General features: G+C 41.4%; 5 protein-coding genes and 2 pseudogenes across 5 annotated transcripts; 1 reads left to right on the top strand and 6 right to left on the bottom strand.

Moving 5' to 3' along the window:
* Positions 1-1191: 1191 nt before the first annotated feature.
* On the bottom strand, positions 1192-5924 carry LOC114553002 (olfactory receptor 52J3-like; annotated as a pseudogene).
* A 3096-nt stretch (positions 5925-9020) lies between these two features.
* LOC114553001 (olfactory receptor 10H5-like) lies at positions 9021-15163 on the top strand. Its single transcript, XM_028574094.1, has 3 exons — positions 9021-9350; positions 9525-9599; positions 15137-15163. The coding sequence occupies exons 1-3, from the start codon at positions 9021-9023 to the stop codon at positions 15161-15163; spliced, it is 432 nt and encodes a 143-aa protein (XP_028429895.1).
* Positions 15164-17046: 1883 nt separating this feature from the next.
* On the bottom strand, positions 17047-17982 carry LOC114553000 (olfactory receptor 11A1-like). Its single transcript, XM_028574093.1, has one exon. The coding sequence runs from the start codon at positions 17980-17982 to the stop codon at positions 17047-17049; it is 936 nt and encodes a 311-aa protein (XP_028429894.1).
* A 15754-nt stretch (positions 17983-33736) lies between these two features.
* Positions 33737-39401, bottom strand: LOC114552999 (olfactory receptor 1-like). Its single transcript, XM_028574092.1, has 2 exons — positions 38465-39401; positions 33737-34152 (listed from the first exon to the last, which is right to left on the bottom strand). The coding sequence occupies exons 1-2, from the start codon at positions 39399-39401 to the stop codon at positions 33737-33739; spliced, it is 1353 nt and encodes a 450-aa protein (XP_028429893.1).
* A 3269-nt stretch (positions 39402-42670) lies between these two features.
* On the bottom strand, positions 42671-45504 carry LOC114552998 (olfactory receptor 11A1-like). Its single transcript, XM_028574091.1, has 2 exons — positions 44878-45504; positions 42671-42718 (listed from the first exon to the last, which is right to left on the bottom strand). Exons 1-2 carry the CDS (start codon positions 45502-45504, stop codon positions 42671-42673), a joined length of 675 nt encoding a protein of 224 aa, XP_028429892.1.
* Positions 45505-50971: 5467 nt separating this feature from the next.
* LOC114552997 (olfactory receptor 4C11-like) lies at positions 50972-55578 on the bottom strand (annotated as a pseudogene).
* A 138-nt stretch (positions 55579-55716) lies between these two features.
* On the bottom strand, positions 55717-58987 carry LOC114552996 (olfactory receptor 11A1-like). The gene is made up of 2 exons (XM_028574089.1): positions 58051-58987; positions 55717-55796 (listed from the first exon to the last, which is right to left on the bottom strand). The coding sequence occupies exons 1-2, from the start codon at positions 58985-58987 to the stop codon at positions 55717-55719; spliced, it is 1017 nt and encodes a 338-aa protein (XP_028429890.1).
* Between the last annotated feature and the right edge of the window lie 13102 nt (positions 58988-72089).

The raw sequence follows: 72089 nt of genomic DNA, 5'->3' as shown, positions 1-72089 counted from the left end.
GAGGCCCCTGACCTTCACTGCCACCCGTGTAGCAGCGCACCAGACCCCAGCGGTTCCTCCCACAGGTGGTGGGCCCATGGGATGAAGAGATAGGTGCCATGTGCCATGTAGGAGGCCGGGCTCCGTGGCAAACCCGGCCACCAGATGCTCGCTGACGAGCCCTCCATCTGGGCCTGGCTCCAGACTGGGGCCCCAGGCTTCCTCCGGGCAGGGTCACTCTATTGCTTCCTCGGTCACTCATAGGGCTGTGTGACATGTTGTTAAATTCTCCCCAATTTTGGGACTGCATTCTTCCTGAAACATGTTAGATTGGGTAGTGTTTGGTTCAAAAGCCTTCATCTGTGATTTTTGATGGTAGAAAGTGCTGCTTCATTCCACAACAATCTAACGTTGGCATACTGCTAAACATTAAGTATCTGCATACTAACTAGAGATCGCTGTCATCATGGTCATTTGTCCCCAATTTCGGGTCACTTTACTGCTGGAACATGTCCGGTTGTGTAGTATTTGGTTAGGAAGCCTTTATTGGTGATTTTTCATGGTACAAAGTCCTGCTATACGCTCTGTTGCAGTCAGGCTCTGGAATGCAACAACAGTGGAAGCTGCTGAGACTTAAGCAAGCAGTATTCCCGCTGTTCCCGACCTATCGCACGCCAATGTGACGTCATGGGAGCGCTGTAACTATTTATACTTGCGCGTGGTGGTAGTTTCAGTCTTCCCCTGAACACAGGTGTCGCAACTGAGGAAAGGCTACCGACTTTGCTATTTCTACGGACTAGCTGCTTGCACACTTTCAATCCTGGCACACGACAATGTGACGTCATTGTTGTGTGACAGTTTGGGAACGGCGACTGTAAAGAGGTCTTTAGTGTTGCAGAAACACGCTGGCCGATCAGAGCAGACAGTTTTTTTTTGAGAGGGGGGACTTAAAGAGACAGGCGCTCCTAAAGAGCGTCTCATTCACAGGGTGAATCCAGGTAGAGCTGCCATGGGCAGTATGAGAAAGACAGTGTTTTTTGATCATTAAAGCCTGTAAACATGTTCTAGTACAAACACAAAATAGAAGTATAAACCTGAAAATGTTATACATTAGTTCCCCTTTAAATCAACATTATAGTATCTGGTTTTAATATGAAGGTTTTGCTTATTAAGTGGGTTCTTTGGTCAATGTAATTTATGTTTATTAGTTTTTCATGAATGTTGGTTTTGGATCTCTGGTTTGTGGGAGAAGTTGAGGATGATCCTGGCCCTGATCTGATGCAGGTTGATGCCGTAGATGATGGGGTTGATGAGGGGCGGTACCACCAGCAACTCTGTGGCCAGCAGGTTCTGCAGCACCTGTTACATGCCGCCGCCATAGTGAGAGTAGATGAAATCAAACACCTGCGAGCTGACGAAGATGAGCAGTGTGGCCAGGTGCAGCACACATGTCTGTATGACCTTCCTGCAGTTGGACGGCAACCTGAGCGAGGCTCCGACCAAGTGGGAGTAGGACACCAGGATGGGTCCGGTCTGCGAAGTGTGCGTAAAAATTAGCATGAAGCCGTAGGTGTTGTTACCGGTTGTGTCGGAGCATGAGAGCTTCACCACCTCCCAGTTGTTGCAGAAGATCTTGTTGATGTGGCGCCTACACAGCGGGAATCTGGTGGTCAGTGTGATACTTATAATCGTCTCCAGCAATGAGAAGCACCAGGTGAGCAGCAGCATCTGCGCCACCCTCTGCACCGGCATCAGCATCGGGTACTGCAGCAGCTTAGAGATGGCTAAGTAGCGGTCGTACGCCATGACGGTCAGACTGGTGAACTCACAGAAAACGTAACAATAAACCACTGTTGAGCAATGTGACAGTTATCGAGGCTTCGTATCACTTTTTCTTTTAAAGCCAACTCCCTTATGCCTTCCCCTCGATAACCCTCGCTTCTATGCCCTCTTCTGCCGTACAGCAACACCATTTACTGTCAGCGGAGTTATTTCAGATACTTCCCTGTATTTTAGTTAATTCTAGAGAGACTCACACACACCCATATTAAAGGGCCCTCGCCCCAGTCAAGAAATCCGTTGGCAAGGCAAGAGGCTTTGATTAAAACCCTAGACGTCCCCTACTCACAGGCGTTTAACCTTCTGTGTATGCAAAATGCCTCCCTGAGGGAATCTTTACCTCCAAATAATTTTAATTAAAGCTGCTGTAGGTAAGATTGTGAAGATCCAGGACTTTGCCAACAAATTTGAACATCGACAACTTCTCAGTCCCTCCCCCCTTTCTACTGCAGCCCCTCCCACACAAAGGAGTTTGACATGACCGGCATGTCAGACAACATTTTCAATAACTAAACACTAACACAATGTTTACTCACCAACCGTAAAACGATGCTAACTAGCAGGCTAGCGTTAGCCATTTCAGCATCATAACTGACCAACCACTGTGCTAATGTTACTATCATGCTCACCAACGTAGCTTTGTGGACTTTTGACTACTAATAACCAAGTGAAAGATAAATCATTCATGGTAATTATGTTACCTGTCGAGAAGAAATGTGGCTACGTCTGCATCGCTCTTCAGATCTTTAAAATCCCGCAGCTCACGCCTCCTCTGAAAAGCCACTCCAATATTCACCCGAGTTTTGGGAAACCTTTCTGCAGCTCGTGCACAGGGAGGGGGGAGGGGAGAACGCTCTTATATGCGTGTGCGTGCGCATGCATGAGCAGTGATTGACAGGCAGATAGAACCCCCCTTTGGCCCTGATTTGCCACGGGTTATGACTCACCACAGGCTGTTAAAGAGGAGTCCAAAACTGCCCCCGTAGGGGTGTCCCCTTCTCGTACAGACGGTTTTTTGGTTCCCTTGTCCAACACGGACACAGGTAATTTTATTTTAGTTGAAGCAAAAAGTTAACAAAAAGGCAAATAAGCTAAACAGAAATGAAATGAAAAATGCTCTAAGTCCCTAACAGACTGAGTTCAATGTAAAACTTTCTCAAAAGGCTCTTAAGCACAAAATGCCCCAAAAACCAAGAGCGAGGTTTTTTTCTTGGTCACCCAGTGAGGTGCCTCTCGGCCCTTCTTCCTGGTCCCCCAGTGACATACTCAGAACTGGACAGGCTCAATGAGTGTTCCCTCCAGATTACAGGCACTGAACCCTTGTGCTGTGAGCCTGGTGTCTGGTGCTGCCCTAAAACAGATGGAAAGATGTACTGAAGTACTTTCCACTTAACCAACTGCATTTCTCTAAAGCACACTATCTGTCCTGTTATAAACGCAATACAGATTAATATGTTTTCAAGCACCCACACAGATTAATATATTTTGAGCAACAATATAGTTTTAGCTGTTTTTGGGTTAATACACGTATAAAGCAGTAATATAGATTTAGCTGTTTTTTGGGGTTTTCAACTGAACCTCCGTTCAACACCACAAACATCTGAGTCAAACAGCCGGCCTATGTGATGCCGTTAGAGCCCTGAAGCATCTTCGGGTAGAAACTCTACTCTCCGCAGATACCGGGGGGGATTAAACCCAAGTAGGCAATGTTCAAAGCTTCCATTGCTGAAGCTGCAGCGAGGAGCTGTGGTCCAAAGATCTTAGGTGTTTCAAGGGGAGATAATTCAAGAACAAGGGGACACAGTTGACCTCAACTGAGGATGAAATTGGGTGCTGAGCAAACAGGGGTGAGGATCAGCTGGATATATTCTCATCTTCATCTTAAATTCATGTTTGAAGCTTTCATATATAGAGATATGTTGTTGTATTTGTGATCTCTCTTTTTTAATTTAATGTATTTCTTTTGAGTAATGTTTAACCACTGTATTGCCTGACACCATGTTGGGTTTTTATACACCATCAGGACCATAGTACGGCCTGTGGTATAGTATTGTACAGTATTTGTTGTTTGTACGTGCTGTCTGTGTTAATTTGTTTTTACTATGGCTGCAGCATGGGTTGAGTGCCCAAGACAAATTTCCCACGATGTGGGACAATAAAGTTAATCTTGATCTTGATCATATGTCAACACTTTGACTAACATAAGCTTGGACACCTAATATACACCATTACAAAAAATTACACCAACCAAATCTATCTTAAGGCCTCTTTACAGTCGCCGTTCCTAACCCAACCCGGTCTCACGCCAGGTCGTGTAATAGTCACATTATTTTGATTCATAAATTTGTGTACAGGTTACGATTTTGACGTTTTTTTCGTGTATATGCAACGACTTTTGAACGTGTACAGATCACGCTTTTCAAACCTGCTCTGGGGGACGCGACAACGGGGAAATGAAGCGCCACACGGCGGCCACAACAATGTGACGGGCTGCCACTCGTGACCAGCGCAGGGGCACACAACAACGGGGAAATGAAACACCGCACGGCGGCCAAAACAACGGGACAGGCCGCCACTCGCAAGCCGCTACTCGCAGGACACGATCCCCGGCCGCAGGGGCACACCACAACGGGGAAATGAAACACCACAACGGGGAAATGAAACACCACAACGGGGAAATGAAACGCCACAACGGGGAAATGAAACGCCACAATAACGAGACGGTTGGAGTTAGGAAAAAAAAAGAACGGGGAAAGGAACCGTCACACGCGGGACACGCCGACAAAGGAACTGCAACACGCGGGACGAAGGTACTGCCACACGCGGGGCGCGATCCCCGGTCTCTGGGGTGAAAGTCCTGTGTTTTCTGACCCATCCACCAACCCGACCAACCTCCCTAGGCGGACTTTCGCCTTAACTACTCGCTACCGTCAGCGTTCTGGGATCACGAAATATGCTTCCCATTAAAATGCATTGCTTTCAATTTCGTAATCGCCACACGAAAAAAAACGGCATTTACGTAACCTGTCCACGACTTAATAGATTACAATAACGTGACTATATTCTGTCCTAACCTGTTGCACGCCAAAATGACGTAGAACTCACTGGCGCGCCAGAAGTTAAAGTGTGCGACCAGAGGTCTCTAATTTTTTCAGTGGCGCACAACAAAGCAGAAACAGGAAGCATGGACGATTTCGAGGGGAACCGGATTCCAGGACTCTCAGAGTGACTGCAAGTTCAGGAGAAGACTGCAACTAGTGTCGCGACCACCTCGCGCAAGTATAAATAGTTACGGCGCTCCCATGATGTCACATTGTCATGTGACAGGTCGGGAACGGCGGGTATACCGCTCACTTTAGTCAGTCCAACCGGTACAGAAATGTTAGTAGATGTAGATTTGGTTAATCATAGAGGCTAGCAAAACAACAAAGGAAATAGGCACAGATCTAGGCTGCAACTAAACGATTATTAGCATTGTGGTTTAATCTGTTGATTATTTTCTTAATTAACCGGTTAGATGTTTTCTCTAAAAAAAAGTCATAAAAGGTGATCAGTGCTGCTCAAAAGTCCAAGATGATGTCCCCAAATGTCTTGTTTTGTCAAAGATATTGAGTTTCCTGTCACAGAGGAGTGAAGAAACTAGAAAATATTCATATCTAAGATGCAGGGAACAGGGAATCTTTTAACCATAAAACATGACTCAAAATGATTAATCGATTGTCAAAATAGTTGGCGGTTAATTTAACAGTTGACTATTTGAATAAACTTTGCAACTCTAGTCAGATCCTCCGTGTTTAAACATATTTCTTTAAAGGTTACCGTTGCGGCTGACAATGACACCAGAAATAAACAAGTTTGCAGATTTCATATCTCCGCATTTCAACTCTACGCCCATTTGTCTATATGGAAGTGATTGTTGTGTTAGCGCGATGTCATGGATATTTGGTTTATAATATGAAGCTTTAAACTTCTTACAAACAATCTAAAGGGATGCTAATTAATAAACTAACTTTACTTTGATCTGTAAGTGATGTAACCTCCGCAAGGTGTTAGGAGAAGTTACATCACTGCATCTCACTGATGAAGTCCCTCAGGTCAAAGGTCATTTCAGCCTGTCAACATGTTTGTCCTGAGGTCTCTTCACATTAGCCACAGTTTCCACTAATTCCCTCTGAAGCAAATTAAAATCAGAGCTGTTGACCAGTGAGACCAATCAGCACGGTCCTCAGAGACCGGCTGGTAATGACCTCCCATCAGACCACTCTGTCACAACACATACTGGATGATTAGTTAACAAACTCCTGAAGAAAGTGTGGCTGCATGATTATGGCCGAAATCCAATCCAACTTTCCAATCCAACTTTATTTGTTAAAGCACATTTAAAACAACCAGTATGACCAAAGTGCTGGACATTGACATGATTTAGGACAGATTATAAACACACGAGTAACAAAACAAACATTTTAAAACAAGTAACAAACTGGAAAATGAAAATGCAGAATACAACTCTCAAGCAGGTTTAAAGGCCAATGAATAAAAGTGAGTTTTAAGTCATGATTTAAAAATGTGAAGGCTGGGGGCCAATCTGACATGCAGAGGCAATTAATTCCACAGCCTTGAAATGATAACCACAATTATTTACCGCAAGTATTCATTGATTTTATGGATGAAATGTTTCTTTCAAACAAATAACTGAACGAATTGGCTAAAATAGATTTGGGTAATCATTTTTTTCCTATCAAAAATACAAATAATGAAATGTCACTGGCTACAGAAACCCCAAATTACACAAACTTGTAATTATAAAACAGTACAGAGTATTACTGACAACACTTTCAGAGATAAAGTAGGGAAGTGCCAGGATGTCCCAGGATGCTCTACATCACAATATTTCAATACTAATTCTTTAACACAAAGCAACACATGTTATATACATTTATATTTGAATAGTTATAGAATATAGTAAATAACACTCTCAGTGTAGTTTTGGTATAGGCCTACAGAATATCTAATCCCCATGTTCAGGTACAGCAAGTAGCCTGCACTCTCCCTGTCATGTTTTGTGCTGCAACTATCTTCAACCTGAATAAACAAATGATTTTAAAGATAGGTTATTAGCTATTATTGATGATATAATGTGTTGCAACCAACCACCAGGTCTTACCCAGTTCCACAATAGTAAATGCAAATATGAAAGACAAGGAAAAACACTCAACTTTTTGTTACATTTGGGGAATTATTTAGGCCCCTTCCCTGTTTGTTAGCACGTTTACAGTGTATCAGTGCATGCCTGATGTTTTCCCGTTTAATTTAATCCCATAGTCTTCATCCTTGCAGCAAAACCGAGCTCGCTACAACCTCTCATATACAACGGAGTGAAATCGCGGTCAACCCGCGATTAATTTCTAACGCGTTTAATGGTTCAAATAACCGAAATTATTAAATACGTTAAGTTTGACAGCACTAAATGGCACGATTATTTTCATAATCATTCACCTTCACATCGCGGCGAACACGCAACACAGTGTCACTCCAAGCGTGTCAAAAACCTACGCTTGGTCAGGTGCCTTTTGGCTGTTTTTACTGACACAAAAAGTCTCCTTTAGTATCTCAGTCAGACGCAGCCTATCTTTCAATGCTCTGGAGTCGGGACTCTTGGCGTCACTTTGTGACTCTGCGTAGGGACCGATTTAGCGTAATTTTTTCAATGTGCAGGGTGCAGGGATCGTGGGCAGATTTAAAGATGTGCATTTAAAGCGCTCATATTATGCTAATTTTCAGGTTCATAACTGTATTTTGAGGTTGTACCAGAATAGGTTTACATGGTTTAATTTTCAAAAAACACCATATTTTTGTTGTACTGCACATTGCTGCAGCTCTTCTTTTCACCCTGTGTTCAGGTCTCTGTTTTAGCTACAGAGTGAGACATCGGATGTTTTTTTACCATCTTTCTTTAGCTTTTATATGCTAGCGGTAGCATGCTAGTGGTAACATGCTAGCGGTAGCATGCTAGCGGTAGCATGCTAGCGGTTAGCCACCTCGTCTCGGCTACATACGTAGAAAGCCGCGCAGATTTTGAACAGCTCACCCGGAGACTGAAGGCAGGACACATTCAGAAACCGTATCTCACTCAAAACAGCTCAACACTCAAAAGTTTGTATGTGTGTGGAAGCACCAGAGACACAAAATAACAACCCAAATCCCAGAAAAAGTGTTTTTGTGTGTTTTTTTCATAATATGGGCACTTTATGACACATGGGACAAAACAGGACATGAACCCCAGTCTCTTGGATGAAAGTCCTGTGTTGTTTGACCCTTCATATACATTTAATTGAAAATGCAAATGTTTAGAGCAACTGACATTTAACCAAAAGCCTAAATGTCTTTAATGCGTCACTGCAAAAACAGTCTCACGTTGTAGATGTGCGAAACATTTTCCTGTATTAACATTTCTTTTTACCATTGATCATTAATGAGCAGCAACCAGAGGGTCCGTTGAGAATGACTTCAGTCATCAGTCGTAAACGTTTAAAAGGAGAAGCAGCTTTTCAGCTCAGCTCAGTAGGAATTCACCTAATAGTCTTAAACTGTTTTGAAGTTTCTTGCCTAAGCTTTATTTTGACTTTAAATAAGCTACTGTTAAGTTTAGTGAATTTGTAACAACTGTGTTTTCTATAATACATTTATTTACAGTAAGATTTTGTGTTTACCTTGTTAAATCTTTACAAAATTGTGGAAGAGAAAGACATTGTAACCTTGTTAGAGGCCTCAGAGTTCTTCACTCTTGGTAAGTAATATTTGAGATGACTGACTGATTGTTTATGGTTGACTGTTTGGACTCCAAGGTGGCATGATTATAGGTGATTTTATGTGACCCACTGTGGAAGGCTGATTGATTGCATTGTTACTTGAAATCTTTGGTATATCTTTGTCCATGTGAATGTATTCTAAAGCTTTTCTGATCTGATTTATAATGTAATGAACTTATTTATATTTAAGTAAGTACAACTGAGGCTCACTGAGTTATTCTTTTATTTGTGTAGATTCAACCAAGTGAGGAACAAAGTACCTGTTTCTGTGGTTGATGTTTTGGTAGGACATAGCATCCAAAAGAAAAGTTAAACTTTTCCAAATTTCTATCACACAAAGTTAATCAGTTTGTGCGTTGAACATTTGGGTTATTAATTGCTTTGCAAGTACAAATGAGGATCATGATGAACTCTACTCAGGTTTCATATTTCACACTTGCTACCTACTTTGACACCGGGGTTTTCAAATATTTATATTTCTTGATTATTTTGTCTTTGTATGTTTTCATAGTTTGTGCCAATCTGTTGCTGATTGTGGTTATCTGTATGAACAGGAGCTTACATGAACCTATGTACCTTTTTCTGTGCAGCCTGTTTGTAAATGAACTGTATGGTAGTACAGGGTTGTTTCCATTCCTTCTGGTTCAGATCCTCTCTGACATTCACACTGTTTCTGCTCCCTTCTGTTTACTGCAGATGTTCTGTGTGTATACTTATGGCAGTGTAGAGTTTACTAACTTAGCCGTTATTTCTTATGACAGATATCTTGCTATCTGTTATCCTCTGCAATATCACGTACATATGACATCTAAGAAGGTTGTTGTGCTTATTGCTGTGACATGGACTCTTCCTTTTTTTGCTGTTTTTGTCACAACATTATTGAGTGCCTCCTTACAGCTGTGTGGGAACATCATTAATATAGTTTACTGTGATAACTATTCCATCATGAAATTGGCTTGCTATGAAACAAGAGTTAATAATGTCTATGAACTTGTTGCTGCTTCTCTAACAGTCTGTGTTCCTGTATCTGTAATCTTTTACACTTACATTAAGATCCTTAAAGTGTGTTTTTCTGGTTCTAAACAGACCAGACAGAAAGCTGTCAGTACCTGCACACCTCACCTCGCTTCTCTACTCAACTTTTTCTTTGGTTCTTTCTTTGAAATATTACAGAGCAGGTTTGATATGAGCAGTGTACCCAACGTGTTACGAATATTTTTGTCATTGTATTTTCTGACGTGCCAACCGATCTTTAACCCTGTAATGTACGGCCTCAACATGTCCAAAATACGCATCATGTGTCAAAGTCTGCTTTCAAGTTCTGTGTTGGGAGGTTGCTGTAACTTGTTTCGTTCAGGAACTGGCACGGTATCGTGATCGAACATTTTTATACAAGATCCAGCCCAACTGAAGAGGTACATGAGTCACGACATTAGAATGTAATTTGGGGGTGACCTCTAGCTCACCCAGTAAGATCCTTCCCCCCATGTTGGCTGAGTCCTGCAGCAGCGCAGGGTTCAAATCCGACCTGCAGCCCTTTGCTGCGTGTCATCCCCCATCTCTCTCTCCTTTTCATATCTATCCACTTTGAATAAAGGGAAAAGCCCCAGAAAAATTATCTTAAAAAAAAAAGAATTTAATTTGAAGTTGTCTTTGAAATGCTTTTTTTTAAATGTTTGCTTTATTTGTTACATTTATATTGTCTTCACTTCATCTGAGAGACATGGTGTAGATGTTTTTGTTATTAAGTGGAATAGCAGCTAGATGCAAACAACTAAGAGCAAATCAGAAATGCAAAAGACATCTTCTATAAAGACATTTTAGAGTCAGTAACTGCATTTGTTAAAGACATGTTAGCGTCACTAACTGTGCATGGGCGGTTCAGGTGAATACTAATGAGGTAAACACTTAACCTTGTAGTCTTGAACATATTGAGCAGGTTTAATTTGTACAATGGTCCTCAACATGTCCAAAATATGCATTGTGTGTAAACGTATGCTTTCAAGTTATGTTGGAAAGTTAAACAAATTAAAAAAAACAAAGTATGGTGGTGGACTGGTAGCTGGAGCCAGTTTACCTCCTGGGCACTGCCAAGGTGCTCTTGAGCAAGGCATCAAACCCCCAACTGCTCGGGGTGCCTGTCCATCGGCAGCTCCCTCACTCTGACATCTCTCCATTAGTGCATGTAGAGGTACTGAGCATGTGTGTGTAATTCAGACCTGTGTGTAATAACAACAGAGTGAAAACATTGTAATTTCCTTTAAAGATAAAGAATAAAGTATAAATTATTATTATTATTAAAAGGTAGAACCATGCAGATGGTTTAATTTGTACAGTGGGCCTCAACATGTCCAAAATACCCATTGTGTGTAAAAGTATGCTTTCAAATAAACAAATAAAATTTTTTTTTGCCCTTGGCTCAATGAGTGTCGACAGTAATAATTTCTTTAGTTAACATTAGGTAGGATATTTATCATGCAGATGCCCACACAAAGTTGATCCAGTCAGTGAAAGGGGATATCCTTATGCCTATTATTGTTTATGCTCACATTGTTATGTTTTAATTTGGGCTGTGAATCGAATAAAATATATAATCGTGATGAATCACATGATGTCCATATATTAAAACAATAGTTGAAAAAGTGCCTTGAAAGAGGAAACAAAAGCACATACAAATCAATACACATATACACGTCATTGTAAAAGTGACAGCAGAAGTTAGGGCAATGGTGGTCTAGAGGTTAGAGAAGCGTGCTTGGGACTGAGCGGTCACCGGTTAAATCCCCAGACTGGCAGGATAAAATCAGTTTGGGGAAAGTGAAAAAGCAGTGCTTCAAACCGCTACAGTGGAGCTGCTCAGACATAAAGTGAATATTGCACTTGAAACATCTCAGCATATTTGATGAAGCTGATGTACTTGCATCATCCTTGCAAGTTTGGTTGTACTTATTGTAAGTCACTTTGTATAAACACATCAGCAAAGTAAATGTAATGCAGTGTTTCCCCTTTTTTTGTTGCCAAAAATAACAACAAATATTTATTCAGCGATGTGGCGCCGTGGGTCGCCCGTCCGTGAACTAGGCAGCTATCTGTGGTTAGTCCTGGTTAGATACCTCACACAAGACTCTACGTCATACAGTTCATTAGCTGTGAAAGGGGGTGTGGCTAAAGCATAGGGGGCGGGCCAAACATGACCAATGAAAACAGAACTCTCTGTTGAGATCAATGATACCTCACACAATAATGTACAAGAAACGGGTCAATAGTTATTAAAAGATGTGTGGCTTGATCATATGGGGCTGGGCAAACCGTCACCAATTAAAAAGGAAGTTTTTGCTGAGTTCAATGATACCTCACACTAGGGTATACCTTAAACGGTTCAGATGCTATGAAAGTGGGCATGGCTTAAGCATAGGGGGTGGGTCAAACCATCACCAATGAATAAGGAACTCTCTGCTGAGTTCAATGACATCTCACACAAGACTCTACCTTAAAATGTTATGAAAGTGGGCGTGGCCTGAGTATGTGGGCGTGGTTAAAGTATAGGGTTCGGCTCAGTATCACACGTAGACCACACATTATAAGTTTCGGGTAAATCAGTTGGATGAAATTTGTCATATAAGGATGATTTCCTGTTGCCAGCGGGGAGCGCTATGACCAAAAGTCAATATTGGCCTGTACATGTCCTCAAGCCACCATGATTTAGATGCCATCCTGATCCAAGGAAACATGCTGTGCGAAACAAAAACATTAGGTCTCCAGGGAATAAGCTCCCCAGAGCTAGGTTAGTACCAAGCATTTCTGGGACATGGATACACACAGTTGGAAAGAGAGAGGAGAGAGAAGCTCAGTGTGTCAAAGGAGGTACCCCGGCAGTATAAAACTATAATCGCATTATAGTATTATAGTATTAAAGGTACAAATGGAAGAGGAAGTTGCACCACACAGAGGCCCCAACCCTAGTGTGTGTGTGTGTGTGTGTGTGTGTGTAATGATAACAGTTTCTGCCTAGAAACAAGGAGACCCCCCTGTGAGGGGAGGATAAAAGCTTCAGACGAGATCTTGGTGGACCAGGCCCCAACGTTAGGTCTGTTGCTAGGGAAACTTAGTCTCTGTTTTGTGAACCCACAGCTGTGTTGTAACTCTCATGCTGGACTCAGTAAACTTGGCTGACTGAACTCATCGTCTCTGATTGATCCTTGTGTGTGGTGAACGTAAGTCCAATAAAAGAAGGCGCATGAATTAAATAACAGGAGCCTGATTAGTCTTAGGACCTTTTCGGACAATTCCCACTACAACCATTGGCGCTCTTAATGCTCCATTATCTCACAGCGCTGCAGTCAGGCTGCTGCTCTGCCCTGTGCGTTCCATACAAACGCTAAAAGTTGATTTAGCAAGTATCGGTATTTTACAGAACAGGATGGAACAACAAAGCATTACACTGAACAATTTTACAATATGTTGAATATATGATTCCTATAGTTTACTGTGACAACTATTCCATCATAAAATTGGCTTGCTATGACACAAGAGTTAATAATTTGTATGAACTCATTGCTGCTTCTCTAACATTCTGTGTTCCTTTATCTGTAATCTTTTACACTTACACTAAGATCCTTAAAGTGTGTTTTTCTGGTTCCAAACAGTCCAGACAGAAAGCTGTCAGTACCTGCACACCTCACCTCGCTTCTCTGCTCAACTTTTCTTTCGGTGTTTGCTTTGAAATATTACAGAGCAGATATGATACAAAGAGTGTGCACAGTGTACTGAAAACTGTTTTATCATTGTACTATCTGACATGCCAGCCGCTCTTTAACCCTGTGATGTACGGACTGAAAATGTCCAAAATTTATGTCATATGTAAACGTCTGTTGTTAAAGTGTAAATCAGTAGAGAGATGTGATCAGGTTAACTGACAAAAATAAAGAGATACCTCTGGCTTCACGAGTGTCGACATCTATCTTTGTGTATGAATATTACCATACATTAATGTTATTGGAGGTTTCCTGAAATTAAATCAGTTAATTCTAATTTCTTTGAAAGAACAAAATAAAGAATAATTTATAATCCATTGGAAACTGACCTTAGCTATGTTAGTCTTATTTAACCAAATCTGTTGTCTACTATAGTTGGTGTTTAACTGCAGAGGTCTTTCAAGGAACTGATGTTTGATTAAAGTGCTGCAGAGAAACATCACAGCAACATTTTGTGTGTTTTCAAAATTAAAGGGAGTCATTTTTAACATGTCTGAAGCTTCTGAGTCATCCACGTTATACAGTAGTTATCCAAGGAAGGTTTGCAGCTGGATGTGGTTCAGTGTTTCCTCTACGTTGACTGCTTTAGCCTGGCAGGGAGGGTGTCAGCATGGGGGGGCTGTCAACACCACATCAAATCCCGTTCGCATCACTTTAAAATCCCCATGAACCACTCTTCACATCAGCATGAATTGGATCCACCACACAGCTCTTATTTAAAAAGAATGGAACACTATACACTATTCACTAACATATTATCATGTTTTGATTCATAATGTAATTAACAGAAAAAGGACATTTAGAAACACTGTAGTTTCTACTTGGCTGAAAGTCTTGCAAAACTAAAGGGAACTCAGGTTAGTTCTGCTCTTAGAGTTCATGCTGTCATTTACTGGTCAATGTCGCTACCTAGTGGCGAGGAGTGCAAATTACTTTTACACTGCTGGAGGCCATCTTTCTTAGCTGTAACTACATATACGCATCTTAACATAACAAAAATAATGAATAGACAAGAAACTAAAGTGTATGGGTGAGTCCTTTGAATATCATATATATTTAATATTAACATTAACCTCATAAACCTGGTGCCACACCTTCCAATACACACAGACATAGTAAATAAAGCCCTCATATAGGGCCTCTCTGGCTGAACTCGATCACCCAAATGACTCGATGTGGTTGCACAAGCTAGCTGTCAGTCAAAGTGCCCCCTATCAAATATGGCAGCCGGCTAACATGAAGACATCAGTTTTTGTTACAAAAAGATGACTAAATACAGTAAATAGCCAGTCAATTCAATTCAATTGTATTCATAGTATCAAATCATAACAAGAGTTATCTCGAGACACTTTATAGATAGAGTAGGTCTAGATCACACTCTTTAATTAACAAAGACCCAACAATTCCAGTAATTCACCCAAGAGGAATTACTATCGCTCTGGAGTTATTGTGCAAAGTCTCCGAAAAGTCACCGTCTTCTCGGCCAGATTACTAAACTTCTGGAAGGGCTACAAAAGACTCTTTAGAACGGTCTAGCTGTCGGCTAAAGAGGTACAGCTCCGGGGAGACAATGGGTCCAAAGGGTTGCGAAGCAAACAGAACATACGCAAGTTGATTTTTGGATTCATTATCATTTATTTATGTTACAGAGACACTGTAATTTCATGATGGATTAAAAAAGCTTCTGGATGGCCTACAATTGTCAGAGGACCTTGTTGAAATGCCAAATTTCTCAGTATGTTTCTCCTGTTGCAGGCAACAGTGCTGACCTACATGTGCTAGGGTTAACGGATGTTCTCTGGTCCAGCTCAGATTAAAACACAAAAACACGTTAGCATGGTGCTCAATGTTTTACTAACAGCTTGTTGCAAAAGAGCTGTGTTAGGCATTGACAAAGTGGTTAAAAGTACTTCAGGTGACCTCAGATGCACAGAAAGTTAAGCTTAAGTCATAAAAATAGTTTAGGCTTTCATGGAATAGAGGTGCATTGTTTGAAGGTTGCGAGAACGGAAGACGAAGTTGCGCCACACAGAGGCTCCAACCTTGGTGTGTGTGTGTGCCTGTGTGTGTGTCTGTCTAAAAAACAAGAAGACACCCCTTTGTGAGGATAGGATAAAAGCTTGAGGGAGAGAACAGATCTGGGTTCATAATGTAGACGAGATCTTGGTGGACCAGCTCTGACTTAATGTCTGTTACCAGGGAAACTTAGATGCTGTTTTTGAATTCACAGCTGTGTTTGTAACTCTTATGCTATACTCAGTAAATTTGCTTATTGCTCTTAACTCTTCGTCTCAGATTGATCCTTGTGTTCTGGTAAACTTAAGTCTGATTAAAAAAGGCGTGGGAATTAATAAATTCGAGTCAGATTTGACAGGCCTTAGGGCCTTATTTCAGACAAATTCCGCCAACATTACTGAGCCTGGTTGTAACTGTTTCCACTGACTTTAGCAGTTTAGATTACAAACATGACTGTCCTGCTGTTAAAGACGTGGACTAACCACAGCTGCCTCGTTCACGGCACCCCATCACTAAATGAGTAAAGGGGAAATAAAAATGAGAATTTGTTGTTATTTTTGGCATAACATTACATTTACTTTGCTGATGCGTATATCCAAAGTGACTTACAATAAGTGCATTCAACCATGCAGATACAACCCAAACTTGCAAGAATGATGCCAGTACATCAGCTTCAGCAAATATGCTAAAATCCTTCATGTGCTGGAAAGCTAAAGTTTTAGGATTTTAGATCGTGAGCCTTTGCTTCATATGAATAAAACAAGGATTGTCGAAATTAATGCGATAACAGTGCAAATTCATTACAGCGCCAGTCATTTTCTTTGATGCGTGATTAATGCATGTGCGTTCTGTGATTTGGGTCTCGGCCTGCGCTGTAGTTTGTGAAATCAGGAAGGGATGCAGCATTGACGTCGTGGGTGGCGAGCAGAAACAGAGCTCCTCGAGCAGGAATGGAGAAAGAAAAAGGCTCTTTTGAATGGCAAGTTGAGTTTCAAAGCCCTTCCAGATTGTTCTCTCCACAAGACTAAAGTTATTTGCTTGTCACTTTGCAATCACTTCTTATAACACATTTTAATAGGCTTGTTTTTGTGTGATCGGGTCTATGTTATCGTCGTTGACAGCCCTAATAAGAACATAACGATGTGAACTAGAGTATATCCCCTTTCTCTGACTGGATCAACTTTGTGTGGACATCTGCATGATAAATGTCCTACCTTTTAATACAATATGTTCACTAAAGAAATGATTACTGTCGACACTATTGAGCCAAGGGCAAACATATAACAATGTAATTTCCCATTTTTGGGATCAATATCTATCTATCTATCTATCTATCTATCTATCTATCTATCTATCTACCTATTCTAATTTCTTGACTCATTTAACTTTTCAGGAATAACGTTCAAAACCAAATTACCTTTATTGTGAATTTGTACGGAAACGTAGTGGTGCCACGCATGAAAAAGAAAAAAGGTATCAATATCATGTGATTACATTACAACAAGATATTTTGAAGTTATTACAACATAAAAATGTATTAAGTTATAACAAGAAATGTTCTTTCTATTACAATATTCATCACGTTATTACATGATACCTTTTCTAAACCAAATTGTAGGAAATCCAGTTTTGAACAAAAACAAAATACATCAACCTCCCAACACAGAACTGGACAGCAGACTTTGACACTTGATGCGGATTTTGGACATGTTGAGGCCGTAAATTACAGGATTAAAGATCGGTTGGCATGTCGGAAAATACAATGACAACAATATTCGTAACATGTTGGGTACACTGCTCATATCAAACCTACTTTGTAATATTTCAAAGGAAACCCCAAAAGAAAAGTTGAGCAGAGAAGCGAGGTGAGGTGTGCAGGTACTGACAGCTTTCTGTCTGGTCTGTTTAGAACCAAAAAAACACACTTTAAGGATCTTAATGTAAGTGTAAAAAATTACAGTTATAGGAACACAAACTGTTAAAGAAGCGGCAATGAGTTCATAGACATTATTAACTCTTGTTTCATAGCAAGCCAATTTTATGATGGAATAGTTGTCACAGTAAACTGTACTAATGATGTTCCCACACAGCTGTAAGGAGGCACTCAATGATGTTGTGACAAAAACAGCAAAAAACGGAAGAGACCATGTCACAGCAATAAGCACAACGACCTTATTAGATGTCATATGTAAGTGATATTGCAGTGGATAACAGATAGCAAGATATCTGTCATAAGAAATGACGGCTAAGTTAGTAAACTCTACACTGCCATAAGTATACACACAGAACATCTGCAGGAAACAGAAGGGAGCAGAAACAGTGTGAATGTCAGAGAGGATCTGAACCAGAAGGAATGGAAACAACCCTGTACTACCATACAGTTCATTTACAAACAGGCTGCACAGAAAAAGGTACATAGGTTCATGTAAGCTTCTGTTCATAGAGATAACCACAATCAGTAAAAGATTGGCACAAACTATGAAAACATACAACGACAAAATGAGCAAGAAATATAAATATTTAAACATCTCAGTGTCAAAGTAAGCAGCAAGTGTGAAATATGAAACATATGAAGAGTTCATCATGATTCTCCTTTTCGGTTCAAAGTACTGTATTACAATATGAGTATTATAATGTAAAATGTTGTCTGTTACAAGTGTGCAACAGTTTGAAATGTTGACATGTATCACAGAGTGCAGCTAAAGCATCAACACAAACAATATTCTTACAGTCAACAAATGAGTGAGGAATCGTGTGACAAACATCTTAAAACTTACCACTCTTATTTAAAGTCAACACAATGGTCAGGAGAGAAAATTCAAACAGTTTGTGACATTGTGTGAATGATGCTGAGTCTCTCCGTACTGAACTGTAACTCTGCTTCTTCTAAACGTTGAGAGTCAGTGGACGCCCACAGCAGCAGACTGACGTCATCGTCATAGAAACCAATTACTGATTTTCTAACTGATGATCAGACAATCATTTTAATTTGTTGGTGGTTAAAAACAATTTCATTCAAAAGCGATCTAAAGAAATATTAAAATATTTAAAGTGGTAGAATCATTTCAAATTCAAGTTTATAAGTCATATATTCAACATATCGTTACATGTTCAGAGAAAGTAAGATGTAAGATGACGTAGTATGAAGAGAGTGTAGGATTTTTGCAGATTTGATCATTGGCAAATTATCAAAGATGTTTTATCAATATTAATAAAGTTATGAATATGGTTATTAATAACTTCATCAAATCGACAAACAATCAAAAACGGGGCACCACCCTGCAAGTCAGGGACCAATAATCAAACTGTGGAACAGTCTCATTCTGTGGTAATCCCCAAAAAAAAGGGGTGAATCCAAGCACGGACCTGATTGACCAGCAATTATTACAACAAGTACACAAATAATCACAAGCAACTGCTAATTAAGTATAATAAGATTTATTAACGTCACAATTATCGGTAGCTAATCAATAATCCTTCAATAATAAACTCATATACCTCTTTACAATATAACAACCAAAAACAAAGCAAAAACAAAGCAACGCAGCATGGACACGTCTGTGTCTGTGTGTGTGTGAGAGGGAGTGAGTGAAAAGGGAGGGGCAGTGTCGTTAGTAGTTCTAACACATCAAACAACTCCAAAAATGGCTACTTCTGTGAGCTGCACAAACTGTTTAGCCTCAAGAGGGCGGTAGTGGTGCTGGGTGCACGGGCAGGGGCTGAAGAAGCCGGGGGTTGCTAGGCAACGCGCACGCTTAGTTGGTATGGTAGCTAGTTCCTGTGTTAGCTCTGTCCGAACGTAAGCAGATTCCACGTGTTGAAGCTAGCCTGCAGCGTTAGCTTGGGAGCTACGCGACTAGCCTGTGTCGTGTGTGTGTGTGTGTTAGAGAGAGAGAGAAGAAGAGTAAAGAAAAAGGGCACTCTGATCTTTAGTTATCGATAATGACCCAATTCCCCTCAGCCACTCAGGTCTGGGCTAACGTGTAGTTTAGGACAGACTGAGACTTTTGACTTACTGAGGGAAACTTTTGCCATAACTAATTCAGTGACTAACAGCTGATTTTCGCGATTCTATCGCAGACAGTAACTAAACTCCTGAAAAGGAGTGGTTTAAGCAGGTAGCGATTACAGTTATACCAAGCTACTTAACACAGCATAAAGTAACGAGTATAGTGATCAATTTATACATTCACAGCACAGATTAATAATCACATATGGACCAGTACATGATTAAATCACACACAAATAAACACACTACTTATCTCTGCCCAGACGTAAGCCTTCTTACGGTGTGTTCAGTCCGTTTGTTTCTGTCCAGACATGAAATAGAACGGGTCCCTGGCGCTCGTCAGCGGCCACGGAGAAACTTCCCTCCAAAAAAGCAGCAAGGGGCAAGTTTAGTCGACTTTGAGAAGAAAAACGTTGTTTCCTTCTCACTGCAGATATGAAAACACTGGTGTGTTTTCAAGGATCCACCGAAATAAAATCCACTTTCTCCAGAAAATGGAAGTTCAGCACAAGCGCTCGCGCGCCTCCTTTCAGCAACCGAGTTGCAACGGAAGACGGGGGAGTTTCCTAGGGTCAGGTTATTTATAGGTTAAAACCCACCTGCTGTGTTTCTGGTCCTGCTGAACCAATAGGAAGACTCAAAACTCTTGAAAGGGTGAAAACTACACTTTTGTAGTCATTTGACTTCCTGCCAGTTGTGAGGAGTTTCCCTTCTGGCTGGCATTTCGCATAGAGGTGTGAATTGTCCCGGCTTTGGGGTTTACATGGAGGCCAAGATTCCTTTGTCTTGGTCACATGTTCCTTTGTCTCTGAGCACATGTGTGTCCTGTATCCAGAGGTCAGTTTAATCTGAGGCCTTTTGGTTAAAATCAGATTTAACCAAACTCTTGGTCCCCAACAAGAGACAACATTAGAGTATAATGTAGAGAGACAGCAGGAGAGAGTAGTATGAAGAGAGACAGCAGGAGAGAGTAGTATGAAGAGAGACAACAGTAGACAGTAGTATGTAGAGAGACAACAGTAGAGAGTAGTATGTAGAGAGACAACAGTAGAGAGTAGTATGTAAAAGCGACCAGGGTTCATGTCCCAGTTCATTTTTTAACCCCACCCTCGTTCTTTTCCTAAACCTAACCGTCCCATTGTTGGAAGCGATGCTTTCATATCTCTAGTGGTATGCCGAGGAACTCCAGGCGTGTGCCTGGACCAATAGTTTTTTGTTCCGACAGGGTGACTCAGAGTTTGAACAAAGCTGAACCTTAGCTGTCGTGTGGGGTATCTATGTGGAGGGAATCATCTAGTAGATGAAGAATGGAAGGAATCTTGACTCTGTTTAATTTGTTCCAGCAAAACGCCTCAGAAACTAAATTGAATAAGCTTGGGTTACTTCTGCACCGGAAAGTCAAGCACGCTGCAAAGTATTATTTCCTCTCCCACCTGACGCCGAAGAGATGCCGCTGAGTGGAAGGTGAATGGGAACTATTTTGAAAGTGTTGGTAATGTCTGTTTTGGAAAGCCAGGCGCTTTGACCTGCTAGCCTGATTAATTTAGTGACATTGTTGACGGTGGCATAATGCAAAGAGCAAAAAAAAAATGCAAAGCTCTGTTGGAATGAGGCCGTTAACGCTAGAAGAGAGGCCTGGAGCGAGGAGCAGACAGATCGAAAATGTATCTTTTCTACCCTGAATATTTCTAAAAATGGAGGGGACTGAAATGGGCCGATAACATTTCCATTAGTCATCTCTTTTGCTGGCAGCTGGGAGACCATTACTGACTCTTTAAATGCCGACAAAAGATTTTTTGGTACGTAATTAACTGTGCGGAGCGTGAGAACGCCAACCCGAAAACCTTGGGAAAGACCAGAAGGTGGTTTAAAAATACAGAATTAGGATGCAAAGATAATTCTGCTGCTAGACAATTAACGTTTATTGGAGTGGATGTATAATTGTTCAAAATGTCTTTGAACCTTGTTGATTCCTCCGCTGTGAAGGGACCTGGGGTGGAATACGCCAGGGGCAGACTGTCCGAGGGTGAGCATCGTGGCAACTGCTGTAGATGTGAAGAAAGTGACAGTTGAGGAATGTATGTACGTTCACATTGAAATTATTGCAGCGGCTCTACTCCGAGTTCCTCACGGATGACTGAGCTTATCTCTAAGGGAGACACCAGCCACCCTCCTAAGGAAACCCATTTCGGTGGCTTGTACTTTGGATCTCGTTCTTTCGGTCATGACCCAGCCTTCATGACGGTAGGTGAGGGTAGGAATAAAAATTGACCGGTAGATGAACAGCTTTGCCTTCTGGCTCAGCTCGCTTTTTGACACAAAAGTGCGATACATAGATTTTCCGACCAATCTCCCGCTCTATTGTCCCCTCACTCACGAACAAGACCCCAAGGTATTTTAACTCCTTCACTTAGATAGATAGATAGATAGACAGATAGATAGATAGATAGATAGATAGATAGATAGATAGATAGATAGATAGATAGATAGAAAGAAAGATAGATAGATAGATAGATAGATAGATAGATAGATAGATAAGATGTTGTCTGTGTACACGGGAATTTGTCTTGCAATACAAGCTCCAACAATCACAACACAACAAACTAAAAACAAAAGCTAAAAACATAGAGGCATCAATAAAACATAAATAGATACTTAATTAATATGAGGGGGGCCCTGCCCTGCAAGAGTGGTCTTAAATAGACATAAATATCTACATAAAAGTAACAATAGATACAAGTAAAAATAGGGGGGAACTATCACTTCTTTGGTATCCTGTGTTGATTCAGCAGAGATATTGAGGAACAAATGAGTGTTTATATTTGTTCTTTCTGCAGTCTGGGACCCTATAGCGCCTCCCGGAGGGCAGGAGTTGGTACTCCCCATGCAACACATGGGAAGACTCCTGGGAGATTTTGTCAGCCAGTCTGACGGTGAGCAATATGTGGCTTTCAGTGAACACGTTCTCCACTGAACGTCCCACCAATTTGGAACAAATCTTCAGGAGCCGTAGAACCACACTGCGCCTCCATACTGCAGGATGCTTTGAATTGTTGACACAATGAAAAGAAACAGTATTACGCTGCTCGCTCCAAATGACCAAAGTCTCCTTAAAAAGTAGATTATCTGCTGTACTTTGCTGCAGATATAGTTTACATGATAGGTCCAGGAAAGGTCACTGTCCACGTGCACTCCAAGGTATGTGAAGGATGAATTTAGTTTTATGGTTTGATTGTGAATGGTTATTGGTGTAATGTGGCAGTCAGGAGAGGTGCTGAAGATAACCTCCTCAGTTTTCTGTGTATTGAGGATGAGGGCATTTAAATCACTCCACGTTGCCCGATTATTCACATTTTCCACATAGAGGTCAGCCCCCTCCTTCATCAGAGCTACCAGTGCAGTATCATCGGAAAATTTGATGATATGGTGGTTGGGTGCAGAGGTAACACAGTCGTTGGTATAGAGCAGGGGTCACCAACCTTTTTGACACTGAGAGCTACTTTATGGGTATTGAGTCATACGAAGGGCTACCAGTTTGATACACTCTTCTGAAATAACAAATTTGCTCAGTTTGCCTTTAGTTATGATTATTAATGATTAATGAGACTCATTTATGTGAAGACACTGGTCATGTTAATGATTTCTCACAATAATTATCAACAATGACTTAACAAGGTGGGTATCAATATTCAACTTTCATTTTTAGAACAGGCCTGAGGGCTACTCATGTGGTCCTTGGGGGCTACCTGGTGCCCGCGGGCACCGCGTTGGTGACCCCTGGTATAGAGTGTGAAGAGCAGAGGAGAGCTAACGCATCCTTGTGGGGCACCACAGCTGGTTGTGACTATGGGGGAATAGGTATTATTGACCCTGACCAGCTGTTGCCTGTTATTAAGGAACAGTACCAGTGAATGAGATATGGGTTCGTACCCATTTGATCTGGTTTTATTGTATTGATTGCAGAGGAGAAGTCGATGAACAGTACCCTGGCATAAGGCTTTATTTTCGAAGCGTCCAGGTGTTTTTAGACCAGATGCATGAGAGGGCCAACAGCATCCTCCGTGCTGCGCTGTTGCCTGTATGCAAACTGGAACGGATCTAGTATGTCCTGTACAGACTGAGAGAGTACATAGGCTATGATTTTTTCCAATGACTTCATTAATACAGATGTTAATGCCACAGGTCTGAAGTCATTGCACTCCCTGGGGCATACTTTCTTTGGCAGGGGGATGGTGTGCGATGTCTTCCAGGCCATGGGGACAGTGTGTGTATCCATGGACTGTTGGAAGATGGGTTGCCACACTGGGTCTAGGTCCTTGCTGTAAGTTTTAAAGATAGAGGCACTGATCTTGTCCGGGCCGGTGGGCCAACTGAAGACATTTTCCACTTGACCAACTGTAATTGTCACTCTATCCTCAGTGCCCACTGCGACTGACTCCAGCACCTCTCTGCATCTCTCCATACTCCCAGAGGTTTCAAACCTAGTAAAGAAGGTGTTCAGTTCAATAGCAGAGGTTAGCTCATCCCTTGTCACAAAATGTCTCCTGTTTTTACCTGGCATGCCTGTCATGTTTTTCATTGTATCCCACATTTTGCGTGGGTTGCCAGCCTTGAAAGCTTCCTCCAGGTGTTTCTTGTGTGCCTCCTTTGCCTTCCTCAATTTGTTTCTCAGTTGTTTGTCTGTTTTTTGTAACTCCCTTCTGTCTTTATTTTTATAAGCCAATTTCCTCAAATTCATTAGCACTTAGCAATCTGTGCAGTCAAGCAAGCTCCCAGTTCCTCTCTGCTGTCATCAGTCCACTGTCGAACCAGCTTATTCTCTGGTTTATGACTTTTTAATTTTGATGTGTATGTCGGGATGTACTACATTATGGTCAGAGTTAGAAATTGGTGGTTTGCTCCTGGATTGATAGGCATTGGGGAGATTAATGTAGTATTTGTCCAGTATCTTTCCTTGTTCCACATTTCACAACCTGTTGAAGTCCTGGCAAAGTTTTCTCTAGGTTGCAGTTGTTAAAATCACCCAGAACAATGGCAGGAGCATCTGGAAATTGTTGCTGTTGATTATGTACACATTCAGCTATTGATGCAGCGGCGCGGTGTATTTTGCTGCTTGGGGGGACATAGACAACAAATAGCGAAATGCAGCCAAACTCCCGGGGAAGATAAAAAGGTCTGAACACAATGCCCAACAACTCAAAATCTCTGTTACATATCATATGCTTGATTATGTACTGGCGACACCACCATTCGTTTAAGTAAAATGAAATCCCTCCTCTCCGACTCTTCCCTGAGTTTTCATTTCTGTCCGCCCTAATGAGTGAAAATCCGCTGATGTCATAAAGTGACATCAGCACATGAAGACCTGGATGGGCATACTCCCTGGATGGGCATACTCCCTGGCTCCCTCCAGGATCATTGCGAGCGTGAAGATCTGGTCCATTGTTCCACGACCAGGACGGAATCCGCATTTTTCCTCTTCAACCCGAGGTTCGACTATTGGCTGAACCCTCCTTTCCAGCACCTTGGAGTAGACTTTACCAGGGAGGCTGAGAAGTGTGATACCCCTGTAATTAGCACACACCCTCTGGTACCCATTTTATACCCCTTTTTAAGTAATATGTAAGATGAAATAGTATGAAGAGAGATAACAGAGTAGTATGTTGAGACAACTGTAGATAGTAGTATGAACAGAGACCGTAGTATGTAGAGAGACAATAGTAGAGAGTAGTATGTGGAGAGACAACAGTAGAGAGTAGTATGTGGAGAGACAACAGTAGAGAGTAGTATGTGGAGAGACAACAGTAGAGAGTACTATGTAGAGAGACAAAAGTAGGGAGTAGTATGTAGAGAGACATCAATAGAGTAGAATGTAGCGAGACAACAGTAGGGAGTAGTATGAACAGAGACAACAGTAGAGAGTAGTATGTAGAGAGACATCAATAGAGAGTAGAATGTAGAGAGACATCAATAGAGAGTAGCATGAACAGAGACAACAGAGTTGTATGTAGAAAGACATCAATAGATAGTAGTATGTAGAAAGACAACGGTAGAAAGTAGTTTGTAGAGAGACATCAGTAGAGAGTAGTATGTAGAGAGACAACAGTAGAGATTAGTATGAACAGAGAAAACAGCAGAGAGTAGTATGTAGAGAGACATCAGCAGAGAGTAGCATGTAAAGAGACATCAGTAGAGAGTAGTATGTAGAGAGACAGTAGAGAGAAGTGTAGGATTCTTGTAGGGTACAGATTTGATCATTGGCAAATTATCAAAGATGTTTTATCAATATTAATAAAGTTATGAATATGGTTATTAATAACTATCAAATCGACAAACAATCAAAACGGGGCACCACCTTGCAAGTCAGGGACCAATAATCAAGCTGTGGAACAGTCTCATTTCTGTGGTAATCCTTTAAAAAGGAAATAAAGGAAGGGGTGAATCCAAGCACGGACCTGATCGACCAGCAATTATTACAACAAGTACACAAATAATCACAAGCAACTGCTAATTAAGTATAATAAGATTTATTAACGTCACAATTATCAGTAGCTAATCAATAATCCTTCAATAATAAACTTATATACCTTTTTACAATATCACAACCAAAAACAAAGCAAAAACAAAGCAGCATGGGCGGACACGTCCGTGTGTGAGTGTGTGTGTGAGAGAGAGTGAGTAAAAGGGGGGGAGGCGGTGTCGGAGTGTAGTTCTAACACGAAAACAAACTCGCAAAATGGCTACTCCTGTGAGCTGCAAAAAACTATTTAGCCTCAAGAGGGCGGTAGTGGTGCTGGGTGCACGGGCAGGGGCTGAAGAAGCCGGTGGTTGCTAGGCAACGCGCACGCTTAGCCGGTATGGTAGCTAGTTCCTGTGTTAGCTCTGTACGAACGTAAGCCGATTCCACGTGTGAAGCTAGCCTACAGCGTTAGCTCGGGAGCTACGCGGCTAGCCTGTGTCGTGTGTGTGTGTGTGTGTTAGAGAGAGAGAAGAAAGAGAAGAAGAGTAAAGAAAAGAGGCACTCTGATCTTTAGTTATCGATAATGACCCAGTTCCCCTCAGCCAGTCAGGTCTGGGCTAACGTGTAGTTTAGGACAGACTGAGACTTTTGTTTTGCTGAGGAGAACGTAACTATAACCACTTCAGTGGCTAACAACAGATTCTATCACAGACAGTAACTAGTAACTCCGTGAAAGGAGTGATTTAAGCAGGTAGCGATAACAGTTATACCCAGCTACTTAACACAACATAAATCAACGGTATAATTGATCGATTTATAATTCACAGAACAGATTAATAATCACATATGGACCAGTACATGATTAAATCAGATCACATTAATAGCAACAATGGTAGCGAACCCGTTGCTCATTAATAAACACACTACTTATCTCTGCCCAGACGTAAGCCTCCTTACGGTGTGTTCAGTCCGTTTGTTTCTGTCCATAGATTTCCACAGACATGAAATAGAACGGGTCCCTGGCACTCGTCAGCAGCCACGGAGAAACTTCCCTCCAAAAAGCAGCAAGGGGAAAGTTTAGTCGACTTTGAGAAGAAAAACGTTGTTTCCTTCTCACTGCAGATATGAATACACTGGTGTTTTTTCAAAGATCCACCGAAATAAAATCCACTTTCTCCAGAAAATGGAACTTCAGCACAAGCACTTGCGCGCTCCCCTCAGCAACAGAGTTGCAATGGAAGACGAGGATTTTCCTAGGATCAGGCTTTTTATAGGTTAAGACCCCCTGCTGTGTTTATGGTCCCGCTGAACCAATAGGAAGACTCAAAACTCTTGAAAGGGTGAAAACTACAATCTTGTAGTTCTTTGACTTCCTGCCAGTTGTGAGGCGTTTCCCTTCTGGCTGGCACTTTCGCATAGATGTGTGAATTATCCCGGCTATGGGGTTTACATGCAGGCCAAGATTCCTTTGTCTTGGCCAAATGTTCCTTTGTCTCTGAGCACATGTGTGTCCTGTATCCAGAGGTCAGTTTAATCTGAGGCCTTTGGTTAAAATCAGGTTTAACCAGACTCTTGGTCCCCAACAGAAGTATGTAGAGAGACATCAATAGAGTAGTATGAACAGAGACAACAGTAGAGAGTAGTATGTAGAGAGACAGAGATAGCGAGTAGTATGTAGAGAGGCAGCGGTAGAGAGTAGTTTGTAGAGAGACATCAGTAGAGAATAATATGAAAAAGCAAAGATTCACATAGGGAGGTTGGTTGGGGGGGTGGATGGGTCAAACAACAAATGACCTTCACCCAGGAGACCGGGGTTAATGTCCCTGTTCTTATCACACGTCACTGAAACCAATTTTTTTTAACCCCAGCCACATTCTTTTCCTAAACCTAACTGTCCTGTTGTTGTGCCGCGTGTCAGTTAAGCGTACGTCATCATTTAACTAGAGGGGTCCCATCCTCATCGCCAGCCTCCAGAGGGTTTTCATCTTGACTGCAGACCTCCAGAGACTCTTCGCAGTCCTATCCAGTCTGTCCTCCCAAGGGACTCAGCCTTCACCATCCTGCTCGGTCTACAGAGGGTTTCCGCCTTCACCTACATTCTCAGTCTCCAGAGGTGTTCCGCATTCGCCGACATGTTTGGCCACCAGAGGGGTTTCACCTTCGTCGCCGGCCGTCTGAGAATCCTCGTCATCCTGTTCGGCTGCCTGAGGGGTTTTGCCTTCTACGTCCTGTTCGGCCGCCTGAGAATCCTAAACGTCCTATTTGACCGCCGGAGGGGTTTTGCCTACGCCACCAGCCTCCTGGGTGTCCTGGCCTGTTCAGCTGTCAAAGGGGTTTTGTCTTCACTGCTATTCGCAGTCCTGCTGGCCGCAACTTTCCAGCCCCCATTGCCTACTGTCCCTGGTTCCCGAGTTCCATCAGTCTCAGTTTGACTTTTAGTTTCCCCCTTCGTCCCTCCAGGGGTTTGACTTTTGGTTCGTCCCTTCTCCGTATCCCCTCCGCCCTCCCTGGGTTGACTTTTTGCTTTTTTAGTTTGGAACATCTGAGTGAGGGTTATTGCGGGTTGTCCTTGTGTCAAGTTTCTGTGTGTTAGTTGTTTGTTTTCGTGGACTTCCTGTTTTATTTTGTAATCCAGTGTTTGGTTACATCCCTCAGGCCTGTACTACGAAGCAGGATTTAAAATAGCTGTGATAAAACCTCTTCTGAAAAAACCCACCCTCGATCCTGAGGTCTTAGCAAACTATAGACCTATATCTAACCTTCCCTTTCTATCCAAGATCCTTGAGAACGTAGTTGCTAATCAGTTATGTGATTTTCTACATAGCAATAGGTTATTCGGTGTGTCTATTTGCACCCCTGGTACGAATAGCCTCGGCCACACAGCTGAGCTATTCACACCCTGTGACTTAACAACAAAAACACATTGCTCACGTGCACCGAAATCATGTACGCAAATAGCATACATTGATATTTGTACCAGACGGGGTATTAATAGAACACATTGCTGTGTGCACCGGCGGGGTACATATAGCATTCATTTCTAATTGCACCAGGGTACAAATAGCATAGACTGCTAATTGTACCAGGGGTGCAAATAGCCTCACCCTACTTTATTTGATGACTTTCAATCAGGATTTAGAAAGAATCATAGCACAGAGACGGCACTGGTGAAAATTACTAATGACCTGCTAACTGCTGCAGACAAAGGACTTGTCTCCATTCTTGTTTTACTAGATCTTAGTGCTGCATTTCACACTATTGACCATACCATCTTGTTACAGAGACTGGAACACTTAGTTGGCATTAAAGGAATCGCACAAAGCTGGATGGTATTGCCCCGGCCTCCAGCACTACTGTCAAAAATTTAGGAGTTATTTTTGATCAGGATATATCCTTCAACGCCCACTTAAAACAAATCTCAAGAACAGCCTTTTTCCATCTTCGTAACATTGCCAAAATTAGAAATATCCTGTCTCAAAACGATGCTGAAAAACTAGTCCATGCATTCGTTACTTCTAGACTAGACTACTGCAATTCCTTATTATCAGGTTGCTCAAATAAGTTCCTTAAGACTCTCCAGCTGATCCAGAATGCTGCAGCACATGTTCTGACGAGAACTAAGAGAAGCGATCATATTTCTCCTGTATTGGCTTCTCTGCACTGGCTTCCTGTAAAATCTAGGATTGAATTTAAAATCCTCCTCCTGACCTACAAAGCTCTAAATGGTCAAGCACCATCATATCTAGAAGAGCTCCTAGTACCTTATTGTCCCACTAGAGCACTGCGCTCCCAGAATGCAGAGCTACTTGTGGTTCCTAGAGTCTCTAAAAGTAGACTGGGGGCCAGAGCCTTCAGCTACCAGGCTCCGCTCCTGTGGAACCAGCTCCCACTTTGGGTTCGAGGGGCAGACACCGTCACCACATTTAAGAGTAAACTGAAAAACGGCGTCATCATTCTTAGAAGATCAGGCGGCGCTCGGTGTGCGGAGAGAGAGAGGGAGAGAGAGAGAGGGGGGGAGAGAGAGAGAGGTGCGCTCATAAAAGTTAAAATATTTAGAGACCAACAACCCCGTTAACATTCACTGATGGGTATCTTTATGAAAGATATAGATTTTAAGAGGAAGGAATTACATATAGGCTATTTGTCGAGTTCTTCAGCCATGTGTTGCCAATACGCAGCTCGGTTAGAATTATGTTTTCATATTTTTTTATTTTCTCTCACGATCGCTTACCACTGCCAGGGTTTCAACTGAAATTAAAGGCTAAAGCAACGACAGTTCATGGAAAGCAAAAGTGTAAATATGGTCAGATCTTGTGCCTGACTTATGGGGAAGTGACCAGTGTAGTCTAATGTAGGCTATTATAGTGGGTGTACTGTAGCATAGTGTATATTGGCCAGAATCTGCCTTTGGAGGAGGAGGGGGGCATATCATAGTGGGGGGGCCAGGGTGTCCTCCCCCAGGGAAGTGTTAAGCATCAACAACTTAATTTCCTGCATTCCGATATACTTTAATGCACCAATTTACGGTAATAATACCTTTATTCAGCCTATAGATGTTAAGAAAAAAGCACGGATGACAATTCAAAATTAATCAAAAATATAATGAAAAGTAGCCTATGTTGTTACGTGTCATTGGGCATTTTTAAGTGGGTATAGCCTATATAGAAATCCTGGAGCTTACTATCACATAGACTACACCACTATAAGTGATATTGATAGGATAAGCGTTTTGATTTACGTAAAACAGCGTTGGCTTTTTTGTCAGCTTTCCTTCCTGCATTTTGCCTGTAAAACCATGTTTGTATTGTTCATATTTATGTAGAATTATAGTTTGCTCTTCTTGTTTAAAATATGAGGCTCTGGTAGATGTTTGCGATTGGTTGTGGTGCGCAAACACCGCCTCTTTTATGTGAATGTGCGTGCCGCTGGATTGGGAAACCCTGAGTTGACTGAACTAGTTGATAACCAGCGTTGTGATACAGGTTATGCAGGACCGCAGTTGTTAGGTTAGGTGAAGCCGGGTAACTGAAAGAAATCCAGGGCATGTTGATTTTGCTTCGTAGTACAGGCCTCTGGTCACTTGTCTTCCTGTCTTTGTTTGTTTCCCACCTTTTATGATTACCTGTCCTCACCGTTATTCACCTGTGTGTAGTTGTCTTCCCATCCCCCATGTATATATTCCCCCTTGTTTCACTTGTTCCTTGCGAGATTGTTGTTACTCCTAGCGTGTCTCACTCTCCAGCGTTTTTCTAATGTTTGTTTCCAGTGTTTCTTGATTTATTGCCTGTATTTTTGACCATGTCTTCTGCCTGTTGGATTTGTACCGTTGCCTGGATTGTTTATTAATTAATAAACAAACTCACCTTATACTCCGAGTTGAGTCAAGCATTTGAGTACGACATTGTACCCGTGACAGGTCCAGCTTAGATAAAAACACAAAAACACAATAGTGTGGCATTCACTTCCGAGCCTGTTTGTAACTGTCAACATTTCAATTGACTTTAGCACTTTAGATTTCAGACTCGACTGTCCTGCTGTTACAGACGTGAACTAACAGCAGACAGCTGCCTCGTTCACAGAGTTGCTGCAGTGCAACGCTGCATGAATTAGGGAAACACAATACAGTCCCTCAAGGATTTCGCTATGTTGCAATCGCGCCAATTCACGCAAATTCAACCAATCACCGTGAATATGGTGTGACTCGCAATTTTGACCAATCACCGCAACTTTTCCGCCGGATGTCCCTCATTTCAGCCGGATGTCCGTCCCCTTCCTCTTTCTTTGTCTTGGCGTTCTGGATGACTGGAGGACTATGGTTAACTGCTCCTCAGATCTCTGGAGGGTAAATCCAGACAGCTAGTTAGACTATCTGTCCAGTGCCACAATCTTGACACGGGTCGTCTGTGGCAAACAAATCTGCGCAAAGCATTGACGCACGAGCCAGTATTCAGGTAGCTTACCACTTCAAGTTGCACTGCACAGCATACAAGACAAGTAAAGATCAATCCATAGCATTTTACCTGCGACCGGCCCCGCTTTACCTCAATAGGCCCGAAGTAATCTACCCCAACATGGGTGATTGGAGGTTCATCTGGGGTTATGCGGTCCTGTGGCAAATCTGCCATCTTCTGCTGTTCCAACTTGGCTTAATATCTTCGGCAGAAGATGTACCTTTTTATGGTTTTCCTAGCCATGGCATTAGCACAAGGTAGCCAGAATCTTTCTTGCAGCTTTGCTAGCATGTGACTTCTTCCTGAGGGCCCTACTTGCAGATGGATTTGCTGTAGGATCAGTCTAGAATTCTTTAGCAGAATTACTGGGTTCATTACTTCAATTCACTTGGTAAGGCAATTTTGTTAAGTCTACCTCCTACTCTCAAGATATCCTGGTCCAGGATTGGGTTCAGCTTGCGGAGAGTGCTTTTTTTGGCACATAGATGTCCTCGCTTGAGTGAGTTAATCTCCTGCTGGAAAGCTTTTCTTTGTTCAAAGTGGATAATACAATGTTCCACCTCCTGCAGGTCTTCTACAGTAAGTTCTACTTTTGCTTTGAACTTTAGCTCAGTCTGAGTGTTTCTAGTGACTCTACGTAGTTTCTCTTCTTGCAGAAGTGCCCGAAACTTCAGCATCCAAGCTACAGCTCTTTTGAGTCTGTTCCAGTGTGAGTAATACTCACCTTGCGATGGGTGGAAAATCTTTTAATGCATTTAGCCATTCAGTGTCTGGTTTAGCAAGAAACTGTGGTCCTTGGAACCATATTTTGGACTTCAGGAAAGCTTCAATGTTCAGACCAAGTTAAACGTCTTCAGCCAGATTTTCCTTAGAGCTGATGTGCCGCCACTGGTCTTTGGCTGAAAGCTCATGGATGTCTGAAATCCTATTGGCCACTTAGGTTTTGAATCTTCTGGTCTCATTTCTTTTATGTCTGCCATCATTGCAATGGGTTCTTGGCCGAACCTTAGCAGAATGGCGAGGGTTTTTCAGGTCAGGTCCTTGAAGTAGTTTATCATTAAGGGATGTTTGTTGGAATGTTGATGAACAATTGAATACCACTCTAAGGATTTTCTTCCTTTTGTGATACAAAGCATGATGTGAGATGTACCACACTTTTCCATCTTGCCTCTGCAGCCTGTCCTGTGGCACCAGCTCAGCATAGCCTTTCTGGATGACATCCGTCATGAAGTTCCTGTATTCTAGAGCATAAGTTGGATCTGATTTGAACTTTCTGATCAGGTTCAGGGCTCATTGCTTGGCAATGTCACGGTTGTTCGGCATCATCACGTCTCGGTCACACAGTTGAAGTGACATATAGTAATGTCTGTTCTTCAGCATTACTAAGCTTTTGGCACTCTTCATGAACTTGCGATCTTCAGCAGACATCTCTTTCTTTTCATCATATTTCTTTTAAGGAAAGTCATGATGGTACTGCTGTACCAGTCGATCTTTCAACTCTGTCACGGAAATGTGGTTTGCAGTTAAAGTTGGCAATCTTGACGACTCCTCAGCAGTGCAAGAGTTCAGTGGTCCATTGATCACCCATCCAAACAGTCTTGACTGCATAAGGGCTGTTGTCTTCGACATTGATAATCTGCCATTGTTCAAGGGCTCTTGGGGCATTGGCTCCTATTAGAAGATCAATGTCCGCATCAATCTCATTTAGCTTCTCTTCTTTCAAGTATGGTTAGTTTGAGATTACATTCTGAGTTGTAACGTTCTCTTTGGTCAGTGGGATGGCATCTTGCATGTAGACCTTAGGAAGTTCCATGAAGGTTTTTCCATCCAGGTTTCCTACTTCCAGTCCAGAAAGCTCATAACTTGAGACAGTCTTGATCTGCCCCATCGTCCGTAGGAGAGTCTCAGTCTTACGGCCTCTAGCGTTCAACTGTCTTCTCAGTCTCTCCATACAGAATGTCCCTGAACTTCCTGGATCCAGAATGGCGTAGGTCAGCACAGCCTTGCTTCCTTTTTTGGCTTTTACTTACACTGGCACAATTGACAGAGCACAGTCTTTGCCGGCCGGTTACTCCACCAGCTTTGAGGGTGACAGGACCGCTGTTGATGGAGGTATACTTCTGTTTTACTGGCTCAGTCAGCTTCACTTTGTCTAAATGCAAGATGGTGGGGTGCTTACCTTGGCATTTCTCACAGGTCATCCTCCTCTTGCAGTTTTTACTCATGTGGCCTCTCAAAAGACATCCTAAACAGAAGCCTTTGGTTTTAAGAAACTCTACTGTTGCCACTTGTGGCTGTGTCTTCAACTTTGGGCAATCCTTCAGGTGATGTTTGCCTTCACAGAATGCACAGGCAGCACAGGAGTCAGAGATACATTGATATTTGAATGTACGATCTTTTAAACATGTTCTGCTCCTTAGTGAGTTTGGAAATGGCTGCGGTCTTGGTCTTGTTGAGGTCTTTAATGGTGTTGAATTTTGGCCTGCTTTTCCATAAAGGCTACAAGTTTATGGAAATGGGCTCTGTGACCTGTTCTTTCCAAAATATCACATTCAGTTCATCTCCACTTCTCTTTCAGTTTGTAGGACAGCTTGGTAATAATCACTTTCATGTTGGAGGGAAAATCTAACTCTTCCATGATCTTTATGTATTGCATTGTATTGCAGCAGCCTCTAAGATACAGTGCATAGCTCTGTGGTTCCTTACCATCATCGGACTTGATATTTGTCCATTTCAGGGTATGTATGCCACTGTAACTCTCAAGTCATCTCCAAAGTTCTCCTGTAGGAGTCTTTTAGCCTCATGATATCATCTTGATGGATCCATATGGAAGCAGCTTCAGACAAGTTCTCTGGGTTGTCCTGTCGTATACTGCTCCAGATAGTACAGGCAATTTTGACTGTTTGCTGTTTTGTCTTCAATGCTATATTCAAAGGCACGCATGAATGTTCTGCAACTTAATGGGTCACCATGAATGGTTGGTATTTCTCTAACAGGTAATAGTGCTTGCGTATGTTGCAGTACAAGTAAATCAACAATGTCATTCTGTCTTTGTATGACAGAAGACATACCGTCATAATCTGGACTTGGCTCAGTATAAATGGGCTTTCGACCACCGCCTTTTAGATGGATTTTATCCTGCTTGAACCTTAAAGGGTTTGGTGTCTTTGCAGTCGTGAGAGACTGCTTTGGAGCTGAGACTGGGCGCTTTGGCATTGCCTGCTGTTGCTTAGGGATTGTAAAAACTGTAGCAGGTCTAGGCTGTTGCAGACATTTTTGCAGTGGTGTTTTAGGAACTTGAGATATTCTAGCAATCTCCACAGGTGACTGCCCTTGTCTATGGCTTTCTAAGTAGGACTTCATGCCATCTTCAGACTTTCCTGACTGCAAATCAAAGCTTTCCAGGACCTTAATCTTGGCATCTGATGCAGCAATCTCTGCTTCAAGTTCTGTGTCTTCAATCTTTGAGTTTAAAATCAATCTCATTTGCTCAAGTGCATGCTTAGCATTCAATGCTTTCCTACATGACAACAGTGCCGCTTGCTCAGCAAGAGCCTTCCTATGTGCAGATATCACTGAAGATGATTTAGATTTACTAACATTAGAAATGCTATCATTTGGATGTATTAAATCCTGTAGATCTTTTGACTCTGGTGGATCTAATGCACCCTCTTGCTGCTCTGATGCAGCCACTGGTTCATCAGACTCCTGTTCTTCTGCAGGAAATTCCTGTTCCTCTAATTCACCTTGCCGTGCCATAAATTCCTCCCAATCCTGTACCTCTTCCAGGAAATCTTCAAATGGTTTTATCCTAGTTTCATACCATTCAACTTTGTCTATTTGCTTTTTCTGTTCTGGTAATACATTTTGCACAGCATCATGAGCATTCTTAAATTCTTCACAAAGTGACTGGAAAGTGATAAAATGTTGTTTCACAGCATCAATATCTTTTTCTTGCATCTTCCTTTTAAGTACACTCATTTTACGTGTACATGTTGCTAATTTCCATTTTCTGACCTTCTTTAGTTCCTTAATATGCTCATCCACAGCCGTTTACCGACCAAGTAGTTACAGGAATGTAGGTATAGGAAAAGTCCACTTCTAAGCAGATCTACTAACTACCAGCCCAGTCTCATGGCAGTTTGTGTAAATGTGACGTTATTTGAATCTATTGATACGTGTTCACAGAGACGTTTTTGTCGGTTTTTACGTGGCGGACAACACGAAAATGTGAAGTAATGTATTTAAATGGGAAGCATATTTTGTGGCCACAGCACAAAAATGGTAGGGAGTAATATAAAAAGCCGAAAATCCGCATAGGGAGGTTGGTCGGGGTGGTGGATAGGCCAAACAACACAGGACTTTCACCCGGGCGAGTGGGGATTGCGTCCCGCGTGTGGTGTTTTGTCCCGTGTGTTACTGTGGCGCGTCTCCCGGCGTTTAAGGCGCCCTTTCCCCTGTAAGTTTTTTCCTAAACCCATCCTCCGCCATCCCGTTATTGTGGCGCGTGTCCAGAGGGCCGCCTTGCGGGCCGCCTTGCGGGCCGCCTCGCGGGCCGTCTCGCGGCTTATGGAGCTTCCTTTTCGGCCACCTCCCGGCCGCCTCATCCAGCGGGCCACCTCGCGGGCGCCTCGCGGGCGGCTCCCCCAAAACAAGTTTTTTCTATTTGCATTCGCGCTGGCCAAGTGGCCATAGGAAGGGGTAAGGGAGTGATGCAAGCATGACAACGGTCTTTTCATTAAAATCAGAAAACAAATACAACAAAAAAAGTATGAAATCTAATGTTTATATGTCATAATTTAAAGTTTTTTTTAAGTCTCCCGAAGAGAAACGGGTATCTCTCTCTCTCCCCCGCCTCTGCCTGCTGCACTGTGGACGTGTGTGTGTGTGTGTGAGTGACGGCCGGCCAGCAAGGTTGTCAAGCCTGCAGGGCGCGCTTGTATAGTTTAACTTCAAAAAGGCAGTTAACCACAGGTTCCCGTAAATCTTATGATCGACATGTGTTGTGATATTTAAACAAACGATCAGTCAACGGCGAAATAAAAGCCTCTTATTTACGACACCGGTCTGAGAGACCTCCAGCTTACAGCGGGGTCTCTGAGCATGACTATCCCAGCGACGAGCTAGCGGCCGGGGCAGGCGCTAGCTGGCTGTCCCATCCCTTCATGGAGCTTCTCAACTCTGAAAACTTTGAAGCAAATTGTCAATTCGGCATCAATTCTTGCAAGACTGCCTATATTCAAAATCTAAACAGTTCATTTCTCGCCTGAAATGTTGACTGAAGTAAATTTAATGATGAATAAGATGGCGAAAATTGTTAAAGTTGTCCCGTTGTTGGTCTGTCTGTACTTCTATGAAGCCGCCGTGTGAGCAAGGCGAGGGGCATTTAGGATGCACGTTTAAACAAACTTAAACTTAATTCCAACGAAAATAGGATCTACTATCCTTCTAAATACAACTTAAATATTCTAATGTACACGAAAAGCTTCAATCTTATTCAGTTCAGTATTTGTGGTTTCGTGGTCAAAAAACTATATCGCTCCCGAATGTAGCTAGCGTTTCTCCTGTAATGAGGTCACCTTCCAGGCCTCACTTCCTATCTACCTATGAAGAGTTCCTGGTGGTGTCATAAGGCTAAGTAAATTTCAATAAAATAAACTTAGATTTAATTGGCCCTAACAGCACGACTACTGGCTGGTTAATTCATGATCAATGGACAATTTCAAATAACTTTCAAAATATCAAATAATAAATTCTTGGCTGAGAATGCTAAAGTTTTAAGGTTTTAGCTCATGTGACTTTGCTTCATATGATTAAAACTAGGACTGTGAAAATGAATGCTATAGTAGCACAAATTCCTCTCAGCACCACCCATTTCCTTTGATCCGCAATTAATGCAAGCATGTTCTGTGATCCTGTCCTTAAAATCTGCCCTATATTCTGTTTTCACTTTTACAATGATGTGTATATGTGTATTGATTTGTATGTGATTTAGTTTCCTCTTTCAAGGCATTTTATTTTATATTTCATTTGATTCACAGCCCAAATTAAAGCATAACAATGTGAGCATAAAACAATAATAGGCATAAGGAGATCCCCTTTCACTGACTGGATCAACTTTGTGTGGACATCTACATGATAAATGTCCTACCTTTTAATACAATATGTTAACTAAAGAAATTATTACTGTCGACACTATTGAGCAAATATTTATTGTTTTTCTTTTATTTGTTTAACTTCCCAACATAACTTGAAAGCATACTTTTACACACAATGCATATTTTGGACATGTTGAGGCCCACTGTTCAAATTAAACCTGCTCAATATATGTTCAAGACTACAAGGTTAAGTGTGTACTTCATTAGGAGTCAAGCGAACTGCCCATGCATAGTTTGCGTTTCTAGTTTGCTCTTAGTTCTTTGCATCTAGCTGCTATTCCACTTAATAACTAAAACATCTATACCATATCTCTCAGATCAAGTGAAAACGATACAAACGTAACAAACAAAACAAAGATTTACTTTCAAGGACAACTTCCAATTAAATTCTAATGTCGTGACTCATGTACCTCTTCAGTTTGGCTGGGTATCGTTACAAAAATGTTGATCCCGATACCGTGCCAGTTCCTGAATTATAAAACAAATTACAGCAACCTCCCAACACAGAACTTGAAAGCAGACTTTGACACATGATGCGTATTTTGGACATGTTGAGACCATAAATTACAGGGTTAAATATCGGTTGGCACGTCAGAAAATACAATGACAACAATATTCGTAACACATTGGGTACACTGTTCATATCAAACCTGCTCTGTAATATTTCAAAGAAAGAACCTAAGAAAAAGTTGAGCAGAGAAGCGAGGTGAGGTGTGCAGGTACTGACAGCTTTCTGTCTGGTCTGTTTAGAACCAGAAAAACACACTTTAAGGATCTTAAAGTAGGTGTAAAAGATTACAGTTATAGGAACACAGACTGTTACAGAAACAGCAATGAGTTCATACACATTATTAACTCTTGTTTCATAGCAAGCCAATTTTATGATGGAATAGTTGTCACAGTAAACTTTATTAATGATGTTCCCACACAGCTGTAAGGAGGCACTCAATAATGTTGTGACAAAAACAGCAAAAAAAGGAAGAGACCATGTTACAGCAATAAGCACAACAACCTTATTAGATGTCATATGAATGTGATATTGCAGAGGATAACAGATAGCAAGATATCTGTCGTAAGACATGATGGCTAAGTTAGTAAATTCTACGCTGCCATAAGTATACAAACAGAAAATCTGCAGGAAACAGAAGGGAGCAGAAACAGTGTGAATGTCAGAGAGGATCTGAACCAGAAGGAATGGAAACAACCCTGTACTACCATACAGTTCATTTACAAACAGGCTGCACAGAAAAAGGTACATAGGTTCATGTAAGCTCCTGTTCATACAGATAACCACAATCAGTAAAAGATTGGCACAAGCTATTAACATATATAAAGACAAAATGAGCAAGAAATATACGTATTTAAACATCTCAGTGTCAAAGTAAGCAGCAAGTGTGAAATATGAAACATATGAAGAGTTTATCATGATTCTCCTTTTGGTTCAAAGTACTGTATTACAATATGAGTATTATAATGTCACATGATGTCTGTTAAAGTGTGCAACAGTTTTAAATATTAACATGTATCACAGAGTGCAGCTAAAGCATCAACACAAACAGTATTCTTACAGTCAACAAATGAGTGAGGAATCATGTGTGACAAACATCTTATAACTTACCGCTCTTATTTAAAGTCAACACAATGGTTAGGAGAGAAACTACAAACAGTTTGTGACATTGTGTGAATGATACTGTGAGTCCCTCCGTACTGAACTGTAACTCTGCTTCTGTTTCTTCTAAATGTTGAGAGTCAGTGGACGCCCACAGCAGCAGACTGACGTCATCTTCAAAGAAACCAGTTAATGATTTTCTAACTGATGATCAGAAAATCTTTGTTGGTAGATAAAAACAATTTAATTTGAAAGCATCTAAAGAAATATTAAAATATTTAAAGTGTTGGAATCATTTCAAAGTCAAGTTTATAAGTCAGAGAGCAATATCTAAAGACACAACGGTAGAGAGTAGTATGTAGAGAGACAACAGTAGAGAGCAGTATGTAGAGAGACAACAGTAGAGTAGTATGTAGAGAGACAACAGTAGAGAGTAGTATGTAGAGAGACAACAGTAGAGTAGTATGTAGAGAGACAGCAGTAGAGAGTAGTATGTAGAGAGACAACAGTGGAGAGTAGTATGTAGAGAGACAGCAGTAGAGAGTAGTATGTAGAGAGACAACAGTAGAGAGTAGTATGTAGAGAGACAACAGTAGAGAGTAGTATGTAGAGACAACAGTAGAGAGTAGTATGTAGAGAGACATCAGTAGAGAGTAGTATGTAGAGAGACAACAGTAGAGAGTAGTATGTAGAGAGACAACAGTAGAGAGTAGTATGTCGAGAGACAACAGTAGAGAGTAGTATGAAGAGAGACAACAGTAGAGAGTAGTATGAAGAGAGACAACAGTAGAGAGTAGTATGTAGAGAGACATCAGTAGAGAGTAGTATGTAGAGAGACATCAGTAGAGTAGTATGTAGAGAGACACGGTATCACGCCAGTTCGTGTAATGGTCACGTTATTTTTAATCTATTGATGTGTTCACAGGGACGTTTTTGACATTTGTTTCATGGTGGCAAGGTGGATATAGTTGCCAGAGGAAGACGCCTCACACGCCGGGAGATGGCCGCGGGGGACACGCGACAATACCGGAACGGTTAACGGGGAAGCTAAACGCCACGCGTGGGACGTTATCCCCGGCCTCCTGGGTGAAAGTCCGGAATTGTTTGACCCATCCACCCCCCCAACTAACCTCCTTACGAGGATTTTCGGAATTTAATACTACTCGCTACCGTAGACGTGCTGTGACCACGACATATGCTTCCCATTTAAATACATTAGTTAACATTTTCGTCCTGGCACGTGCTGCCATGAGACTGGGTTGTATGTAGAGAGACAACAGCAGAGAGATAACAGTAGAGAGTAGTATGTAGAGAGACATCAGTAGAGAGTAGTATGTAGAGACAACAGTAGAGAGTAGTATGTAGAGACAACAGTAGAGACTAGTATGTAGAGAGACAACAGTAGAGGGTAGTATGAAGAGACAACAGTAGAGACTAGTATGTAGAGAGACAACAGTAGAGAGTAGTATGAAGAGACAACAGTAGAGTAGTATGTAGAGAGACAGCAGTAGAGAGTAGTATGTAGAGAGACAACAGTGGAGAGTAGTATGTAGAGAGACAACAGTAGAGAGTAGTATGTAGAGAGACAACAGTAGAGAGTAGTATGTAGAGAGACAACAGTAGAGAGTAGTATGAAGAGAGACAACAGTAGAGAGTAGTATGTAGAGAGACAACAGTAGAGAGTAGTATGTAGAGAGACAACAGTAGAGAGTAGTATGTAGAGAGACAACAGTAGAGAGTAGTATGAAGAGAGACAACAGTAGAGAGTAGTATGAAGAGAGACAACAGTAGAGAGTAGTATGAAGAGAGACAACAGTAGAGAGTAGTATGTAGAGAGACATCAGTAGAGAGTAGTATGTAGAGAGACATCAGTAGAGTAGTATGTAGAGAGACGCGGTATCACGCCAGTTCGTGTAATGGTCACGTTATTTTTAATCTATTGATGTGTTCACAGGGACGTTTTTGACATTTGTTTCATGGTGGCAAGGTGGCCATGGTGGCCAGAGGAAGACGCCTCACACGCCGGGAGATGGCCGCGGGGGACACGCGACAATACCGGAACGGTTAACGGGGAAGCTAAACGCCACGCGTGGGACGTGATCCCCGGCCTCCTGGGTGAAAGTCCGGAATTGTTTGACCCATCCACCCCCCCAACTAACCTCCTTACGAGGATTTTCGGAATTTAATACTACTCGCTACCGTAGACGTGCTGTGACCACGACATATGCTTCCCATTTAAATACATTAGTTAACATTTTCGTCCTGGCACGTGCTGCCATGAGACTGGGTTGTATGTAGAGAGACATCAGTAGAGAGTAGTATGTAGAGACAACAGTAGAGAGTAGTATGTAGAGACAACAGTAGAGACTAGTATGTAGAGAGACAACAGTAGAGAGTAGTATGAAGAGACAACAGTAGAGAGTAGTATGTAGAGACAACAGTAGAGAGTAGTATGTAGAGAGACATCAGTAGAGAGTAGTATGTAGAGAGACATCAGTAGAGAGTAGTATGTAGAGAGACATCAGTAGAGAGTAGTATGTAGAAAGACATCAGTAGAGAGTAGTATGTAGAGAGACATCAGTAGAGAGTAGTATGTAGAAAGACATCAGTAGAGAGTAGTATGTAGAGAGACATCAGTAGAGAGTAGTATGTAGAGACAACAGTAGAGAGTAGTATGTAGAGACAACAGTAGAGACTAGTATGTAGAGAGACAACAGTAGAGAGTAGTATGAAGAGACAACAGTAGAGAGTAGTATGTAGAGACAACAGTAGAGAGTAGTATGTAGAGAGACAACAGTAGAGAGTAGTATGTAGAGAGACAACAGTAGAGAGTAGTATGTAGAGACAACAGTAGAGAGTAGTATGTAGAGACAACAGTAGAGAGACATCAGTAGAGAGTAGTATGTAGAGACAACAGTAGAGAGTAGTATGTAGAGAGACAACAGTAGAGAGTAGTATGAAGAGACAACAGTAGAGAATAGTATGTTGAGAGGGTTAGTCATTTTTAACATGTCTGTGAAGCCAGAGTCATCCAAGTTATAGTTATCCAAGGAACGTTTGCAACTGGACCTGGTTCAGTGTTTCCTCTAGGTTGACTGCTTTAGCCTCACTGGTAGGGTGTCGGTGTGGGAGTGCTGTCAACACCACACCAAATCCTGTTCGCAACACTTTAAAGTGTCAAATCCCCATGAACCACTCTTCACATCGGCATGAATTGGATCCACCACACAGCTCTTATTTAAAAAGAAAATACGTCACTTTTAAAGCGCCCATATTATGCTCATTTTCAGGTTCATAACTGTATTTTAAGGTTGTACCAGAATAGGTTTACATGGTTTAAATTTCAAAAAACACCATATTTTTGTTGTACTGCACAGCTCTCTCTCACTGCTACAGATCCTCTTTTCACCTGGTCTCTGTTTTAGCTACAGAGTGAGACCTCTTTTCATCTTCTTCTTCTGTACTATCTTTGATTGCACTCGCACATGCTCAGTAGCTCAGATGTAGGTCATGTCAGCTAGCTAACTCTAGAGAAAGTAAAAGAAAGGCTGTTTCTCCAACTTCAGTCAGTTCCAAGGCAGGATTAGCTGGGAGAATTCTTCTAAACCAGGGAGCACCTGGAAGTAGTTCTTTTGGAGATTATGGTGAACTTGTGTGTTGTAGCGGTGCTTTGCTATTGAGAACGAGCTAGCATGCTAGTGTTAGTCGCTAGCATACTAACTGTTGTGGTTAGCCAGCTCGATTCGGCTTGTGACGTCACAAGCCGTGCAGATATTGAACAGCTCACCCGGAGAGCACAGCAGTTTGGATGGATTTTTTTCAAAGTTTGTATGTGTGTGGAAGCACCAGAGACACAAAATAACACCCAAATCCTAGAAAAAGAGATTTTTTCATAATATGGGCACTTTATAGCTAGTTCTCCTATTATGTATTTTAAAGACGTTTTTAAACAGAGTACGGCGCAGTGCTCACTCCACATAAAACGCAACATTAGATCTCTTCACTTCAGATCTTACTTCACAGAGAACTTTGAGGGCAAAACAGCAGCACAGATCTGTTTTAACCCTCGTTATTATGCGTGATGTTATCAGCGGATTACTACAAAAACACGTGTCAGGAACACTATTCACTATTCACTAACGGATTATCATGTCTTTTCAACAGAAGAAGGACATTTACTTGCACTGTAGTTTCTATTAGCGTAATGGCTGAAGCTCTTGCAAAACTAAGGAGAACTCAGGTTGGTTCTGCCCTCAGAGTTCACTCTGCCATTTACTGGTCAATGTCGCCTCCTAGTGGCGAGGAGTGCAAATGACATTTACACAGCTGTGTTGTACTCTTATGCTGGTCTCAGTAAAGTCAAGTTGAGTTTCAAAGTCCTTCCAGATGGTTCTCTCCACAAGACTAAAGTTATTTGCTTGTCACTTTGCAATCACTTCTTAAAACACATTTTTATAGGCTTGTTTTTGTGTGATTGGGTTTTTTATCATCTTTGACAGCCCTAATAAAAACATAACGATGTGAACTAGAGTAGATCACCTTTCACTGACAGGATCAACTTTGTGTGGACATCTGCATGATGAATGTCCTACATTTTGATACAATATGTTCACTAAAGAAATGATTATGACAACACTGTTGAGCCAATGGCAAACATTTATTGTTTTCTCAATTTTTTAACTCAAGCTGAACAAATCTACACTTCACAATATAACTTTAAAGCAGAGTTTAACACAATGCATATTTTGGACATATTAAATCAAAATCTGCCCTATATAAGTTTGTGACTAGAAGGTTAAGCTTTCTTCTAACTTAAAATTTTCTATTCACTCAACTCATTTAACTTTTCGGTAGTATTGTTAAAAAATATTTTCAAGTTATAACAAGAAATGTTCTTTCTATAACAATATTGATCACTTTATTACATTATACTTTTTCTAAACCATGTTTTAGAAAATCCAGTTTTGAACAAAAAGAAATTACAGCATCCCCTCAACACAGAATTTGAAAGCAGACTTTGACACATGATGCGTATTTTGGACATGTTGAGGCCGTACATTACAGGGTTAAAGATCGGTTGGCACGTCAGAAAATACAATGGCAACAATGTTCGTAACATGTTGGGTACACTGATCATATCAAACCTGCTCTGTAATATTTCAAAGAAAGAACCTAAGAAAAAGTTGAGTAGAGAAGCGAGGTGAGGTGTGCAGGTACTGACAGCTTTCTGTCTGGTCTGTTTAGAACCAGAATAACACACTTTAAGGATCTTAATGTAAGTGTAAAAGATTACAGATACAGGAACACAGAATATTAGATAAGCAGCAACGAGTTCATAGACATTATTAACTCTTGTGTCATAGCAAGCCAACTTTATAATGGAATAGTTGTCACAGTAAACACTATCAATGATGTTCCCACACAGCTGTAAGGAGGCACTCAATAATGTTGTGACAAAAACAGCAAAAAAAGGAACAGACCATGTTACAGCAATAAGCACAACAACCTTATTAGATGTCATATGTACGTGATATTGCAGAGGATAACAGATAGCAAGATATCTGTCATAAGACATGACGGCTAAGTTAGTAAACTCTACACCGCCATAAGTATACACACAGAACATCTGCAGGAAACAGAAGGGAGCAGAAACAGTGTGAATGTCAGAGAGGATCTGAACCAGAAGGAATGGAAACAACCCTGTACTACCAAACAGTTCATTTACAAACAGGCTGCACAGAAAAAGGTACATAGGTTCATGTAAGCTCCTGTTCATACAGATAACCACAATCAGCAACAGATTGGCACAAACTATGAAAACATACAAAGATAAAATGAGCAAGAAATATAAATATGTAAACACATCAGTGTCAAAGTAAGCAGCAAGTGTGAAATATGAAACATATGAAGAGTTTACCATGATTCTCCTTTTCGGTTCTAAGTACTGTATTACAATAAGAGTTTTATAATGTAACATGTTGTCTGTTACAAGTGTGCAACAGTTTTAAATGTTAACATCTATCACAGAGTGCAGCTGAAGCATCAACACAAACAGTATTCTTACAGTCAACAAATGAGTGAGGAATCATGTGTGACAAACATCTTACAACTTACCGCTCTTATTTAAAGTCAACACAATGGTTAGGAGAGAAACTACAAACAGTTTGTGACATTGTGTGAATGATACTGAGTCCATCTGTACTGAACTGTAACTCTGCTTCTTCTAAACATTTAGAGTCAGTGGACGCCCACAGCAGCAGACTGACGTCATCGTCAAAGAAACCAATTACTGATTTTCTAATTGATGATCAGACAATCATTTTAATTTTGTTGGTAGTTAAAAGAAAATCATTTAAAAGTGATCTAAAGAAATATTAAAATATTAAAAGTGGTGGAATCACTTCAAATTCAAGTTTATAAGTCATATATTCAAACGCGGTACGCGATCCCCAGCCTCCGGCGTGAAAGTCCGGAATTGTTTGACCCATCCACCCCCCCAACCAACCTCCTTACTGCATTTCATACTACTCGCTACCATAGATGTGCTGCGACCACAACATAGTTTTCATTATGTGCTGACCACCACCAAACAAACAACAAAAAAACCTGTCCCTGTGAACACGTATCAATAGATTAAATAAAGGGACCATTTCACGTACTGCCATGAGACTGGGCTGTTGTTTTCACCTCCTGTTCTGTCAACCCATTCTCACTCCCAATTCGTAAAATACTGACGCTTGGTCAGTGTCTCAGCGTCAGATACCGACACAAACATAACCCTTTAGTCTGTATGGAATGCACCGGGCAGAAGGCAGAGGTGGGGGGCGGGGGGGCGGAGGATGCTTGCGCACCTGCCCTTTTGCCCCTTGATGCCTAAAGGCCCTTTTGTGAAGGCCTACCCAAATTATTAGTAAAATTAATCAATAATAATTTATTTGTAAATAAAATTAACCACATGATGACCTTTCACCTGACGACCTCATCCACATCGGGACGATTTGCCGCAAGGCTTATACTTATTTTCCAACCCGTTCTCATTCCGAACTCGTAAAATAAGGACGTTTGGACAGTGGCTGTCAGCGTCTTATGCGACGAAAAAGGCGCCCTTCAGCGTGTTTGTGTAACGCCCCGGGGGAGAGCAGCAGTTAGATAGGATTTAGCGAGTAGTATGTAAGGCAGAGTTACTGCAGAAGGAAGTTGGTCGGGGTGGCGGATGGGTCAAACACAGGCCTTTCACCCAGGAGACCCGGTTTCGCGTCCTGCTTGTCACGCTTGCTAGAGTCGCTTTTTAGAGTCACTTTTTCTTTCCTCCCACGTGTCACAGAGCCGTACGCCCACCCACGACCCTTTCATAAACCCAACCATCCCGTTCTTCCCGCGTGTCACGGAACCGTACAACCTTTTAATAGTCCCAAATTACGATTTTATCAGAAAAAGTTTTAGACATTAATGTTAAAAATGTTGTATAATATTAATAACTTTATATTGTTATTGTGTAAATGTAACTCTTTTATTTGTAATTCAGTTTTTGCCATGAAAATAGCCACATATGCTGATAAGGCATTAAATAAAACTATACCGTACTGTACGAAACGGGCCACGTTGATTTTGAATAATGACGATGTCCTAGACAGAGTTCACTATAACAGCTATTCTTTAATATTCTATATAACAGAGAAGAAAAAGCCTTCAGATTGGGAGAATTTAAGACACTTCAGTTTGTAATTCCAGAGTTATTGATTATTGATTCTTTTTCAAAACTGCATAACAACATTTGCTGCCATATAAATACAGAAGCATCCGTATCAATACACGTACAGTACAGGCCAAAAGTTTGGACACACCTTCTCATTCAATGTGTTTATTTATTTTCATGACTTTTTACATCGTAGATTCTCACTGCAGGCATCAAAACTAAGAATGAACACATATGGAATTATGTACTTAACAAAAAAGTGTGAAATAACTGAAAACATGTCTTATATTTTAGATTCTTCAAAGTAGCCACCCTTTGCTTTTTTTGATAACTCTGCAAACCCGTGATGTTCTCTCAATGAGCTTCATGAGGTAATCACCTGAAATGGTTTTCACTTCACAAGTGTGCTTTGTCAGGGTTAATTAGTGGAATTATTTCCCTTATTAATAAAAAAGCAAAGGGTGGCTACTTTGAAGTACATGTCACATGTAAATGTTAAACAGGAGAAGCCCCAGAACTGAGCCTTGGGGAACTCCACACGTCATATTTGTATGCTCAGATGTATAATTCCCTACAGACACAAAGTAGTCCCTATTCTTTAAATAAGACTCAAACCACTTTAGTACTGAGCCAGAAATGCCAAGAACAACATCACTGTTATTATGGTCTAACCAGGTTTCAGTTAAAACATAAAATCAAGATTGTGCTTAATAATGAAATCATTGATTAAAAATGATTTACCCGCCAAAGACCTAACGTTTAGTAGTGCTAGTGTTAGTGTGTTAAAATGTTTTTTGGGACAGGCTGTTGCTGATGAGGGATGGATGCTAAATTTGCTAAGTTGATAGTTGAGTGCTTCTTTTTCTTACTTAGCCATAATTTTTCTATTACCTATCACAACATAGATTGAAGAAGAATTTAATACACAGGGCACAGGCTTGTCCTAAAAAGAGTTGTGAGTGCCACTAGACGTGCAGCCTGGACCCAGCACATATCAGTTAAAGCTTGTTGCATTTTGTACACAAGCATACTTATCAGTCTGGGGAGAAGGAGTTGGCTGCAGTCCTTGAGGGGGCAGAGGTGCCTGGCGTTTTACTTTCAGTAGCTGAGTGAAAACAGGGTCAGTTTGATGCTGGGGGCGAATGATGGGACAAGGCAGTGGGGCAAACTTGATTCCAGCATCTACCAGCTGCTCCATCCGGTCAGTGAACCCCAACATGTGGCAGGGGGAAACAGGGGAAAAGGTGAATGGGGAGAGCGATGGCTCCTCAAAGGCGTCAGTGTTGGTAAGGGGGTTTGAGGAGTGTTGGACGGGTGAAAGGGGGGGTTGAGGTTTCTCGTCTCCGCTCTGTGGTCTTCCATAGTCAAATCTTTGCTCAGGTGGGGGCTGTGGTGGATCACTGCCGGACCAGATGTGTGCCGCAGAAAGTAAAGTAGGCTAGAGGTGAACAGCTTTACTCCTGGCTTGGTAAGGAAAAGTCCATCTGCTTTAAAAAGATGTCTGCTGTCCTAGAAAATGCTTTGAAAAAATTGTCAATGAACTGCAGAGAATGGTTGGTACATGCAGTTGAAAGCCATCTGTTCACTGCCAACAGTGTGCTGAATCTCTCAGCTCCTCTTCTGACTGGTGGTATAGGGCCACTGATAAACACCTTCACATTTACGGAGCTGACTGTGTTCAGCAGATTCATAAAGTCACGATTCAGCACTTCAGACTCTTGCTTTACAACATCATTTGACCCTATATGCAGTATAATGTTCTTCACAGTTGGGTGTGCTGCTACAATATCCGGGATTCTTTGGGCCAAGTCAGACACCATGTCTTTGGGAAAACAGAGTATTTTGGTGTCTTTACTGCTTTTTATATCTTTTACAGCAGAGTCACCCACAATCAGAGTTTGGGGCCCAGTCATTAGCTTTCCCTGTAGCTTTTTACTTTTTGAATTGCTCTCTGTCCTTACCCTGTTGTATAACGATGAGACGCAATCCAGGTCATGTCCAGGGTCCTGCAGCAGAGGAGCAAATCTGTTCTCCACCTGCACACACCTGTTGTTGAGGAGGTATTTTGTTGCTAATTTTCCCTTTTGCAGTTGTCCACGGCTGTGTCCTACTAAGTACAGGGGTTGAAGAGGCACTCTGCCTGGATGATAATGCAGGCCAGCCGGTCGTATCACAAATCTCAGGGCGCTGTGCCCTGCCTGTTAGTCGTCCTCCCATTTCCCAGGAAAATGATTTACTCTTAGGCTTTGCACCAAAAGAGTTCCAGGGAGGACTACCAGTTGTTGATTTATTACCCGTTCCAAAGACCTCCTGTTTGATTGTAGTCTTGCTGGTGCTAGTTAGCCGTGTGTTAGCATGCTTTTGTCCATTGTTTTGGGTCCATGGTAAAGTGGTGTCATTTACACGTGATCCGTTCACTTCCATGTTTACTTATAACCAGTAAATTGTGGTTTCCAGAACTGCAATCTTCTGAAGGAGTTTGTAGTAGTCCTCTATGGAGAAGGGTGGCATCTTGCTGCTAATTAGCTTTAGCTACAGTCACTTTAGGACAGGCTTGAGCTATTGGTAGGCCATGCTCACGCAGAAAAATGTTGAAATATGGCAATAGCCTACTATGTCTACAAAAAATGTATAGTCCAAACAGTTCTACTAACTGCTCTCCCCCAAAACCGTTTTTTCCATTTGCATTCGCACGGGCCAAGTGGCCATAGGAACTGAGTATAAGGAATGAGGAATTTAATAATCCCCAAAAATAGCCTTAAAATAGCCACACATCATCACATACCCTTCAGCATACCTGGAGATGGGAATTTACTCACTTTTGTTGCTAGCGGTTTAGACATTAATGGCTGTGTGATGAGTTATTTTGAGGGGACAGCACATTTACACTATTATACAAGCTGTTCACTTAATACTTTACATTGTAGCAAAGTGTAATTTCTTCAATGTTGTCCCATTAAAAGATATAATGAAATATTTACTAAAATGTGAGGGGTGTACTCACTTTTGTGAGGTACTGTATGACAGAAAGTTAGTTTTATAAGTCTTACCTACTGCATCTTTATATGTCAAATTCCAGTTTCATTTAATCTGAACGTTATTAGAACAGAAACACCTGTACACACTGGTTAAATTGGAAGTTGACCTCTCAGTTACAGACAGACAGGCAGTGATAGGGTTTTTCCTTTCAACATTTATTGATCAGGCTTGATCAATAGTCATCATTAGCCAGCTCTTTCCTCCAACTTATCAGTGACTATGTTTACGTGCACATAATGTTTTTTTTGCCCTTATACTGAAAAAGACGATATTCAGACTAAGAGGTGCTAGTCAGCTGCTTCATTCCAGTTGCTTCACACTTGGCTGTGAGTGCTGAAGGTCACGGACCGATGATGCCATCAGGACCGCATCATCTGTAAAAATGCAGTGATAACATCCTCAGCCCACCGAACTGCTTCCTCCCCACCAGGACTACGCCTCGATATCCTGTCGATGAATATCACAAACAGGATTGGTGTCAAAGTGAAGCCTTGGCGGAGAGCAACCCCCACCTGGAACAAGTCTGACATACTGCTGAGAACCCGGACACAGATCTCACTTTGGACGTGCAGAGATTGGTTGACCCTGAAAAAGGACCCCCTGACCCCATACTCTCGCAGCAGCTCCCACAGTAACTCCCAGGGGGACTCGGTCATACGCCATTCTCTAGATCCACAAAACACATGTAGACCGGATAGTCATACGCCCAGGCTCCCTCGAGGATCCTTGCGAGAGTGAGGATCTGGTCCGTTGTTCCATGACCAGGACTGAATCCGCATTGTTCCGCTTCAATTTGAGGTTTGACTATCGTCTTCCCTCCTTTCTTTGGAGTAACCTTTAACAGGGAGGCTGAGAAGTGTGATACCCCTGTATCACATCACAATTGGCACACACCCTCTGGTTTCCCTTTTTGAACAGAGGAACCACCACCCCTGTCTGCCACACCTTTGGCACTGTCCCAGACTTCCAAGCAAGGTTGAGGAGGCGTGTCATCCATACAGCCCCTCCACATTCAAAGCTTACAGCATTTCTGGACAGAACTCCAGGGGCCACTGTGCCACTGTGGAGTCGTTAAGTGGCTTTCACCAGTGAAAATGACCTGAATTAAGTCATCCTCCAGCTCTGCCTCTACCAAAGAGGGCGCACTAGTTTGATTAGGAGTTCCTCAAAGTGCTCCTTCTTCAACTCAAAATCAGATAACAGCATCCCATCCTTACTGTACATAGCTTGGGTGGTTCTCCGTTTCCCCCTGTTCATGCCGACCAAAAGTCCTTCTCCATGAAATTCTCCAAAACCAGCTGGTTTGCCTCTTTCACGGCAGAGGCTGCAGCCCTTTGGGCCCATCTGTGCCATGCAACTGCCTCCGGAGTTCTTTTGGGATAACATTTCCCAGAAGGACTCGTTCTGTCAGATAGCTTCCATGACCACCGGTGTCAACCAAGGTGTTTGAGGCCCCTAAGACATTGAGACCACAGCTCCCCTTTGCAGCATCAGCAATGCAACTTTGAACATTGCCCAGTCTGGTTCAATGCCCCCAACTTCCACAGGATTGCCTGAAAAAGCTCCGCTGGAGGTGTGAGTTGAAGATCTCTTGAACAGACGTTCCCAGGTCACCCACAATACCAGTTTGGGCTTACCAGGTCTGTCCAGAGTCTTCCCTCATCCCCTGACCCAATTCACCAACAGATGGTGATCGGCTGACAATTCCACCCCTCTCTTCACCCAAGTGTCCACAACATGTGGCCTCAGCTTAGACAATTGGTCATGAAATCAATCATGGACCTTCAGCCTAGAGTGTTCTATTACCAGGTACACTTCTGAGCATTAAGTTTGAACATGGGGTTCATACATAGACAATACCATGACTAGCACACTGGCACTAGCTCGGGTTTAGCCCCCCCCCTGCAAATATCCATTCCAGTGTTTGACCTATATTCATTATGCAGCGGTGTTGCTGTGAATTTGTGAATGAGGCAAATGTGGTAAGTTCACGTCTGTAAAAAGAGAAGGAAAGTCGAGTGTCTGTTATCTAAACTGCTAAAGTCAGCTGAACAGGTGAAGTGAAGATAGCTTACCGGTTTCAAACAGGCTCACTAGTTAACAACATGTTAACTTGTTGATGGATTGTGCATTTGAAGCTGAACTAGACCAGAAAATATCAGGTTAAAACAGATCAGTGATGCTGCTCAATGTTGCAATCTTGCTGATGAGCCCTCCCTGGCTTCCTCGTTGTTGCATAGTGTCTCTTTGAACCATTCTTAGTCTGGCCCCTCGCCTGAAGGCAGTTTCAGACCAACCCAATAAGACAATTATTGATCGGACAATCTGGCAAGGTCAGTGACTCGAGTCTGTTCGGTGTGTTTTCCGTGCCGTCGTCCGTCCGACATCTTGCGATGGAGGGCGGGCAGTCGGACTCCATGACCAATCTAATTGGTGGAGTGATTAACAGATTAGCGTCGCCTGCTGTTATGGAGACGTATTACACGCTCAAGTCAGCGTCGCTTTTAGGACCTCTGGGAGACTGAACAATCTGACTCCCTTTTCTGCCGATGGTCGGCCATCAGTTTGGTTTGTCAGCAGCTTAAGACCACTTTGCCATGGGAGACCCTCCCAGGAGCGAATTAAAATGTGTTCATATTTTACTTTTGCATTGCATTATGCATTTTTATTATGTATACATATTTGTTGACTACAACTGAAAAATTATTTTATTCAACATTGTAACTGGAAGGTGAGAGATCAGCCCAGAACTACACGGCAGGACCTGGTCAATGACCTGAAGAGAGCTGGGACCACAGTCTCAAAGAAAACCATTAGTACCACACTATGCCATCATGGATTAAAATCCCTCAGAGCACGCAAGGTCCCCCTGCTCAAGCCAGTGCATGTCCAGGCCCATCTGAAGAACTTTCCGTTGGAGAACTTTTGGGAAGGGGCGGAATAATGGTTATTTGATTGGATGAACCATCTGTCTATCACCTATGTTGGTGATAGACGGGCCAAATCAACCAATCAGATCAACGAAGCGTATGAAAATACAACCACAAGCCCGTCCCTGCTGCTGCAGGCAAAGCATAGCTCGTAAGCTCAGCATGCAAGCAACATGTCGGTAAAGGATATTTGCCATTTGTGTAACGAGAATTTAGGAATAAAAGACACCATATCAGGTTCCCGGACCATATTCCAAAAGAAGGATCCAAGAGAAAAAAAGCATTAGCGAGCGGCTAACAGAATTAGGGCTACCGCTGGCTGATAATACTGGTTAGCTGATTGGATAAACCATCTGTCTATCACCACCTAACCCACCTCAAAACCAACGCTGATTGGACCGGTCGTTTGGCTAACGGCTCCAAATGTTCTCTGCCTCAAGATGCCAGACTGATCTGCGAGGGGAAAACTGGAGCTCGCGAGATCAGGATGGTCTCACGAGGCTACAAAAATAGAGCTTTTTGGTCTAAATTCCACTCGCCGTGTTTGGAGGAAGAAGAAGGATGAGTACAACCCCAAGAACACCATCCCAACCGTGAAGCATAGAGGTGGAAACATCATTCTTTGGGGATGCTTTTCTGCAAAGGGGAGAGGACAGCACCGTACTGAGGGGAGGATGGATGGGGCCATGTATCGTGAGATCTTGGTCAACAACCTCAGTAAGATAAGCGAAGATGGGTCGTGGCTGAGTCTTCCAGCATGACAACGACCCGAAACACACAGCCAGGCCAACTAACGAGTGGCTCCTTAAGAAGCATCTCAAGGTCTTGGAGTGGCCTAGCCAGTCTCCAGACCTGAACCCAATAGAAAATCTTTGGAGGGAGCTGAAAGTCCGGATTGCCCAGTGACAGCCCCGAAACCTGAAGGATCTGGAGAAGGTCTGTATGGAGGAGTGGGCCAATATCCCTGCTGCAGTGTGTTCAAACCTGGTCAACAACTACAGGAAACGTATGATCTCTGTAATTGCAAACAAAGGTTTCTGTACCAAATATGAAGTTCTGCTTTTCTGATGTATCAAATGCTTATGTCATGCAATAAAATGCAAATTAATTACTTAAAAATCATACAATAAGATTTTCTGGATTTTTGTTTTAGATTCTGTCTCTCACAGTTGAAGTGTACCTATGATAAAAATTACAGACTTCTACATGCTTTGTAAGTGGGAAAACCTGCAAAATCGGCGGTGTATCAAATACTGTATAAGATATAATCATTTCTTGAACACAAACACACAGCAGGTCAAGTCTTAAACTGCTTTATTTTATTTTAATTTACACAGATTGTACTCAAATGACTTCCTGCTTATGTCTTTATTTCTTTAACTTTGTATCGTCTGTTAACAGGGAACTTAAATCTGGTTCATCATTAGTATGAAAGACTTGAGGAACAAAAGAAACCAGATTGATGTTTTTGTCTTAATTGGTAAAGTTTAAGAAAAACCTGAGATGCCATTCACCAATCTGAAGCCAACTTCTGCCACATACAGAAACTCTACAGTTTTTGTTTTGTTAAGAGTACTTTTTGTTAACGTGGTTTAGTTTTTCATTAATGTTGGTTTTATAACTCTGGTTTGTGGGAGAAGTTGTGGATGATCCTGGACCTGATCTGATGCAAGTTGATGCCGTAGATGATGGGGTTGATGAGAGGCGGGACCACCAGGAACTCTGCGGCCAGCAGGTTCTGCTACACCTGTAGCTTGCTGCCGCCATAGCGAGAGTAGATGGAATCAAACATCAGTGAGCTTGCAAAGATAAGCAGCGTGGCCAGGTGCGGCACACACGTCTGTACAAACTTCTTGCGGTTGGATGCCAACCTGAGCGAGGCTCGGACCAGGTGGGTGTAGGACACCAGGATGAGTCCATCTGCGCCACCCTCTACACTGACATCAGCATTGGGTACTGCAGCAGCTTACAGATGGCCAAGTAGCGGTCATATGACATGACGGTCAGACTGGTGAAATCACAGAAAACGTAACAGTAAACCATAAAGACCTGAGTCAAACAGCCGTCATACGTAATGACGTTAGAGTTGGCCAAAAGGCCGTGAAGCAGCTTCGGGTAGAAACTAGATACCGTTAAAACACAGGCTACACAGGAAGATGTAGATCGGCTCATGGAGCGTTCTCTCCAGGCAGACGGTGACGATGAGCATCAGGTTGACAAAGATGGTGAAGAGATACGATAACAGGGCGACGGCAAAGTACATCTGACGGTTTGTCAGAGAGTCATTCAGATCCTGAAGCACAAACACCACCTCAGAGTTATTCTCCATCTCAACTCACAAAACTGGCTGTGTAGGAGCCCAATTGAGCTTTTGGTTTATTTATGATTCTTTCTTCTGAAAAGTTGTGAGTATGTGTGTGTTTGTGGATGAGTGAGTATGTGTGGCCATAGGTCAGTCTACACCCACCTAGAGGACGGTTGGGAGGCTGAAGGTGGAGCCCAAGCGGAAAGGCTTAAAAGACAGGAAGCCACAGGAGTGGGCGTGGCCTGAGAGGGGAAACAGTCTTTTGACCGTGTGGTGGTGTTCCGTGTGGTGCCATGACGTGACAAGCCGTTTGCTACCATAAAACTGACTGCTTTAATTGTTACCTCAAGTTTTTTGTTTTATGTAATATTTCATCTACATCAAGAATAATAAATGATAATTGAACCGGGTACATCAAGTTCTACTCCTCATCTTTACAACTGCACGCGTCAAGATATATCCAGCTCAGCCACAAGTAGCAGCAAACCAGGGAGCAAAGGGCCAACAGGAAAAAGCTTCTACAGGCTGGATAGCACCAATGATTTCCCCAATCGATTCACTCTTATTCACAAGTTCCTGATTCAATACATTTCCTGATATTTCAGGTACAATACCAGTTTAGCTTAGATACAAAAGAGATTCTCACAGAACTGTAAATTGTTTAAGCAAGAATCAACACTCAGATAATTTTATATTGCACAAGGTTAAAGTTTACATTAAGAACTGACCCCCAAAAGTTCAAAGTATTATTTACTTGTATTTCCATGGTGGAAAGGCAAATATTAAAAGATCTATTCCAAGATGTTAGTAATAGATATCAGATCATTTAAACAAATATGGACTTTAGTTGGAGAATTGATTAATATAAGCCAGCCCTGCTATAAATGTACACTTTCTAATTTCAAACATATTTTAGGTTCCAAAACCGAATATAATGTCTGAAGCAGCACCAAAAATGTCCATCTTTAGTTCATAGTGATTCTTTAAACAGTTCAGAGACACAAACAGGTTCAGTTTGTATCAACATGAAACAGAAGAGCAGCAAATCCTCACAGTGTAGAGCTGGAATCAGAAATGACTGAACAAGTAGAACATCAGCACTGCAAAACAGATGTTCAGCAGACAACAATGTAATCTGAGTAGGGATGGGCGTATCGATCCTGTGGTATCGATAGATCGATATGCTCATGCTACTAATTGATTTCCTTAAAAAAATATCGATATAAACTAAAAAATAATAATTGGGGGTGTATGCATCACTTTCAGCTGTTTTAGATTACTTACTTAACCCACGTATTATGTTAAGGGTCAATTTGACCCATTTTCGTTTTTGTGTTGGCCAAAATACTGGTTAACCTATCTTTTTCTTCATGAAATTGTATGACATTTCCTCATTTAGGGTCATGAACTTGTTCAGAAAATCTGGACACACTGATGTGTAGTGGAATGTCTGTTCAGAGTTTGTATACAAAGATGATGTTGCGGGTCATTTTGACCCAGAGACTTTCAACACCCATTTAGAACCAGGTGTGTGTGTGTGTGTGTGTGAAGATACAAGTTTCTGCCTAGAAACAAGAAGACACTCCGCTGTGAAGGAGAGAGAATAGATCGGGGCTCACTTTCGGACGAGAACTTGGTGGACCAAGCCCTGACTTTATGTCTGTCGCTAGGGAAACTTAGTCTCTGTTTTGTGAACCCACAGCTGTGTTGTAACTCTTATATTGTCTATGGTGAACGTAAGAAGATAAAAGAAGATGCGGGAATTAATTAACTGGAGTCAGATCTGACTGGCCTTAGAGCCTTTTTGGACACTTCCCACTACAGCAGGAATGCAGAAAGAAAAAGGCTCTTTTGAATGGCAAGTTGAGTTTCAAAGCCCTTCCAGATGGTTCTCTCCACAAGACTAAAGTTATTTGCATGTCACTTTGCAATCACTTCTTAAAATACAATTTCATAGGCTTGTTTTTGTGTGATCGGGTCTTTGTTATCTTCATTGACAGCCCTAACAAGAACATAATGATGTGAACTAGAGTAAATCCCCTTTCTCTCACTGGATCAACTTTGTGTGGACATCAGCATGATAAATGTTCTACATTTTGATACAATATGTTAACTAAAGAAATAATTACTGTTGACACTATTGAGCCAAAAGCAAACATTTAATGTTTTCTCAATTTGTTTTACTCAAGCTGAACAAAGCTGCACTTCCAAATATAACTTTAAAGCAGAGTTTAACACACAATGCATATTTTGGACATGTTAAACTTTTCAGTAGTATCGTTCAAAACCAAATTACTGATACCGTGAATTTGTACAGAATCAATATCATGTTATCATGTTACAACAAGATATTTTCAAGTTATTACAACATAGGCTACAACTTTATCAAGTTATAACAAGAAATGTTCTTTCTATGACAATATTCATCATCTCATTACATGATACTTTTTCTAAACCACATTTTAGAAAATCCAGTTTTTAATAAAAACAAATTACAGCAACCTCCCAACACAGAATTTGAAAACAGACTTTGACACATGATGCGTATTTTGGACATGTTGAGGCCGTAAATTACAGGGTTAAAGATCGGTTGGCACGTCAGAAAATACAATGACAACAATATTCGTAACATGTTGGGTACACTGCTCATATCAAACCTGCTCTGTAATATTTCAAAGGAAACCCCAAAAGAAAAGTTAATCAGAGAAGCGAGGTGAGGTGTGCAGGTACTGACAGATTTCTTTCTGGTCTGTTTAGAACCAGAAAAACACACTTTAAGGATCTTAATGTAAGTGTAAAAGATTACAGATACAGGAACACAGACTATTAGAGAAGCAGCAACGAGTTCATACACATTATTAACTCTTGTGTCATAGCAGGCCAATTTTATGATGGAATAGTTGTCACAGTAAACACTATTAATGATGTTCCCACACAGCTGTAAGGAGACACTCAATAATGTTGTGACAAAAACAGCAAAAAAAGGAAGAGACCATGTTACAGCAATAAGCACAACGACCTTATTAGATGTCATATGTACGTGATATTGCAGAGGATAACAGATAGCAAGGTATCTGTCATAAGACATGAGTGCTAAGTTAATAAACTCTACACTGCCATAAGTATACACACAGAACATCTGCAGGAAACAGAAGGGAGCAGAAACAGTGTGAATGTCAGAGAGGATCTGAACCAGAAGGAATGGAAACAACCCTGTACTACCATACAGTTCATTTACAAACAGGCTGCACAGAAAAAGGTACATAGGTTCATGTAAGCTCCTGTTGATACAGATAACCACAATCAGTAAAAGATTGGCACAAACTATGAAAACATACAAAGACAAAATGAGGAAGAAATATAAAAATTTAAACAACTCAATGTCAAAGTAAGCAGCAAGTGTAAAATACAAAACATATGAAGAGTTTATCATGATTCTCCTTTCTGGATCAAAGTACTTTATCGCAATATGAGTATTATAATGTCACATGTTGTCTGTTACAAGTGTGCAACAGTTTTAAATGTTAACATTTATCACAGAGTACAGCTAAAGCATCAACACAAACAGAATTCTTAAGGTCAACAAATGAGTGAGGAATCATGTGTGACAAACATCTTACAACTTACCACTCTTATTTAAAGTCAACACAATGGTTAGGAGAGAAACTACAAACAGTTTGTGACATTGTGTGAATGATACTGTGAGTCCATCTGTACTGAACTGTAACTCTGCTTCTGTTTCTTCTAAACGTTTAGAGTCAGGGGACGCCCACAGCAGCAGACTGACGTCATCGTCAAAGAAACCAATTACTGATTTTCTAATTGATGGTCAGAAAATAATTTCAGTCAGCAATCTAAAGAAATATTTAAATATTTAAAGTGTTGGAATCACTTCAAATTCAAGTTTATAAGTCATATATTCAGCATAATGTTACATGTTCAGAGAAAGTAAGATGTAAGATGATATATTATGAAGAGAGACAGAGTATTATGTAGAGAGACAACAGTAGGGAGTAGTCTATCGGACAGGGGCCTCTTCCAGATGCCCCCAATTTACCTTCACTACCTGTTTGGGCTTACCACGTCTGTCCAGAGTCTTCACCCACCCACTGACCCAACTCATCACCAGATGGTGATCGGTTGACAGCTCCGCCCCTGCGCGTAGAAGTGGTTCCGACTTCTTTCCCCACAGAGAGGTGACATTCCATGTCCCCAGAGCCAGCCTCTGCCGCCCGGGTCTGGTCCGTCGAGGCCCCCGACCTTCACTGCCACCTGTGAGGCAGTACACCCTACCCCAGTGGTTCCACGAACAGGTGGAGGGCCCATCAGGTGCCATGTTCTTTGATGTGCGATTAACGCATGCATGCATGCATGCAAGAGCTCCTTGAGCAGGAATGGATAAAGAAAAGGCTCTTCTGAATGGTGAGGTGAGTTTCAAAGCCCTTCCTGATGGTTCTCTCCACAAGACTTAAGTTATTTGTATGTACTGTTGATGTGAACTGAGTTACCACCGCAGTACATCCAGTCTCACAGGGGAGTCGGACTGGGGGTGGAAATGGGACTGACAACCCAGGGCCCTCATGTGAGGAGGTCCCAAAAATATGCTAGAATAAATACTTGTTGATGCAGAGATGGGGCCATAGAGAATACCTTTCTACAGGGCCCAGAATTTTGTGGTATGGCCTACATTCACAACAGATGAATAAAAGTGTTAAACTGAATCAGTGACTTCTTTTAAATCAATTCTTAAAACACATTTTTTATAGATATGGTTTCATGTGATGCTGTCTTTTTTCCCCTATCACATGTTGCATTTATTTGTTTCTTCAATTTTCATTAATGTTCTGTCCTTAAAAGCTGCCCTGTCTTCTGTTTTTACTTTTGCAATTATGGTGTATATGTGTATTGATTTGTATGTTCTAGTTTCCTCTGTCAAAGCACTTAGTAAACTATTGTTTTTAAAGGTTCTTCTTTGGACAGCAATGCAAATAATTGCGATGATGTATTTCCGTATTTGATTTTCGTATTATGTATTTGATTGACAGCCCTAATAAGAACATAACGATGTGAACTAGAGTAGATCACCTTTCATTGACTGGATCAAGTTTGTGTGGACATCTGCATGATAAATGTCCTACCTTTTAATACAATATGTTAACTAAAGAAATGATTAGATAGATAGATAGATAGATAGATAGATAGATAGATAGATAGATAGATAGATAGATAGATAGATAACTATGACATTAATACGATTAATCGCGATTAAGGCGAGACACGGCAGGCAAAAACATCATTTTTTTTTCATTGGTCAATTTTGAGATTTTTGTCTATTTGTCTTTAATAACATGTCTTCTTTCAGACATGAGGTGAAAAAAAGTAAAAAATACACATTTAGGTCTTTATTTTACTATACTTTGTCTGTTAACATACATTTACCAGGGGGTTGTTACGTCTCTGGTCACGCAACTGTTAGAAACATGCTGTTTTCTTTTTTTATGTCATGTAGAATCTATCTCCGTTGATCCTGTTTGTTTGTTTGCTGCTTTCATGGCTGTACTACCGTTACAGCTGTAGCGTGCTGGGTTTATGTTTTTACATATATCTGGCAACCCGGCCTGCCTGTCAAACTGACAACATGGTTAGGATCTCAAAAGCCAATAGTGTCCATTCCTCCAGTGCAAAGTGGAGCCTTAAGAGTGTAAGCACAGCCAAAATAGTGAAAAGACACCAGCAGGAGATGGAGGAGGGCCCTACATATGGTACTGACATGGATATGGAGACTGTAAACTAACTTGGGGGAACTAGGCTGTGTAATGGTTGTGTTCTGTCAGTTTGAAGTTTGTGATGTAATGGTCTTCAGTTGAAGGCCATGTTGATGTGATGTTTTGGATGTTATGATCAGTGATGGATGAAGCAATAATGACTTGTGGATGTTAAACAGTGTGATACATGGATCTTACTTGGACCTAAAGGGATATGTGTCTGTAATTCATGGCTTTCATTAGAAATTAGTGGAATTTTGCTACAAAAATCTTTAAAGCCCGTTTTCTCAAAATGACTTTTCTCTCATACTCCAAGAACGAAATCTCCACTTCAGTAGCACCTTTATACACCAGACTTTCCAGTCATGTACCTAGCTATATTATGAAGACAATTACAGAGGGATTTGTAAATATATTATTCCTAGCCTGATTTATATAACATTTTATTCCAAAAAACATGGCGAAAATGTTTTTTTTAAGGCTATTGACAGTATCTTCTGATTTACAGGATAACAAAAGTAGATATCCATAAATCCCTCTGTAATTTCTTCCCCATCTAATATGTGAACACAATGAAAACATTATTTTGGACGTGGCTTTATCCAATACTCAGATTTCTTTTTTTTTTTAAATATATGCAAATTAGCGCATTTTTCATTAGATAATGCCTAATTTGCATATTTAAACATTAAATTACAGAAAACTTGTAATACGTTTTTTTCTCATCGTAATGTAAGTAATCAACTGGCAGAGTTTAATGGTGATATCCGCTAGTTAAAAAAAAATCCCTATTCAACTGTAGTGTCTCGCCTTAATTCATTAATCGTTTGACAGCACAAATTTTTATTGATCCCAAAAAATGGGAAATAACGGTTTTGTAGCAGCAAAATATCAGACACACAGCACACATACAGAGTATACATTAAATAATAGGAAACAATATACATGAAATAATAATTGAATACTACACAAGCAATATTTAAAATATATAGAATTTGGAAATAAAAACAAAACTGTACAAAATAGATATAGATAAACTTAATGTGCAAGTTGGGGAGCAAAAATGTATAATATATATGTTTCACTAGTAATGATAGGATGTAGATAAACCTATTGTGAAAGGTTGGGCAAGGTGCATTCAGTGCAGTTGTGATGTATACGAGTCTTATCTCACACTCAGTGATGAAGTGTTGCCTGTGGTAGGAATGATTTCCTGTAGCGGTCCGTGTGACATTGAAGCTGTCGGAGCCTCTTAGAGAAGTTGCTCCTCTGTTGGACCAGTGTGGGGGGGTGGAGAGGGTGGTCGGGGTTATCCATGATAGATAACAGTTTGTTCAGTGACCTCCTCTCCACCACAGCTTCAAATGTGTCCTGTTTGCAGCCAATAACGGAGCTAGCCTTCCTGATCAGTCTGTTCAGTCTGTTTGTATCGCTGGCTCCGATGCTGCTGCCCCAGCAGATGGCGGAGGAGAACAGTCTGAGAACAGGAAATAGAGTCTGCTCATCCCCTTCTTGTAAACAGCAGTGCCGTTGATTTTCCAGTTCAGCCTGTTGTCGATGTTGACATCCAGGTATCTGTACTCCTCAACCATGTCCACATCTCCCCCCAGAATGCAAAGGGGCTCCTGAAGTCAATCACCATCTCTGTGGTCTTATCCACGTTCAGCAGCAGGTGATTCTTACCAGACCACTCCACAAAGTTGTCCACCAGCGCTCTGTACTCTCCCTCCTGTCCATCCCTTATACACTCAACAACTGCAGAGTCATCAGAGAACTTCTGTAGGTGACATGACTCTGAGTTGTACTGGAAGTCTGTGGTGTATAATGTGAACAGAAAGGGAGACAGCACAGTTCCCTGTGGAGCCCCCCATACCACTCACCACCACATCAGACAGAACACGGTCCAGACGGAAAAACTGTGGTCTGTCTGTCAGCTAGTCAGCAGTGTTGCCACAGTTACTTTGAAAAAGTAACTTAGTTACATTACAGATTACTTGATTTTAAAAGTAACGAAGTTAGATTACAAGTTACTTTATTACATTCAGAAACTGCCGACAACACCCCCACAGCCTCAACATAAAAATGACAACCGGTTTACTGTGAGGCAGCTCGGTGTTGCCAGTAGTAGGATCTGGTTTAAGAGAGATCAATCAACCGTGTTTAAGGGCAGCATTTCCTCTACAACATACTGCCCGACCAACTTCTTCAACCCCACTTACTGGTTTTGCACCGAAGTCCAGCTTTTGCTGTTTGGGTGGTGGGGGGCCTCCTCTCTGCTTTGCACCACCTGCTGGGACTTGCTCTGTAAGTTTGACTGCAGTGCTGCGACTCCAAATGGTTCTTCAGATTTGACGTAGTGTTTTTGTAGCTAGATAGGACTTTGTCGCCACCAGCACAGAGTGTACAACCAACCTTAATATTGCCTTCTCTAGCTGACACAAACTCTAAATAGTGGCTGTATTTCCATCTCTCTCCTCCCTCCATTGTTGTTTACGTTTGTGTCACTGCGTGGTAACATGAACTGTCCTCATGCTGAAAACGTGACCGGTCGCATACGTGAATTCACTCCCAGAGACGCAAGAAGAAAGCAAATATATATATATATACATTTTTAAGGAAAATGACAAAAATAGTAACGCAAAGTAACTTTAATCTGATTACTGGTTTGGAAATAGTAACGCGTTAGATTACTCGTTACTGAAAAAAGTGGTCAGATTAGAGTAACGCGTTACTGGCATCACTGGTAGTCAGTGATCCAGGAGACTGTGGACGCACCGACACCCATCATCCGCAGCTTCTCACCTAGTAGCAGTGGCTGGATGGTGTTGAAGCCGCTGGAAAAATCAAAAAATGGGATTCTCACAGTGCTGCCACCACCATCCAGGTCTGTCTGTCAGGTACTCAGTGATCCAGGAGACTGTGGTCCCACCGACACCCATCATCCGCAGCTTCTCACCTAGTAGCAGTGGCTGGATGGTGTTGAATCCGCTGGAAAAATCAAAAAATGTGATTCTCACAGTGCTGCCACCACCATCATCGTCCACTCCCAGACGAGGCTGGTAGGCAAACTGTAGAGGGTCCAGAGAAGATCTCACCTGCAGCCTCAGGTAGGCCACACCAGCCTCTCCAGCACCTTCATCACATGGGATGTGAGAGCAACTGGGCGGTAGTCTTTGAGGCCAGATGGAGTAAACTTCTTGGGGACCGGGACAAGGCAGGATGTCTTCCACAGCAGCGGCACCCTCTGCAGTCTCAGGCTCAGGTTGAAGACATACTGGAGAACAACAGACAGTTAACTGGCGCAGGTCTTCAGAACCCTGGGGCTGATGCCATCCGGGCCGGCATCCTTGCGCTGGTGAAGCCTCTCCAGCTGTCTCCTCACCTGGCCAGGTGTGAATGAAAAGCAGGGGGGGGGGTGCTAGAAGTGTCTGTGGGGGGAGATGAGATGTGATCTCTTCCCTCATATTGTTCTCATGTAGACTGGCCTCCAGCTTCCTCCTGTAGGAGTTTTTACATTCCCTCAGTTTATCCCGCAGTTTGTGCTGTACTCCCCTCAGCTCCTGTCTGTCCCAGGACCTGAAAGCTCTCTTCTTCTCATTCAGAAGAACTTTCAGGTCACTGGTGATCCACGGCTTGTGAGTGGGAAGGCAGCGTACAGTCCAGGAGGGCATGGTGATGTTCTCACTGAATTTGATGTATTCTGTGATGCAGTCTGTCATATTATTGATGTCCTCCCCATGTGGTTCACAGAGCAGGTCCCAGTCTGTAGACTCAAAACAGTCCTGCAGAGCCTCCTCAGCCTCCTGAGTCCACCTCCTCACAGTCCTTGTTTGGACAGGCTGCCGCTGTACAAGAGGAACATACTCAGGAGACAGCAAGACAAGGTTGTGATCTGGTAAGAACAGAACCAAGAGAAAAATTCCAAAGTTGGCAGAAGCCATCTCAACACAGATGTTCTAATTGACTATAAAAAAAACTGAAAATAAAGACCAAAAAACTAACTTAAAACAAACAAAATACACACACACACCAGGAGCTGCTGCAACAGGCTACCGCACGACACAGCGCCATCTTGCTTTTTTTTTTTTTTTTTTTTTATACTGTCGACACTATTGAGCCAAGGTCAAACATTTATTGTTTTCTCAATTTGTTTTACCCAAGCTGAACAAATCTGTTAGATGATGGAAACTTCCCAACATAACTTGAAAGACTTTTAAACTTTTTTGCGTATTTTGGACATCAAACCTTCCTACCTACCTATATGTTCATGAGAAAAATTCAAGTTTTCTTCTAAGTTTAAATTTTAATTCTAATGACTCATGTACCTCTTCAGTAGGGCTGGTGATTGTTCAAAAATGATACCAGTTCCTTTGAGACCAATTTTACAAAATCCTTAAAATACAAAACAACCTCCAAAAAACAGCACTTGAAAGCCGTTAGTAAACTCTACCATAAGTATATGTCCACACAGAAAATCAGCAGGAAACAAAAAGGAGCAGAAACAGTGTGAATGTCAATTTATAATAAAACCAGTACATCAATCACCTTAAAAGCAAGTGAAACAATAAATCCATTAACTAACATCAGGTGGAGTGTAATATTATTAGAGGGTAAAGGATCATCTAAAGAGTTTTGATGGTTTTGATGAGTGATTTGCATGTGTCAGTACAGTTACAGATGTGTGTGGGTATGGAGTTCCAGAGGAGGAGGAGGGGGGGGTGCTGCAGTGGTCAAAAGTTAGGTATCGTTAGGTATCATTAGCCAATCACTCGGCAAGGCACCGGCCCAGTTCGCTACCGGTTCTCACAACACAACTTTTCTTGCAGATGGTCATTATTTGTAGTTTCTGCATCATTTTCCTACAAAATGATTCACGGGTTCACCAACCAGCAAGATACTTTTAAACATCAGTTTACGTTTTACCAAAGATAAGACTTTTACATAGGCCACGTATTTTAGTCATTTGCAAACCAAACATTAAAGGGTTGAAGATTGGTTGGCAGATCAGGAAGTATAAGGACAAAAAAAATTCGCAAGATCATGGGTACACTACTCATATCAAACCTGCTCTGTAATATGTCAAAGAAACCCCCAAAAGAAAAGTTTAGTAGAGAAGCGAGGTGAGGTGTGCAGGTACTGAGAGCTTTCTGTCTGGTCTGTTTAGAACCAGAAAAACACACTTTAAGGATCTTCACGTAGGTGTAAATGATTAAACTGAGAGGACCAAAGACTACAAGACAAGTGCAAATGAGTCCATAAATGTTATTGACTCTGGTGTCAGAGCAGGCCAGTTTGACAACAGAATAGTTGTTACAGTACACTTTGTTAATTATGTTCCCACACAGCTGTAAAGAAGCACTTAAAGATATCAAGACAGCAACTCCAACGAATGGGTATAACCATGTTAGAGCAATAAGCACGGTAACCTTGTTAGATGTCATACGTGTGTTATATTGCAGAGGATAACAGATAGCAAGATATCTGTCATAAGACACGATGGATAAATTATTAAATTGTATAGTTGCATATGCATTCAAACAATAAATCTGCAGGAAACAGATTGGAGCAGAAACAGTGTGAATGTCAGAGAGGATCTGAACCAGAAGGAATGGAAACAACCCTGTACTACCATACAGTTCATTTACAAACAGGCTGCACAGAAAAAGGTACATAGGTTCATGTAAGCTTCTTTTCATGCAGATAACCACAATCAGCAAAAGATTGGCACAAATAATTAAAGCATAAAAACACATAATGATCAGAAAAAATAAGTATTTAAAGAGCCCAATATCAAAGTATGCACCAAACGTGAAATATGAAACATATGAAGAGTTTATCATGATTCTCCTTTTGGTTCAAAATACTGTATCACAATTTGAGTATTATATGGTGTCTGTTACAAGTGTGCAACTGTTTAAATGTTAACATGTATCACAGAGTGCAGCTGAAGCATCAACACAAACAGTATTCTTACAGTCAACAAATGAGTGAGGAATCATGTGTGACAAACATCTTACAACTTACCGCTCTTATTTAAAGTCAACACAATGGTTAAGAGAGAAACTACAAACAGTTTGTGACATTGTGTGAATGATACTGTGAGTCCATCTGTACTGAACTGTAACTCTGCTTCTTCTAAACGTTTAGAGTCAGTGGACGCCCACAGCAGCAGACTGACGTCATCGTCAAAGAAACCAATTACTGATATTCTAATTGATGATCAGACAATCATTTTAATTTGTTGTTAGTTATAAACAATTAAATTTAAAAAAGATCTAAAGAAATATAATATTTAAAGTGGTTGAATCACTTCAAATCCAAGATTATAAGTCATATATTCATATGTCAGATGACGTAGTATGAAGAGAGATAACAGTAGCGAGACAACAGTAGAGAGTAGTATGTAGAGAGACAACAGTAGAGAGTAGTATGAAGAGAGACAGCAGTAGAGAGTAGTATATAGAGAGACAACAGTAGAGAGTAGTATATAGAGAGACAACAGTAGAGAGTAGTATGTAGAGAGACAACAGTAGAGAGTAGTATGTAGAGAGACATCAGTAGAGAGTAGTATGTAGAGAGACATCGGTAGAGAGTAGTATGTAGAGAGACAGCAGTAGAGAGTAGTATGTAGAGAGACATCAGTAGAGAGTAGTATGTAGAGAGACATCGGTAGAGAGTAGTATGTAGAGAGACAGCAGTAGAGAGTAGTATGTAGAGAGACATCGGTAGAGAGTAGTATGTAGAGAGACAGCAGTAGATAGTATTATGTAGACAGATAACACTAGAGAGTAGAGATGCATCAATCATAATTTTCTAAGCCAATTCCGATTTCCGATTTTTCATTGAGTTTGACCTGCCGATACTTATTTTAGCCGATTCTGGCTGAACTCGATCCCCCAAAAAGACTCAAAGATGGCAGCCGGCTAACACAAAGACATTGGTTTACAAAAAGATGACTAAATACAGTAAATAGCCGGTCAATTCAATTCAATTCAATTTTATTTATAGTATCAAATCATAACAAGAGTTATCTCGAGACACTTTACAGATAGAGTAGGTCTCGACCACACTCTATAATGGGGAGACAATCGGTCCAAAGGGTTACGAAGCAAACGGAACATACTCAAGTTGATTTTTGGATTCATTATCATTTATTTATGTTATAGAGACACTGCAATTTCATGATGGATTAAAAAAGCTTCTGGATGGCCTACAATTGTCAGAGTACCTCGTTGAAATACAGATTTTTTTTAAAGTACGTGTTTCTCCTGTCACAGGAAACAGTGCTGACCTACATGTGCTAGGGTTAACTGAATGTTCTCTGGTCCAGCTCAGATAAAAACACAAAAACACCGAGCCAGTTTGTAATCGCTTCAACTGACTTTAGCAGTTTAGATTACACACATGACTGTCCTGCTGTTACAGACGTGGACTAACCACAGACAGCTGCCTAGTTCAAGGACGGGCGACCCACGGCGCCACATCACTGAATGAGTAAAAGGAAATAAAAATGAATATTTGTTGTTATTTTTGGCATAACAAAAACGATTTTCTTCTGGCTTGGCAGGCGTTCCCGTAGGGAACGTGGACAGTGCCACTGAATCAATCACCGCCTACATATCTTTCTGTATTGACTCTGTCATACCCCAGAAAACTGTTAAACGATATCCTAATAACAAACCCATATTACAAAAGGCATTAAGGAACGCATCAACAGGAAGAAAACAGCTTTCAGATCTGGGAATAAAGCAGATATCCGAGCTGCACCAAAACACCTTAATCTGCAAACGAGAGCAGCTCGGCAGCAGTACAAGGAGCGATAAATGCTAGTTAGAATCCAACACAAAGACATTTGGGACTCTATCAGAAAAATTCCCAACATGGACACTAAAAGGAAGTCCCTGTTTGCCCACAATGAAATTGCAAAGGCAAACAAACTGAATAATTTTTATAGGCGTTTTAATACTGACAATGTCAGGGAATGTGCTGTAGTGTTGACTTCGATAGAATTACAATTGAACCACACACTGTTACTAAGGTGTTTAAAAACATACAAACAACCAAAGTCTGCTTCTCTTTTAAAAACTTTTGCTGAAGAACTGTCACCAGCCTGGCATTAATTATTTCTGCTCTCTATAGACACATGTACAGTACCAAAACTCAAAAAAATCTATTATTATTCCAGTACCCAAAAAGGCATGTCCCCAGGAGAATGATTATCGGCCAGTGGCTATTACTTCCTATATTTTTAAATCAATGGAGAGGCTTATGATCGAGATACTCCATACAGATGTGGAACAAATGTTAAATAAATGCCAATTCGCTTACACAAAAAATCGTAGTACAAGTGATGCTATATCAAAAATAATACACCTCACTCTGAAGCACCTTGAAAGTCCCGTTGCAAATGCTAGACTGCTTTTTGTTGATTTTAGTTCTGCCTTTAACTCAGTCCAGCCAGATATCATGCTTAGGAAATTAGTTCAGTTAAATTTAAATCCCTTTTTAATCAGGTGGTATCACTCCTTTTTGTCCTCCATGTCTCATCCAGCAGTGTGCAGCACTGGTGCCCCCCAAGGGTGTGTCAGTTCACCTCTTCTATTTAACATTGTTCACCAATGACTGCATCAGCTCTGAGCCAAACCAACATATAGTAAAATTGTCAGATGACACTGTCCTTCTCAGTTTGCTTACTAAAGAAATCAATATGAGCATCCAACAAGTTGCTGTGGACAAGTTTGTCAACTAAGTTGGCACACATATGTAACAAATGTCTATGCCAGAACTCATCAGCGTCTCTACTTTTTTGCGCAGACTTAGTGTTTGGGGTCTGTAAAAATATCATGTTAATCTTCTATAGAGAAGGTAGTCGCTAACCAACTATGTGATTTTCTACATAGCAATAATTTATTTGATGACTTTCAATCAGGATTTAGAAAGCATCATAGCACAGAGACGGCACTGATGAAAATTACTAACGACCTTCTAACTGCTGCAGACAAAGGACTTGTCTCCATTCTTGTTTTACTAGATCTTAGTGCTGCATTCAACACTATTGACCATACAATCCTGTTACAGAGATTGGAACATTTAGTTGGCATTAAAGGAATCGCTCTAAGCTGGTTTAAGTCCTATTTCTCTGATCGATCTCAATTTGTTAATGTTAATTATAAATCCTCCAAGTACGCTAAAGTTAGTCATGGCGTCCCACAAGGCTCAGTGCTTGGACCTATTCTTTTCTCCTTATATATGCTTCCTCTTGGTAATATTATTAGGAAACACTCAATTAACTTTCACTGTTATGCAGATGACACCCAATTATACTTGTCAATCAAACCAGTCAGCTAGCTAAACTTCAAGCGTGCGTTAAAGATATAAAATCCTGGATGACCTATAATTTTCTGATGTTAAACTCTAACAAAACTGGATTTATTGTGCTGGGCCCTTAACACCTCCGAACCTCGTTATCTAAAGATATAGCTACTTTGGATGGTCTCCAGCACTACTGTCAGAAATCTAGGGGTTATTTTTGATCAGGATATATCCTTTAACGGCCATCTAAAACAAACCTCAAGAATAGCCTTTTTTCATCTTCGTAACATTGCCGAAATTAGGAATATCCTGTCTCAAAACGATGCTGAAAAACTAGTCCATGCATTCGTTACTTCCAGGCTGGACTATTGTAATTCCCTACTGTCAGGTTGCTCAAATAAGTCCCTTAAGACTCTCCAGCTGATCCAGAGCTGAATGCTGCAGCGCGTGTTCTCACAATAACTAAGAATAAATAAATGCTGCTTCCTGCTGAACCCTGCTGCTTCCTGCTGAACCCTGCTGCTTCCTGCTACATCCATCCATGCTCTGCTGGGCCACGCTACATCCTGTAACGCCCTGCAGCGCCCTGATATGACATGAACTACTATGACTACCATTTGAAGTTACTGTTCCATTATTAATTTGACTATTATCGCCACTGTTCATCATATCCCCATCCGGCCTGTCAGACACCGCCTACCAAGAGCCTGGGTCTGTCCGAGGTTTCTTCCCAAGAGGGAGTTTTTCCTCGCCATGGTCGCACTGCTTGCTCTTGAGGGAATTACTGTAATTGCTGTAATTATTGGGGCTTTGTAAATTATAGAGTGTGGTCTAGACCTGCTCTATCTGTAAAGTGTCTCGAGATAACTCTTGTTATGATTTGATACTATAAATAAAATTAAATTAATTGAATTCTATAGATCAACAATAGAGTCAGTTCTTCGGTATGGTATTACCAGCTGGTTTGGAAACTTGACAGTTAAATCTAAAACCCAGATTTTTTAATTTTTTAAGACGGCAGGCAAAATTGTGGGAACACCTGTACCCCTCAACCCGCAGGAGCTTTTTAATCATGCAACAATCAGGCAGGCTAAGATCATCCTATCTGATAACTCTCATGTGTTGTTTTCGAAGTTTGAGCTATTGAACTCAGGAAGGAGGAACAGGGTTCCTCTCTGCAAATATAATAGGTATAAGCACTCATTTGTTCCTCTCGCAGTTAAGCTCATAAATGAGCAGCGATGAACGTATCACCATGAATTTTATTAATGTAAATCTGTGACTGAATGTATGTATGGATATGAATGAAGGAATTACTGCATTTTTACAATGGATTGCAAGGATATTTATACTTATAAATGGATAAATTAATGTTTTTTTTTACAAGCAGCCTATAGAAAATGGTAATTTGTAATTTGCACAGCTATTTGAGTAGCCTAGATGTTCAATGTACATTTG

This window comes from Perca flavescens, chromosome 3, assembly GCF_004354835.1.
Source record: "Perca flavescens isolate YP-PL-M2 chromosome 3, PFLA_1.0, whole genome shotgun sequence".
Classification (NCBI taxonomy): Eukaryota; Metazoa; Chordata; class Actinopteri; order Perciformes; family Percidae; genus Perca; species Perca flavescens.
The sequence above is the reverse complement of the archived record's forward strand: the minus strand, read 5'-3'. Positions and strand labels throughout refer to the sequence as shown.

Bases quoted from the DNA above. Each gene is read 5' to 3' on its own strand.
- LOC114553001 (XM_028574094.1), top strand. From the start codon at position 9,021: ATGAGGATCATGATGAACTCTACTCAGGTTTCATATTTCACACTTGCT. The intron at 9,351-9,524 runs GTAGAGTTTACT...GCCTCCTTACAG, and splicing joins GTGTGTATACTTATGGCAGT to CTGTGTGGGAACATCATTAA. The intron at 9,600-15,136 runs GTTAATAATGTC...CTCCTGTTGCAG, and splicing joins TGGCTTGCTATGAAACAAGA to GCAACAGTGCTGACCTACAT.
- LOC114553000 (XM_028574093.1), bottom strand. From the start codon at position 17,982: ATGATGAACTCTTCATATGTTTCATATTTCACACTTGCTGCTTACTTT.
- LOC114552999 (XM_028574092.1), bottom strand. From the start codon at position 39,401: ATGATAAACTCTTCATATGTTTCATATTTCACACTTGCTGCTTACTTT. The intron at 34,153-38,464 runs GTAATTTGTTTT...CATTCTGTGAAG, and splicing joins TTCTGTGTTGGGAGGTTGCT to GCAAACATCACCTGAAGGAT.
- LOC114552998 (XM_028574091.1), bottom strand. From the start codon at position 45,504: ATGGTAAACTCTTCATATGTTTCATATTTCACACTTGCTGCTTACTTT. The intron at 42,719-44,877 runs GTAATCTTTTAC...TGGTGTTGACAG, and splicing joins TATTCTGTGTTCCTGTATCT to CACTCCCACACCGACACCCT.
- LOC114552996 (XM_028574089.1), bottom strand. From the start codon at position 58,987: ATGATAAACTCTTCATATGTTTTGTATTTTACACTTGCTGCTTACTTT. The intron at 55,797-58,050 runs GTAATTTGTTTT...TTCCCCTCTCAG, and splicing joins TTCTGTGTTGGGAGGTTGCT to GCCACGCCCACTCCTGTGGC.